Genomic DNA, 71,895 nt, shown 5'->3' with positions numbered 1-71,895 from the left:
GACCCTAGAGCTGTGAAGCAATTGTGCTATCCACAATGCTACCGTGCTACCCATGTCCTTGGAGCTTTTTGAAAAAAATAGCACGGTAGCGCAGTGGTTAGCACTTGATTCACAGCTCCAGGGTCCCAGGTTCGATTCCCGGCTTCGGTCACTGTCTGTGCGGAGTCTGCACATTCTCCCTGTGTCTGTGTGGGTTTCCTCCGGGAGCTCCAGTTTCCTCCCACAAGTCCCGAAAGACGTGCTGTTAGGTGAATTGGATATTCTGAATTCTCCCTCTGTGTACCCGAACAGGTGCCGAAATGTGGCAACTATGGTCTTTTCACAGCAATTTTATTGCAGTGTTAATGTAAGCCTACTTGTGACAATAAAGATTATTATATTATAACTTCATCAGCTCGCCTGCTTGACTTCTGCCCTGCCTCGCCTCATCTGTCAAGAACATGAGAAAAAGAGCGATAGACATGTGGGGCGAAATTCTCCCCCAACGGCGGGATGCCCGCCGACTGGCGCCAAAGCCGGCGCCAATCAGACGGGCATCGCGCCGGCCCAAAGGTGCGGAAGTCTCCGCATCTTTGGCGGCCTAGCCCCAACATTGAGGGGCTAGGCCGACGCCGGAGGGATTTCCGCCCCGCCAGCTGGCGCAAATGGCGTTTGTAGCCCCGCCAGCTGGCGTGGAAATGCGGTGCATGCGCGGGAGCGTCAGCGGCCGCTGTCAGTTTCCCAGCGCAGGCGCGGGAGCGTCAGCGGCCGCTGTCAGTTTCCCGCGCATGCGCAGTGGGGAGAGTCTCTTCCGCCTCCGCCATGGTGGAGGCCGTGGCGGAGGCGGAAGGGAAAGAGTGCCCCCACGGCACAGGCCCGCCCGCGGATCGGTGGGCCCCGATCGCGGGCCAGGCCACCGTGGGGGCACCCCCCGGGGTCAGATCGCCCCGCGCCCCCCCCCCCCAGGACCCCGGAGCCCGCCCACGCCGCCTGGTCCCGCCGGTAAATACCAGGTTTGATTTACGCCGGCAGGACAGGCAATTCCTGGGCGGGACTTCGGCCCATCCGGGCCTGAGAATCCAGCGGGGGGTCCCGCCAACCGGCGCGGCTGGATTCCCGCCCCCGCCCAATCTCCGGGAGCGGAGACTTCGGCGGGGGCGGGGGCGGGATTCACGGCGTCCAACGGCCATTTTCCGACCCGGCAGGGGGTCGGAGAATGACGCCCGTGATCCCCCACTTGCTCCACCATTCAATACAATGATAGCTGATCTCGTCTCTAATGGAGCATCCATAACCCTCTTGAGGGAGAGAAGTCCAGAGATTTGAACCCTTTGAGCCAAGATATTTCTCTCAGTCTTAAAAGATCAATCCCATATCCTGAGACTGTGCCCTTATATTCCCCCAGCCAGGGAAACAATCTCTCAGTGTCAGCCCTATCAAGCCCCTTCAATGATCACATTGAATTCTTCTAAACTCCAGAGAGTAGAGGCCCAATTTACTCAGCCTCTCATCAACGGACAGCCCTCTCATCCCAGAAACTCATCTAGCGAACCCTTGTTGTACCACCTCCAATGCAAGTAAATTATTCCAAAACTACAAGCAATATTTCAGGTGTGGTCTCCCCAAACCCTATACAATTGCAGCAAGACTGGGGCGGGATTCTCAGTCCCATCAGACCTATTTTCTGGCGCGGTGCTCCCCTGCCGGCAGCAAGATCCTCTGTCTCGGTAGCCAGCCAATGGGGGTTCCCAGTGTGACCACCCCCATGCCATCAGGAAATCCTCAGGCGTGAGTGTGCTGCAGGCAAAGTGGAGAATCCTGCCCTTTATTCTTGTACTCCAATCTCCTCGCAATAAAGGCCAATGTGCAATTTGTCTTCATAGTTGCTTGCTGTATCTGCATTCTAACAGTCTGTTTTTGTTGTATGAGTGCAGCCAAGCCCCCTGAACATCAACACTGGCAAGTTTCACCTTTTAAAATATATTCTGCTTTTCTCTTCTTACAGGTGAAATGAATATGTTCACATTACCCCACATTATACCCACTTACTTAACTTGTCTATATTCCTCACAGCTTACATTCCCACCTAGCTTTGTATGGTCAACCTCCCATCTTCCATTCTAAAATGAATATCACATAAAACAGATGATCTGGTCATTAGGGGCTGTTTAGCACAGGGCTAAATTGCTGGCTTTGAAAGCAGACCAAGGCAGGCCAGCAGCACGGTTCAATTCCCGTAACAGCCTCCCCAAACAGGCGCCGGAATGTGGTGACTAGGGGCTTTTCACAGTAACTTCATTTGAAGCCTACTTGTGACAATAATTCATTTTCATTATTACATTGCTCTTGTGGCTTTTGCTGTGCATACATTGGTAGCCAATGTTATAATAGTGACTACTCTTCAAAAATATATTACTGGCTTTCTTTCTTTCTTTTCATAATCCTGAGCTCATCCAAAACTCTTATGGCCATTTCTTAACTCACAACAACTCCCTTTCGCGCATGAGGCAGTGCATAAGAAATGGCAGAAGTTAGAGGACATGGAGAATCGGTCGAGGAGGAAGAACCTGCGAATTCTGGGTCTCCCGGAGGGTGTGGAGGGGTCGGGTGCTGGAGCATACGTGGTCATGATGCTGAACACGGTGATGGGCGCAGGGGCCTTCCCGAGGCCGTTGGAGCTGTAGGGGGGCCACCGAGTCCTGGCGAGGAGGCCCAAGCCCAACGAGCCACCGCAGTTCCACCCCTGGTGCGGTTCGACTGCTTCATGGACAGGGAGTGTGTCCTAAGGTGGGAAAAGAAGGAACGGAGCAGCAGGTGGGAGAATGCAGAGGTCCGGATATACCAGGATTGGAGCGCGGAGGTGGCCAAGAAGAGGGCCGGGTACAATCGGGCTAAGGCGGCTCTGCATCGGAAGGGGGTGAAATTTGGAATGTTGCAGCCGGCGCGACTGTGGGTCACTTTGAAGGACCGCCACCACTACTTCGAGACACCGGAGGAGGCGTGGGCCTTTATCCAGGCCGAAAAGTTGGACTCGGATTGAGGGTCAGTTGCGAGGGGATGTCGGGAGGGGATCGATGTGATTGTTGTGTTTTGGGGGGATGTTCTGCTCTGTTTGGTACTGGTTTTTGTTGGGCTGCTGGGTGGGGTAGGGTGAAATGGATCGTAGTGGGGGTTTGGTGAGAGTGTGGGTGTCGGTAATTGGAAGAGGGGGCCCCATTGTGGGGGAGGGGAGAGGAGAGGGGAGGCCCGAGGTGGGGTAGCTGGGATCAGGCCGCGAAAGGGCGCTGTGCCAGAGGGGGCGGGGCCGGCTTGGTGGAAAGCGCGGGTTTTTCCCGTGCTAAGGTAGGAAGGGGGCGGGGTCGGGGTCGGGGTGGTGCTGGACAGGAGCGCCCGCTGATGGACAGGAGTGGGGGGGGGGGGGGTGAGATTCTCACACTGGGGGGGGGGGGGGCTCGATGGAGTGGCAGGAGACGCTGGGGTCAGCAGGAGTCAGCTGACTTACGGGAGTGCCAAGGGGGGAGCAACGCAGCTAGGGGGGGACCTAGCTGGGGGGCGGGGAGAACTGGGTTGCTGCTGCATTGGCCAAAGGGGAGCTGCAGCCTGAAGAGAGAGTCGGGGCGGGGGTCTGCCGCTGGGGGGAACGGAGAGTGCGGGAGGCGCAGGCATGTGGCTGGCCTAGAAATGGAGATGGCTAATCGGCCGGGGGGGGGGGAAACAGCCCCCTGATCTGGCTGATAACTTGGAATGTGAGAGGCCTGAACGGGCCGGTCAAGAGGGCCCGTGTGTTCGTGCACCTGAAGGGACTGAAGGCAGATGTGGTCATGCTCCAGGAGATGCATTTGAGGGTGGCAGATCAGGTTAGGCTGAGAAAGGGGTGGGTAGGGCAGGTTTTCCATTCGGGGTTGGACACAAAGAATCGAGGGGTGGCAATTTTGGTGGGGAAGTGGGTGTCGTTTGAGGCGCTGAGCATCGTGGCAGACAATGGAGGTAGGTATGCGATGGAGAGTGGTAAGCTGCAGGGGGTGCGGGTGGTCTTGGTGAATGTGTATGCCCCAAATTGGGACGATGCCGGATTTTGCGGCGCATGTTGGGCCGGATTCCGGACCTGGAGCAGGGAGCTTGATAATGGGGGGGACTTTAAAACAGCACTAAATCCAGCATTGGACTGCTCTTGGTCCAGGACGGGTAAGAGGCCGGCGGCGGCCAAGGTGTTGAGGGGGTTTATGGACCAGATGGGAGGAGTGGACCCATGGAGGTTTGTTAGGCCGGGAGCCAGGGAATTCTCTTTCTTTTCCCACGTCCATAAAGCCTACTCCTGGATTGACTTCTTCGTTTTGAGCAAGGCGCTGATCCCGAGGGTGGAGGACACGGAGTATTCGGCCATAGCCATCTCAGACCATGCCCCGCACTGGGTGGAGCTTGAGCTAGTGGAGGAGAGGGACCAGCGCCCGCTGTGGTGCCTGGAGGTGGGTTTGCTGGCAGATGAGGAGGTGAGCGGGCGGATCTGGGGGTGCATTGAAAGATACCTAGAGGTTAACGATAATGGGGAGGTGCAGGTCGGGGTGGTCTGGAAGGCGCTGAAGGCGGTGATTAGGGGAGAGCTAATCTCCACTAGGGCCCACAAGGAGGGGAAGGAGAGGAGAGAGAGGGAGAGGTTGGCGGGGGAGTTATTAAGGGTAGATAGGAGGTATGCAGAGGTCCCCGAGGAGGGACTACTCAAGGAGTGACGAAGCCTCCAGGCCGAGTTCGACCTGTTGACCACCAAGAAGGCAGAGGTGCAGTGAAGGAAAGCGCAAGGGGCGGTGTTTGAATACGGGGAGAAGGCTAGCCGGATGCTGGCACCAGCTTCGGAAGGAGGAGGTAGCGATGGAGATTGGGGGAGTTAGGGATAAAGGGGGGAACACGGTGCGGAGTGCGATGGGAATAAATGGGGTATTTAGAGACGTCTATGAGGGGCTGTATAGGTCTGAGCCCCCGACCGAGGAGGGGGCGATGCGTCGTTTTCTGGACCGGCTGAGGTTCCCGAGGGTAGAGGAGGGGCAGGTTGCGGGGCTTGGGGTACCGGTAGGGCTGGAGGAGCTGACTAACGGACTGGGGAGTATGCAGGCGGGGAAGGCACCGGGGCCAGATGGGTTTCCGGTGGGATTTCACAGGAAGTATATGGACCTGTTGGGCCCACTACCAGTGAGGACTTTCAATGAGGCGAGGGGGGGGGTGGGGGGAGGGGGGGGGGGGGTGCCCTACCTCCGACGATGTCCAGGGCGCTGATCTCGCTGATCTTGAAGTGGGACAAGGACCCTTTACAGTGTGGGTGGTATAGGCCAATCTCGCTCCTCAACGTGGATGCGAAGCTGTTAGCGAAGGTATTGGCTACCAGAATTGAGGACTGTGTCCTGGGGGTGATCCACGAGGACCAGACGGGTTTTGTGAAGGGAAGGCAGCTAAACACCAATGTGTGGAGGCTCCTAAATGTAATCATGATGCCTGCAGTGGAGGGGGAAGCGGAGATAGTGACGGCTATGGATGCGGAGAATGCATTTGATAGGGTGGAGTGGGAGTACCTGTGGGAAGTGTTGAGGAGGTTCGGGTTCGGGGAGGGGTTCGTTAGTTGGGTTAGGTTACTGTACGAAGCCCCGGTGGCGAGTGTGGCCACAAATCGGAGGAGGTCGGAATACCTTCGGCTGTACCGGGAGACGAGGCAGGGCTGCCCCCATCTCCCCTGCTATTTCCGTTGGCAATTGAGCTTTTGGCGATGGCTCTGAGGTAGTCCAGGAACTGGAGGGGGCTGATGGGGGGGGGGGGGGGGGGGGACGACACCAGATATCGCTGTATGCCGATGACCTGTCCCTGTATATGGCAGACCCAGTGGGGGGGATGCCGGAGGTGATGCGGATCCTCAGGGAGTTTGGAGACTTTTCCGGGTATAAGCTCAACATGGGGAAGAGTGAGCTCTTCGTGATACACCCAGGGGACCAGGGAAGGGGGATAGACGAGCTTCCACTGAAGAGGGCGGAAAGGAGTTTTCGGTATCTGGGGATCCAGGTGGCCAGGAGCTGGGGGGGGCCTACACAAGCTCAACTCGACGAGGCTGGTGGAGCAGATGGAGGAGGAGTTTAAAAGGTGGGATATGTTGCCACTCTCCCTGGCAGGTAGGGTACAGTCGGTGAAGATGACGGTGCTCCCGAGGTTTCTTTTTACATTTGTGTGCCTCCCCATCCTGATCCCTAAGGTCTTTTTTAAGCGGGTCAGCAGGAGCATCATGGGGTTTGAATGGGCGAAAAAGACCCCAAGGGTGAGGAGGGTGTTTCTGGAACGGAGCAGGGACAGAGGAGGGCTAGCATTGCCTAATCTGTGTGGGTACTACTGGGCTGCCAATGTGGCGATGATATGCAAGTGGGAAATGGAGGGGGGGAGGGTGGTGTGGAAGAGGCTGGAGATGGCGTCCTGTGTGGGCACGGGTCTGGGATCACTGGTGACAGCACCACTGCCACCGACAAGGTACACCATGAGTCCAGTGGTGGAGGCGACCCTCAAAATTTGGGGGCAGTGGAGACGCCACAGAGTGGGGGGGGGGGGGGGGGGGAGAGAGGGGGCAGAGGCTTCGGTGTGGTCCCCAATTCGAGAGAACCATCGGTTTGTCCCGGGGAGAATGGATGGGGGGGTTCCTGAGCTGGCACAGGGCAGGTATTAGAAGGATGCGGGACCTGTTTATAGATGGGACATTTGCGAGCCTTGGGGCGTTGGAGGAAAAGTCTGGGCTCCCCCCTGGAAATGCCTTCAGGTAAATAGGAGGAGGAGCTGGGGGAGGAGATAGAAGAGGGTATGTGGGCGGGCGCTCTGGGTAGGGTAAATTCTTCCTCCTGTAGGAGGGAGGGTTTCCGTTATCTGGACCACTGGGAGCTCTTCCGGGGCAGGTGTGACCTATATAAGGACGGGTTGCATCTAAACCGGAGAGGCATAAATATCCTGGCCGCGAGGTTTGCAAGTGTCACACGGGAGGGTTTAAACTAGTATGGCAGGGGGGTGGGCACGGGAGCAATAGGTCAGAAGGTGAGAGCATTGAGGGAGAACGAGGGAATAGGGACAGTGGGGCTCTGAGGCAGAGCAGACAGGGAGAAGTTGCTGAACACAGCTGGTCTGGTGGCCTGAAGTGCATATGTTTTAATGCAAGAAGTATCACGGGTAAGGAAGATGAACTTAGAGCTTGGATTAGTACTTGGAACTATGATGTTGTTGCCATTACAGAGACCTGGTTGAGGGAAGGGCAGGATTGGCAGCTAAACGTTCCAGGATTTAGATGTTTCAGGCGGGATAGAGGGGGATATAAAAGGGGAGGCGGAGTTGCGCTACTGGTTCGGGAGAATATCACAGCTGTACTGCGGGAGAACACCTCAGAGGGCAGTGAGGCTATATGGGTAGAGATCAGGAATAAGAAGGGTGCAGTCACAATGTTGGGGGTTTACTACAGGCCTCCCAACAGCCAGCGGGAGATAGAGGAGCAGATGGGTACACAGATTTTTGAAAAGAGTAAAAACAACAGGGTTGTGGTGATGGGAGACTTCAACTTCCCCAATATTGACTGAGACTCACTTAGTGCCAGGGGCTTAGACAGGGCGGAGTTTGTAAGGAGCATCCAGGAGGGCTTCTTAAAACAATATGTAGACAGTCCAACTAGGGAAGGGGCGGTACTGGACCTGGTATTGGGGAATGAGCCCGGCCAGGTGGTAGATGTTTCAGTAGGGGAGCATTTCGGTAACAGTGACCACAATTCAGTAAGTTTTAAAGTACTGGTGGACAAGGATAAGAGTGGTCCTAGGATGAATGTGCTAAATTGGGGGAAGGCTAATTATAACAATATTAGGCGGGAACTGAAGAACATAGATTGGGGGCGGATGTTTGAGGGCAAATCAACATCTGACATGTGGGAGGCTTTCAAGTGTCAGTTGAAAGGAATTCAGGACCGGCATGTTCCTGTCAGGAAGAAGGATAAATACGGCAATTTTCGGGACCTTGGATAACGAGAGATATTGTAGGCCTTGTCAAAAAGAAAAAGGAGGCATTTGTCAGGGCTAAAAGGCTGGGAACAGACGAAGCCTGCGGGGAATATAAGGAAAGTAGGAAGGAACTTAAGCAAGGAGTCAGGAGGGCTAGAAGGGGTCATGAAAAGTCATTGGCAGATAGGGTTAAGGAAAATCCCAAGGCTTTTTACACGTACATAAAAAGCAAGAGGGTAGCCAGGGAAAGGGTTGGCCCACTGAAGGATAGGCAAGGGAATCTATGTGTGGAGCCAGAGGAAATGGGCGAGGTACTAAATGAATACTTTGCACCAGTATTCACCAAAGAGAAGAAATTGGTAGATGTTGAGTCTGGAGAAGGGTGTGTAGATAGCCTGGGTCACATCGAGATCCAAAAAGACGAGGTGTTGGGTGTCTTAAAAGATATTAAGGTAAATAAGTCCCCAGGGCCTGATGGGATCTACCCCAGAGTACTGAAGGAGGCTGGAGAGGAAATTGCTGAGGCCTTGACAGAAATCTTTGGATCCTCACTGTCTTCAGGTGATGTCCCGGAGGACTGGAGAATAGCCAATGTTGTTCCTCTGTTTAAGAAGGGTAGCAAGGATAATCCAGGGAACTACAGGCCGGTGAGCCTTACTTCAGTGGTAGGGAAATTACTGGAGAGAATTCTTCGAGACAGGATCTACTCCCATTTGGAAGCAAATGGACGTATTAGTGAGAGGCAGCATGGTTTTGTGAGGGGGAGGTCGTGTCTCACTAACTTGATAGAGTTTTTCGAGGAGGTCACTAAGATGATTGATGCAGGTAGGGCAGTGGATGTTGTCTATATGGACTTCAGTAAGGCCTTTGACAAGGTCCCTCATGGTAGACTAGTACAAAAGGTGAAGTCACACGGGATCAGGGGTGAGCTGGCAAGGTGGATACAGAACTGGCTAGGTCATAGAAGGCAGAGAGTAGCAATGGAAGGATGCTTTTCTAATTGGAGGGCTGTGACCAGTGGTGTTCCACAGGGATCAGTGCTGGGACCTTTGCTCTTTGTAGTATATATAAATGATTTGGAGGAAAATGTAACTGGTCTGATTAGTAAGTTTGCAGACGACACAAAGGTTGGTGGAATTGCGGATAGCGATGAGGACTGTCAGAGGATACAGCAGGATTTAGATTGTTTGGAGACTTGGGCGGAGAGATGGCAGATGGAGTTTAATCTGGACAAATGTGAGGTAATGCATTTTGGAAGGTCTAATGCAGGTAGGGAATATACAGTGAATGGTAGAACCCTCAAGAGTGTTGAAAGTCAAAGAGATCTAAGAGTACAGGTCCACAGGTCATTGAAAGGGGCAACACAGGTGGAGAAGGTAGTCAAGAAGGCATACGGCATGCTTGCCTTCATTGGCCGGGGCATTGAGTATAAGAATTGGCAAGTCATGTTGCAGCTGTATAGAACCTTAGTTAGGCCACACTTGGAGTATAGTGTTCAATTCTGGTCACCACGCTACCAGAAGGATGTGGAGGCTTTAGAGAGGGTGCAGAAGAGATTCACCAGAATGTTGCCTGGTATGGAGGGCATTAGCTATGAGGAGCGGTTGAATAAACTCAGTTTGTTCTCACTGGAACAAAGGAGGTTGAGGGGAGACCTGATAGAGGTCTACAAAATTATGAGGGGCATAGACAGAGTGGATAGTCAGAGGCTTTTCCCCAGGGTAGAGGGGTCAATTACTAGGGGGCATAGGTTTAAGATGAGAGGGGCAAGGTTTAGAGTAAATGTAAGAGGCAAGTTTTTTACGCAGAGGGTAGTGGGTGCCTGGAACTCGCTACCGGAGGAGGTGGTGGAAGCAGGGACGATAGTGACATTTAAGGGGCATCTTGACAAATACATGAATAGGATGGGAATAGAGGGATACGGACCCAGGAAGTGTAGAAGATTGTAGTTTAGTCAGGCAGCATGGTCGGCACGGGCTTGGAGGGCCGAAGGGCTTGTTCCTGTGCTGTACATTTCTTTGTTCTTTGTTCCTCCTCTTGCGCCAGGCTTAGCCTGATACAATTTAAGGTTCTGCGCAAGGGGCACATGACTGGGGCAAGGCTGAGTCGGTTTTTTGGAGTAGAGGACAGGTGTGTGAGGTGTTCGGGGAGCCCGGCAAATCACGGCCACATGTTCTGGGCGTGCCCAGCGCTGAATGGGTTCTGGAGGGGCGTTGCGAAGACCGTGTCAAAGGTGGTAAACAGCCGGGTTAAGCCGAGTTGGGGGCTCGCACTATTTGGGGTATTGGACGAGTCGGGAGTGCAGGAGGCGAAAGAAGCCGGTATTCTGGCCTTTGCGTCCCTGGTAGCCCGGCGGAGGATTCTGCTACAGTGGAAGGAGGTGAGGCCCCCAAGCGTGGAAGCCTGGATCAGCGACATGGCAGGGTTCATGAAACTGGAGAGGGTAAAATTTGCCTTAAGAGGAGCTGTGCAAAGGTTCTTCAGGCGGTGGCAACCGTTCCTCGATTTTCTAGCGGAACGTTAGGTGGTCAGCAGCAGCAACAACCGGGGGTGGGGGGGTACTATGTGTTTACTACTGTGTTTATTATTGTTTAATGGGGGGCTTGTATGGGGAATACGTGACAGAGCTATAAGATGTTTATTTATGTGTTCTTTGTTTACTCATATTTCTGGTTGAAAATATGTAAAAATTTGAATAAAAATATATATATTTTAAATCAACTCCCTTTCATCCATTGTCCCTCTGCTGGCTGAACTACATTACTTCCAGGCCCAGCAATATCTCAATGTTAATATTCTCACCCTTGTTTTCAAATCCTTCTATGGCCTCACTCTTTCATAACCTCCTTAGCTAGCCAATCCTCCATGAACTTTGTACTCCTCTAAGTTTGCCATCTTAATTGTGCCTTCCCGATTTTAATTGCTCCATCATTTGCTTTCAGCTTTCCTTGAATTTCCTCCTTACCTCTCTTCCTCGCTACCCCTCTTTCCTCCTTTCAAATTATGCTTTAAACCCACCTCTTTGACCAACCTTCTGATCACGTGTCCTAATAACCTCTTTAGTGATTCAGTGTCAAACTTGGAAGGATCGTTTAGGTCCAAAATGTTACCCCTGTTTCACGCCACAGATGCTGCTAGACCTGTTGAGATTATCCAGCATTTTCTGTATTTATATTATATTGATGCCACGTGTGTGAAGTGCCTTTGGATGCGTTGTTAGCTAAGGGCGCAACATAAATGCAGATTATTTTTCATATATATGCATATACCTCTGTGTGTGCATATATGTTTATGTGTGTATATCTTTCTGTGTATGTGTGCATAAACGTGTGATGTTTTAAAATACATTATGTGGTGAGGACTTATATATTTTTTTAAAAGCTAAATATGTTTTACAAACTATTACCAAACTCTCATGACATCCGGACACATCTGGATTGATTCTTTAATTTTGAGATCAAATTCGGAGTTGACCACAGAGAGCACAGATCTTTATTTAAATTGAACCAAATGTCCAGAGACAGAACAAAGAAAAAACATCTCGCCATTTACCTTAATTGCACTAACATAAAATAAGCGGATTTGAGGAGCCCTGTAGCTGTCACAGGCAACTGACGCACTCGTTTCTCTAACTCAGATTCGAGTATGATATCGTGGAAAACCTATGAAATGTCACAACAGGATTGGGAAAGGGATTGCGGTAGCATTTGTTGCATAACACCGTGACATGCCATGCAAGGCAGTTACAAAGAAAAGGGATAAACGCACTTTACAAGTTATTTCCTTTTTGTAGTTGGGAGACAGGGTTTGCCGAGCACGTGAGCATCGCTCCAGGTATTGACCGGGAAGGGTGCAGACCGGCAAAGAACACGATTTTACTTCACCGGCAGACGCTCGCGCACGGAGACGCTCGAAGGAAAGTGAAAGCACCAAGAAACAAATGCTGAAGGAGGCGAGAATAAAGTATGAAATAATAAAGCACAACGCCCGTCAGAACTGGGGGAAAAAATCGCAAGTGCGCAACCTTCGTCAGAACTGACACATTTGTCAGATTCTCATGCACAGTCCAGCTCTGTCCCAACTTCCTGTGACTTAAATTTCATCAGCTTTCCAGCTTTTGGAATTTCTTCAGGCGTCAGACATTTGTCATCGTGGTCACTTCCGCGCAGCTGTAAAGCACAAAATGACTGCAATCGTTTCGTGCAGGAATGGGTGGGGCAGATCTCCAGTCCGGTGGGCCTCTATATCAAATGTCGTTTTTCAGGAGAGAGAGTGATGAGTTAGAGCACTAGAGTAGAGATGAGATAGGGGGCGGAGAGGAAAGGTGTTGGGATGAAGAAAAGGGAATAGAAAACAGAATGGAAGGAAAGGGGGAGCCGGATAGAGAGGGGCACGAAGGGGAAAGGGGTGCAATAGATGGTTCTGGACTAGAGTTGCCAACCCTCCAGGACTGGCCTGGAGTTTCCTGGGATTGAAGGTCAATCTCCAGAACACTGCTGTGTACAGTGCTGGAGAAAAATGATTGGGACAATAAAATAATCGTTTATTTTTTATGTTCTTTGGGCTTTTCTCTTCACTAGATATAAATATACTAAAAATGTGAGAAAAGGGCAGTCAGTCAAGCATCATCCAAGTTTTGACATAGGGTCATCTGGACTCAAAATGTTAGCTCTTTTCTCTCCCTACAGATGCTGCCAGACCCGAGATTTTCCAGCATTTTCTTTTTTGTTTCAGATTCCAGTGTCCGCAGTAATTTGCTTTTATCCAGCATTTGCAACAAGGTAGTTAGATGATTTGAAGGCAAAAATAGAGGTAAATTGGTTTGATCTAATTGCCATTATGGAGACATGGTTACTCGGTGACCAGGATTGGGATCTGAATGTTCATGGATATTCGTCATTGAGGAGAAATTGGCGGAGGGGGAAAAAGATATGAGGTAACCATTAATAACGGATGAGATCAGTGCATTAGTGAAGGAGGATCTTAGATCAAAGGACCAAGATGTAGAATCAGTTTTGTGGAACTAAGAAACAGCAAGGGACAGCAAACATTGGTGTGAGTTATTTACAGGCCACCAAAATGTAGTGCTAGTGTTGGGCATGGTATAAACCAGGAATTTAGAGTTGCATGTAACATGGTAATACACTAATAATGGGCAACTTCAATTTACACAGACTGGGTAGACCTAATTAACAGTAATGGAGGTTGAATTCCTAGAGTGTGTATGGGATGGGTTTCTGGAGAAGCATGGTGAGGAACCAACTAGGTATTATGCTATTTTAGATTTAGTAATATCTAATGAGAAAGGGCTAATCAATAGGATTTAGTGAACATAACATGATAGAGTTTTACATTAAGTTTGAATATGATGTAGTTCATTTTGAAATTAGTGCCCTAAATTTGAACACAGGAGATTATGGAAGTATGAGGGGCATGTTGACTATGGTGGATTGAGAAAATATATTAAAATGTTTGATGGTAGGCAGGCACTGGCAAGCATTTAAAGAGTTATTACAACAAATATACATTTCTCTGAGACACCCAAATACAACAGGAAAGGTAAATCAACCATCACTTAACAAAAGACGTTAAAGATTGTGTTAGATCAAAGAACGCGGTTCATAATGTTTTCAGGAAAAGTGGTAAATCCGAGATTGGGAGCAATTTAGAATCCAACAAAAGTTGACCAAAGATAAACTGATAAAGAAAGGTAAAAGAGATTATAAATGCAAGCTAATGAGTAGCATAAAGGCAGACAGTAACAGTTCCTTTGTGAAAAGGAAGAGATTAACAAGGACAAATGTTGATCTATAACAGGCAGAGATGGGAGAATTTATAATGAAAATTAGGGAAATGGAGAAACAAAAGAATTAATTTGTGTCTGTCTTCATGGAGGAATATACAATAAATTTCCCAGAAATATTAGGGAATCAAGGGGCTTATGAAAACGAGGACTCAAAATAAATTAATATTAATAATAAAGAGATAGTACTTGAAAAATTAATTGGATTGAAGGTTGACAAATCCCCTGAACCAGTTGATCTACACCCCAGAGTACTGAAGGAGGTAGTTATATAGATAGTGAATGCATTGGGGTGATCATTCAAAATTCTATATTTTGAAAGGGTTCCTGCAAACTGGAAAGTAGCAAATGTAACTCCACTATTTAAAAAGGGAGGGAGAGAGAAAATGGAGAATGAGAGACCTGTTAGTTTGATGTCAGTAGTAGGGAAAATATTAGAATCTATCATAAAATATGAGATAACTGTTCACTTAAAAGTAATGATATGATTGGGCAGAGTCAATAATGATATGATTGAGCAGAAGTAGAAGATGGGGTGTATTTGGAATTTAAAAATACTTTTGATAAGTTCCAATACAGGAGGTTAGTAAAAATTAAAGTACATGGAATTGGGGGTAATACACTGCTATGGATAGAGGATTGGTTTATGGACAGAAAACAGAGTTGGCATAAATGGGTCTTTCTCAGGGTGGCAGGCTGTTACTAGTGGGATACTGCAAGGACCAGTGCTTGGGCCCAGCTATTCACAATCTTTGTAAGTGATTCAGATGTGTAGATTAATTGTAATATTTCCAAATTTGCTGCTGGCACAAAACTAGGTGGGAATGTGGGTTGTGAAGAGGATGCAAGGAGGCTTCAAGAGAATTTAGACAGGCTAAGTGAATGGGCAAGAACATAGCAGATGAAATATAATGTGAATAAGTGTGAAGTTATCCACTTAGATAGAAAAAAAACAGAAAGGCAGAGTATTTCTTGAATAGTGGGAGGTTGGAAAGTGTTGATGTCCAACGGGACCTGGGTATCCATTTCACGAGTCACGAAAGTGCAGCAAATAATTAGGAGGCAAATGGTTTGTTGACCTTCATTGCAAGGGGATTTGAGTGCAGAAATAAAAATGTCTTGCTGCAATTGTATAGAACATTGATGAGACCAAATCTGGAGCATTGTATTTAGTTTTGGCGTCCTTATCTAAGGAAAGATATACTTGCCATAGAAGCAGTTCAATGGAGGTTCACCACACTAATCCTTGGAATGGCAGAATTGGCTTACGAGGAGAGATTGAGAAGACTGGGACTGCATTCTCTCGAGTTTCGAAGAATGAGAGGCAATCTCCTAGAAAAGTACAAAATTCTTACAGGGCGTGACAGGGTAGATGGGGATAGGATATTTTTCCTGGTTGGTGAATCCAGATCCAGGAAACACAGCCTCCAATAAGGGACAGGACATTTAAAAATGACGTGAGGGTGAATTTCTTTACTCAAAGGGTGCTGAATCTTCAGAATTCTCTAGCCTAGAGGGCTGTGGAAGCTCAATCACTGGGCAGATTCAAATCTATAGATTTCTGGATACTAATGGCATCAAGGAATATGGGGATTGTGGGGGGAAATGGAAGTAAATGATCAGCCTGGTGTTACTGGCACAGCAGGCTTGACAGCTGTAGGCACTGGTACAGAGGTTCAAGTTTTCCAATATAAAACAGTGGAGATGAGCGTTGGGCAATTTAAAACTGGGCAGAATTCTGTTTCTGCTGCTGCTTTGCTGATGGAAGACGGCAGACTGTCTTTGTTCATTTGTACAAGGCAATGTTACAGGTTCTAGCAGCTTGCTGGGGGGCAGAGCATGTGACATAACTCCCACTCCTTCCTCCTTGATCTCAACAGAGGACATATAATCGTGGTGTGGTATTTTGAGACAGTTAATGTTTCATCCAAGAACAGCTTTCAGAAGTTTAAAAAAATTATTTTATGAAATATGGGCATCGTTAGCTAGGCAAGCATTTATTGTCCATCAGAGAGTGGTGGTGAGCTGTCCCCTTGAACTGCTGCAGTACTTGAGCTGTAGGCACACCCATAGGGAGGGAATTCCAGAGACCCTTTGTCCTTGCAGATGCATCATCGCCATTGGCCAGAGCTCTGCCTTAGAAATGTAAAGAGTCTTTGTGCATTTCCTTGGAATTTTAATCTCTGCAGTCATAGGGGGCATTACCACATCTTCAGGGGGCATTACCAAGATCCTCGCTGTTTAATGAAGGCTAGTAATTCCTTTTGTGTGAATAATACTTAGTCAGGCTTCAGTCAGCTTTTGTCCGTTTCTAAACAAAAAAAGTAATTTTATAAAGTAACCAGGAGGTACAGATATATATATATATATATAAAATATATATATTTTTTTATACATTTATTCCATTTCTTATTATCCTTATGGGCATGACACCTATAACAAAGTAAGGCAATGCATATGTATTAACAAATGTTAAGGCATTCACAGAAACAGTTGAACTTAATTAAGAGCTGATATTAAGAGCTATTCTTGCTTTGGAATTTGTTTACGGTAGGATTATATACTTATGGATTTAATTACACCACTATCCACATTTACTCTAATCTTCTGATCAGAGTCAACCACAATAATTGCTTTACTTTTATTAACATGGAATGGTAGTAATAGAGAACCTAATGGTGATACAGAGAGCTTGAGGATGTGGAGGACTGTCTTGTTTCTCGGTAAAACCTTAAAATATATATTTAACAAATCCATTCATATTAATTGTTAATGAGTCTGTCTTGCCCTCCACGCTTTGGGAAGCCTTGAAGGTGGTTATTAGAGGAGAGATCATTTCATATAGGATGCATATAGATAGGGAGATAAGGGTGGAACGGCAGAGTTTTAAAAAAAAATGTTTATGGGATGTGGGTGTCGCAGGCCAAGCCAGCATTTATTGCCCATCCCTAATTGCCTTTTAGGGGACAGTTAAGAGTCAACCATGTTGCTGTGGATCTGGAGTCACATGTAGGCCAGACCAGGTAAGGACGGCAGACTTTCTTCCCTAAAGGGCATTAGTGAGCCAGATGGGTTTTTATGACAATCGGACGGTGGTTTCATGGTCATCGTTGGACTTTTAATTCCAGATTTTTATTGATTCAAATTTCACCATCTGCAGTGGCGGGATTGGAACCTGGGTCTCCAGAATTACACTGGGTCTCTGGTTTACTAGTCCAGTGACAATACCACTATGCCACTGCCTGCCTGATTATTTAGGTTAGTGGATGATAACTTGATTATTCGGGTTAGGGACTCGAGTGGCAGCTTGGTTTCCATCCCAGGTTAAAGTTAATGCTGCGTTTGAGGATTTGTACGAGAATCTTTATAGGTCTGAGCCCTCGGTGTGGGGGTGGGTGGGGGGATTGGACATGGTAACATTTTTAGTTGGGTTGGAGATTCCGATGGTGGGTGATGAGAGGCGGGAAGAGTTGGAGGCCCTGAGGTATTGATAGGTATTGGGTCGATGCAAACAGGTAAGGCTCCCGGGCCCGATGGGTTTCCTGTAGAATTCTACAAGACGTTTGTGGACCAGTTGGTCCCATTGCTGGTAGAGATGTTTAATGATTCTTTGTCCCGGGGGTCCCTGCCCGCTCAGGCTTTTATTTCCCCTCTGTTGAAGAAGGATAAAGACCCCAAGGAATGTGGGTCATACCAACCTATTTCATTGTTAAACATGGACACCAAGCGATTGGCTAAGGTGTTGGCGATAAGGCTGGAGCCCTGTCTCCCTGAGGTAGTTGTGGAGGATCAGGCAGGCTTTGTTAAGGGTCGGCAATTGCCAGGCAATATTTGGAGGCTGAAAGTTGTTCTCTCCCCGTTCGTTGAGTGTGAGCCGGAGGTGATTGTGTCTTTAGATCCGAGAAGGCATTTGACAGGGTGGAGTGGAGGTACGTTTTGAAGTTTTGGTGAGGTTCAGTCTAGGGCCAAAATTGATTTTGTGGATATGGTTATTGTATAGGGTCCCCTCGGCTCGTGTTCATAACAAAGCCTTGAGCTCAGGGTACTTCCAATTGAATAGGGGGAATGAAAGGGGTGTCCAATGTCCCCCCTCCTATTTGCATTGGTGATTGAACCCTTAGCTATTGCTTTGAGGGCTTTGGGTAAGTGGAAGGTGATAAAGTGGGGAAGGGTGGAACACAGGGTGATGATTTGCTGCTTGATGTTGTGGACCTCTGAAATAATGGAGCTACGGAGGAGCTTTGGTTCTTTTTCGGGATACAAGTAGAACTTGGAACTTTTCGGTTAACCCCTTGGGAGGGGAGCCAACTTGGGATTTCTGCCTTTTCGCTTATCCAGCTCTAGCTTCAGGTATTGGGGTGTACAGGTGGCCCAAGGTTGGCCCAAGGGGGGGGAGGGGGGGAGGGGAGTGGAGGGGGGAGGGGAGGGGAGGGGGGAGGGGAGGGGAGGGGGAGGGGGGGAGGGGGAGGGGGGAGGAGGGGGGAGGGGGGAGGGGGAGGTCGGGATGTGGGGTGGGGGGAGGGGAGGGGAGGGGGGATGGGGAGGGGGGAGAGGGGAGGGGAGGGAGGGGGAGGGGGAGAGGGGATGGGGGAGGGGAGGAGGAGGGGAGGGGGAGGGGAGGGGGAGGGGGCGGGGAGAGGGGATGGGGAGGGGAGAGGGGGATGGGGGGAGGGGAGGAGGAGGGGAGGGGGAGGGGAGGGGGAGAGGAGAGGGGGAGGGGGAGGGGGAGGGGAGGGGGGAGGTCGGGATGTGGGGTGGGGGGGAGGGGAGGGGAGGGGGGATGGGGAGGGGGGAGAGGGGGAGGGGAGGGGGAGGGGAGAGGGGATGGAGGAGGAGGGGAGGGGGAGAGGAGAGGGGAGAGGGGAGGGGAGGGGGAGGGGGGAGGGGAGGGGGAGGGGAAGGGGGAGGGGAAGGGAAGGGGGAGGGGAAGGGGAGGGGGAGGGGAAGGGGGAGGGAAGGGAAGGGGAAGGGGGAGGGGGAGGGGAAAGGGGAGGGGGAGGGGGAGGGGGGAGGGGAGGGGGAAGGGGAGGGGAGGAGGAGGGGAGGGGAGGAGGAGGGGAGGGGAGGAGGAGGGGAGGGGGAGAGGAGAGGGGGGGAGGGGAGGGGGAGGGGGAGGGGAAGGGGAAGGGGGAGGGGAGGGGGGAGGGGTGGGGGAAGGGGGAGGGGAGGGGGAGAGGAGAGGGGGAATGGGGAGGGGAGGGGGGAGGGGAGGGGAGGGGAGGGGGGAAGGGAGGGGAGGGGGAAGGGAGGGGAGGGGAGGGGGAGAGGAGAGGGGAGGGGGAGGGGGAGGGGAGGGGGGAAGGGAGGGGAGGGGAGGGGGAGGGGGGAGGGGAGGGAAGGGAGGGGAGGGGGAGAGGAGAGGGGGGAGGGGAGGGGAGGGGGAGAGGAGAGGGGGGAGGGGAGGGGAGGGGAAGGGAGGGGAGGGGAGGGAAGGGAGGGGAGGGGAGGGGAGGGGGGAAGGGAGGGGAGGGGAGGGGGGAAGGGAGGGGAGGGGAGGGGAGGGGGGGTGGAAGGGGGAGGGGAGGGGGAGGGGGAGGGGTAGGGGGAAGAGGGGGGGAGGGGAGGGGGAGGGGGAGGGGAGGGGGAGAGAGGGGAGGGGAGGGGGAGGGGAGGGGGAGAGAGGGGAGGGGAGGGGGAGAGAGGGGAGGGGGAGGGGAGGGGGAGAGAGGGGAGGGGAGGGGGAGGAGAGGGGGAGGGGAGGGGGAGGGGAGGGGGGTAGGGGAGGGGGAGGGGTGGGGAGGGGGAGGGGAGGGGGAGAGAGGGGAGGGGGAGGGGAGGGGGGAGGGGGGGAGGGGGGGGGAGGGGGGGGAGGGGAGGGTGAGGGGAGGGGGGAGGGGAGGGGAGGGGGGGATGGGGGGAGGGGGGGGGATGGGGGGAGGGGAGGGGGTGAGGGGGGATGGGGGGGAGGGGGAGGGGGGGAGGGGGAGAGGGGAGAGGGGGGAGGGGAGAGGGGGGAGGGGAGGGGAGAGGGGGGAGGGGAAGGGGGATGGGGCGGGAGGGGAGGGGGGGATGGGGGGGAGGGGAGGGGGAGGAGGGGAGAGGGGAGGGGAGGGGGAGGAGGGGGAGAGGGGAGGGGAGGGGGAGGAGGGGAGAGGGGAGGGGAGGGGGAGGGGAGGGGGAGGAGGGGGGAGGAGGGGGAGGGAGGGGAGGGAGGGGGGGAGGGGGAGGGGAGGGGGAGGAGGAGGGGGGAGGGGAGGGGAGGGGGAGGGGAGGGGAGGGGGAGGGGAGGGGGAGGGGGAGGGGGGGTGGGGGAGGGGGAGGAGGGGGAGGGGAGGGGGGGGAGGAGGAGGGGGTGGGGAGGGGGAGGAGGGGGGAGAGGAGGGGGGAAGGGAGGGGGGGGAGGGGAGGGGAGGGGAGGGAAGGGGGGAGGGGAGGGGGAGGTCGGGATGTGGGGGGGGAAGGTCGGGGGGGGGAAGGTCGGGGAGGGGGAGGCGGAGGGGGGAGGTGAGAGAAGAGGGCGGGTGGGGAGGAGGGGGGCGGGGCGGCCAACTAAACACATGTTTTGGTTGGTTTAGCTCAGTTTGCTGGACAGCTGGTTTATGATGCAGAGCAAGGCCAGCTGTGCAGATTCAATTCCCGTACCGGCTGAGGTTATTCATGAATAATAATAATAATCTTTATTATTGTCACAAGTAGGCTTACATTAACACTGCAATGAAGTTACTATGAAAAGCCCCTAGTCACCACATTCCGGCGCCTGTTCGGGTACACAGAGGGAGAATTCAGAATGCCCAAATTGTGGTGATGTGCATCACTGTAAATACATGTAAGCTAGACAGACACGAGAGGGAGCACCAGAAACATCACACACACACACTCAACCAATAGATAAGTTAGATAGGAGGCGACCAATGGACATTCACGATACACAAGTAGGTGACACGACCACAGGGGGGCATTACACCAACCCATACATAAAGGATACCACACACATGATCAGCCCTTTTGGCCAGTGGAGACAGTCAGTGAGGAGAGGCACAGGGTTGATTCATTATCACACCCACCACGTGGAAGACAGCAGATGGTTAGTCAGTTAGGTAGCTATAATAGGATTAGCAGTAGTGTCGAACTCAAGTTATAAAAGTGTACATAGTGTAAATAAATGAGTTGAAGTTATTTACACGTCTCGACCTTCCTTGACAAATGCAACACAAGGAAGCCGCTTATGTTACAAAGGAAACGTAACAAAACACAAATTACCTAACAGCACATCTTCGGGACTTGTGGGAGGAAGCCGGAGCACCCGGAGGAAACCCACGCAGAAAAGGGGGGAACGTGCAGACTCCACACAGACAGTGACGCAAGCTGGGAATCGAACCTGGGACCCAGGAGCTGTGAAACAACAGTGCTACCCATTGGGCTACCGTGCTGCCCCAAGGCCCCACCTTCTCAACCTTGCCCCTTGCCTGAGCTGTGGTGACCCTCAGGCTAAATCACCACCAGTCACCGCATCCCACAAAGCAGAAAGCAGCCTTTGGTCATCTGGGACCGTGGTGACGTTATATTTTTTTAAATATATTTTTCAAAAATTAAATTGTGAATGTTCATTTCAAATCCTTTCTTGTAGCTATGTAAGCCTAATTTTCAGTTTAGAATTTGACTTAACTGCAATATATTGCAAATAAACATAAATTGATACTTTCTGATGCTGTTACACTGGATGGAAGGAAGGATATGGTAGGTAATTGGGCGGATAACCTGATTGTTAAGTGTCGCATGGCCAATTCTGGGAGGGTGGCACAAGATGGGCAGACAAAGCTTTTACATAACACAGAAGTGAAATCTCATTAAAAGCTGTTTTCTGGGAATTTGGTTCTTTAAACGGGGAAGAGTGAGGTGGGGACAAGGAGGTTCATTTTCAGAGGCTGAGGCTGAGGTAACTAAATGGTAGTGTGACTCACACAGCTCGAGTTGGTGCCTCAGTTGAAGATGATTATGAGGCTCAACAAGACTACACAAAAAGGGTGGAGTGAAATTATGAAGGATTTATGGGTGTGGATAAAGATTTGAAATTTACCACGTTAGAGGACAGGGAATCAATCTAGGCGAGGGATCTAATGTGACGAGATATAGGTTGCTGAGTTTGGAGAAGTTAGAGTTTATAGACAATACAGAAGCCAACTGGGAGAACATTTGAGAAATTGAAGTTTAGAAGTGACGAAAATGTGGGTCATGGTTTTTCACTGTGTGTGGAAGTTAATTATATTTCACAGGTCCTGCTGATGGAGAGGACATGGAGTTTAAACTCTATGGCAAACAAGATATGGCAATTTCACAGGTCCAGTTGTCTTTCGAATGGCTGCAGAAGGGGGAATGGAATTGGTAGCAAAGGAGTAGAGTTTAGAGTGGGAACTGAAAATATGGCGACTGTTTTGCTGATGATTGATGCAGGTGATTGTTGCATTATTCACCAACTTCCCTCACTTTTCCAATGGACTTCAGAACTTGCGTATTTTCCTGATTGACGGACTGCATGAAAATGAGAAGGAAGCAAATTTGTCCCCAAATTCAATGATGCCGTTGGCATCATCCATGTGGATGGCCAGACTCGTGTGCACATATATCATTCCATTGCAAACCACAAGAGTTTCTAATCCTTTAATACGCAGGTCGCCTAGCAACATGAAAATTAATGTTTACGCCCCCATAATAGTCATTCTAACTAAAATCTATAGTATCTCAAAAATTGGAACTACAAAAGTGAGTGTTATGTTGGCTCCTCGGCTACCTTTGAACGGACCTACCTCATATTAAGTTGATCTTTTCTCTACACCTTGCTATAACTGTAAGATATTCTGCAGTCTCTCCTTCCCAATGTACGGTATGCATTGTTTGTACAACATGCAAGAAACAATACTTTTCACTGTGTATTAATACATGTGACAATAATAAGTCAAATCAAACCATTTTGTGCTATGATTCATGACACCTGTGAGAAACCTTAAGAAGATACAACAAGATCCATGCAGCTACATTCATCACTGAACATAGCATAGTCTTCTAGGACATCCCAACTGCATTCTCTGAACTGAAGAGTTTTAATTTCCAAAGAAGCATAACCATGGCACAAATAGAGATCGTGATGCCATTTCCTCACCTGCACCCCGTGCAGCTCATCTCTCTGAATGGCACCATAGACGCCTAAATAACTACTCTCACAAGTGGGTTATATGGTCTACTTGTGCTTCTATTTATTATGTTCTTCTGTAGTAAGGACACCAAGAGTGAAATCATGCCAAGGGAACTGCCAACCAATCAGAGGCTGGCAGCTATCCACTGTTGTCAGTAGGACCGTGAGTGGAGGAACCTGCCAGTAATGCACCCACCAGAGGTCCCGGTTCATGGTGTGGGTGTGTGCGGCTGGCATGATTGTGGTGGGGGGAGGGAAGGGGTGCATTGGGGATGATGTGGATGTTAGGGGTGCACTCTGAGTATTACGGTGTACAGTCAGATGAGTGCTGTGGTACATTGAGCAGTGTGAAAGATAGGTAGTGTGCAAATGTATTCACTCATCTTGACCACCTGAGTGAGGTCATTAAACTTCTTTCAGCACTGCTGTCATGCCCTGGGTGTTATACTCTGGAGGTTAAACATGCCTGTACCTGCTCCCATTTTGTTGAGGTTCATTCCTCAAAGCTTCCTGCTCCTTGGTGGAAACATGGCCGCTTACTTGACCGCCATTTGTCTGGCCAGTGTCTCCAAGGGGGGAGGGCATCAATGAAATGGGGATCTCTTTTTTTGTCATGGATTGATATTTTCTTGACCTTGAATATTTCAAAGTGATAATAAAGCAGCCTGTAGTAGGTTAGTGTAGTTTCCCTTTTAAAGGGACTGCATCGTTAAAAAGGGAAGTCTGGATCATGTGGTTTATCACCACCTACCCCGCTCACCACCTACCCCGCTAACATGGTCGAGCAGCACTTGCTCAATTAACTCCAGTCAGCTCGCAACAATGGTGCCAAGGAGACCGCCCTAAGATTCGGGGATGCAGATCTGGGAGGCTCCTAGCAGTGGAGGCCAGGACAGATGTCCTGTTCCCCCAAGGGTCCTGGAGGGGCAGTTGGTGCGGCCTGGGATGAGGTGGCAGCGGCTGTAAGCTCTGGGAGTATGACCAGGAGGACTGGCCTCCAGTGCCGATAAAAGGTCAACAACCTACAATGGGCAGCACAAGTGAGTGTACACCCACGTATCTCCGCCGAGACTTTACCGCCCCTACGTGAGCATTCAACCCCGAATTCTCCATGTGACCCCCAACCCTCCCTTCACCCCCTCCCCTTTCAAACCCCCCAACCCTTCCTTCACAACCTCGCCCTCCAACCACTGTGAATCAAATGTGTGGCTAATAATGCCCTCTCTGTGTCCCCTCAGGAAAAGCTCTCCCACAATCGCCGGGAGAGGGCCGAGACTGGCAAAGGGGTGCCGGACTTAACAATCCTCACTCCTTCGAGGACGTGACTGGAGTGGCCAAGGACAGGGCGGTTACCCACCCGGAGGTTGGCGATGCCACAGAGATGAGGAACCACTGGGCTCCACCCGGAGGACCTGTCAAAACGTGAGTTGTTATTACCATACTTAATGACCAATCCCTCGCACTGACCACGGGCGAAATTCTCCGTTATCGGCGCAAAGTCCGCCGATCGGCGCCAAAAACGGCGCAAATCCGACCTTCATCACACCGCCCCAAACATCGCAAAGTCTCCGGCCCGGAATGGGCTAGCAGCGACGTGACGGGATCCGCGCTTGCTCACGTGGTTCACGCCATGCGGCGTCATACACGCCGCACGGCGTGACGGCTCATCAGGACGCGCTGCTCCCCCCCACCCGACCGGAACACCCGACCGGAACACCCGACCGAATGGCCGCCCGCCGCTTAGCCCCGAGGTTCCAGTCACGGGATGTGGAGGCGCTCCTGGACGCAGTGGAGCAGAGGAGGGAGGCCCTGTATCCCGGACACAGCCGCAGAGTTGCCCCACGCCACAGCCGGCGTCTGTGGAGGGAGGTGGCAGAGGCCGTCACCGCTGTGGCCCTGACACCACGGACAGGCACCCAGTGCCACAAGAAGGTGAACGACCTCATCAGAGCAGCCAGGGTGAGCCTCCCCCCCTGCCCGATATCCAAATCCCCCATATCCCCCCTCCCCATATCCCCCCTCCCCCATATTCCCCCATATCCCCCCTCCCCATATCCCCCCTCCCCCATATCCCCCCTCCCCCATATCCCGCATATCCCCCCTCCCCCATATCCCCCCTCCACCATATCCCCCATATCCCCCCTCCCCCATATCCCCTCTCCCCCATATCCCCCCTCCCCCATATCCCCCCTCCCCCATATCCGCCTTCCCCCATTTCCCCAAGTGAATCCAGCCCTAACCTTAACCTCTGCAATACACGCGCAACCGATGGCGTGAATTCATATACCTGCCTAACACTGTTGCCTTTTACCCCTGCCACCACCCCCCACAGGAGAAGAGCGCACAGCACACCAGGGAGCATGTGAGGACTGGAGGAGGCCCCGCTGATGAGAGGCCACTGACCGTACACGAGGAAAGGGCCCTAGAACTGGCTGGCGGACCTGAGGACCGGGAGGTTGCTGATGCAGAGGTCGGGGGCGTACTAGCAAGTGAGCCACCGACAGCCCATCCCCATATCCCCCCTCCCCTATATCCCCCTCCCCCATATCACCTGATCACTGCCTGCGTGTCTAACCATGCATGCTTCATTGTGTATCGCAGGAGCAAACGTCGAGGCACCCATCCCCGCAGATGCAGACCGCCCGCATGATGCCCCTCGGAGGCCACGGGAGACAGAGAGACCCGGACCCTTCAGCATGCGACGCCCGCATGATGCCCCTCGGGGGCCACGGGAGAGACCCAGACCCTCCGGCATGCGACGCCCGCATGATGCCCCTCGAAGGCCACGGGAGACGGAGAGACCCGGACCCTCCGGCATGTGACGCCCGCATGATGCCCCTCGGAGGCCACGGGAGACGGAGAGACCTGGACCCTCCGGCATGTGACGCCCGCAGGATGTCCCTTGGAGACCACTGGAGACGGAGAGACCTGGAGCAACAGGGAGACGACGCCCCCGTCTCGTGCGGGTGCGACGACGCAGGAGTGTGCCACCCAGCGACGAGAGGGGCAGCCACAGGCCCCCGTCACAGCCGAGCCAGGACACCACTACCCAGGACACCACTACCCAGGACACCACTACCCAGGACACCCCTACCCGGGACAGCACTACCCAGGAAAACGAAATACCGGATAGTGACACAGAGTGGATGAGTGGAGACGAACCCCAACCCCAAAGTGCCATGGACTCAGAGTGGGACGAAGAGCACGACACAATGCCACTGCTGTCACCAACACCCTCCACCATCGCAGAAACACTCACCTCGGTTGGGCACTTTAGTGATGCGGCGTCTGGTACACTTACTGGTGTGCACAACACAGCCGTCCCGGTACAGCAGGTGGAGGCAGGAGCAGCAGAGGGGCCGGGCGGTCAGAGGGAAGCCCAGCACAAGCGAACATCTGCCGCCCAGATGGATCCCGGGAACCTGGAGTTACCACACCCACCCATAGATCCGATGCAACCATTGAACCGGAGACGAGCGAAGAGGGTGACGGCCGGCTTGCGGCGGCTGCAGTCGCAGGTGGAGGAGTCCACCCGCGTCCAGGAGCTGGGAGTGGTGCCGGTCATGCGTGCCACCCAGGCCGACACCGCACGGGTGGCGTCCGCGGTGGAGGCAATGGGTGCGACGGTGTCAGACATGGGGAACGGTTTGCGAGGCCTGGGGCTTTCCGTGCAGGCGGCGTCTGTGGCCCAGGACATGGCTGCCCTCTCACAGGAGGCCATGAGCCAGTGCCAGCGCCAGATGGCAGAGGCGCTCAACGCCATGGCCCAGTCTCAGCAGTCCATAGCCCAGTCTCTGCAGGCCATGGCCCAGTCTCAGCAGGCCATGGCACAGTCTCAGCAGGCCATCGCTGAGGGCATCGGCGCCATTGGCCATGTGCGAGCCGGCGTCGCACAGTCACAGACAGGGTTTGCCAATCCCCTGAGCTCCATGGCTGCAAACCTGCAGACCCCTGTCGATACCAGCACGGGCCTCCAGGACTGGCAGCGCCAGATGTCGGGGGGGCGTCGGATGGCCAGTCCGTTCGCATCCCCCACCCATGTAGAGGCCTGGGGGCCATCGGGCACCCCGAGGGAGGAGGAGGTGCTGTGGTCCGTCCCGGGTCCGCCTGTAGGGGAGGTCCCGGAACACCGCGACACCTCGGACTCCCCCACTTCCGTCCTAGGTGCATCGGGTGGGCAACGGGCAGGACAGGCTGGCAGCTCACCATCCCAGTCGCCCGGGCCGCAGCCTGGCCCATCTAGGCCAGGGCGCCCCAGGAAACGGCCGCCAAAGGGATCCCGTGTCAGAGGGCAGGAATCACAGGAGTCCACCTCCAGTTCTGCTGTGCTGTCTGGGGAACCATGTAGACGTAGTCAAAGGGCCCGTAAGGCCAAACAATTAGACACTGAGTAAGTTGGCACGGGTGCAGGGCACAGATGAGTTTTAGGGGCTAGGGCACGTGCATGAACTCCTTTGGTTATTAAAGTCAATGTTACACCTACAGAAGCTGCCTTTGTGCTCTGTCCAAAGCGTGCGGGGGTGTCATGTACGTTGAGCGCAAGTGTGTGTGTGTGAGGGTGGTCTTACCTCAGCCCCAGGTGAGTCTGCCCCTTCCCATGGGCCGCCATCAACATCCCCCCGGGCAGAGGACGGGACTGTGCGCTGCAGTGACACAGCCGCATGCAGAGATGGTCCGGGTGGATGGTGGTACTGTGGCCATGGGTCAGACATAGTCCAACGATGTGGAGCCAGGAGCTCATCGCAGGGCGGGTTGCCATCATCCTCCATGGCCTGCGATAGACACGCGTCCACCGGCAACTGTGTGAGCCCGGCCGTTGTGCCGCAGGTGGATTGGCAATGGGGGGGTGGTGTGCATGCGGGTGGGATGGGTGGGGTTGGGGAGGGGGTGAGGGTGCTGGGTGGGTGGATAGGTGGGGGGTGTGGGTGGTCGGCTGTTGCCATGGTGTGCGGTCTGTGGCCATACTACCCGATTCCCACGCCCATCTAGTCAGTGAAGCGGGCGGCTATCAGCCTGTCCCGTGCTGGCCCAGCCCGAAACGGTGGACAGCCACCCGCCCGTGTCTAGCCCGTCTGCCCTGACCATTGCCCCCATCCCCCTCATCTGGGGAGGACTGCGCCTCTTCCTGCTGCTCCTCCACTCTGCCCTCCTCTGCCTGCGGCACATGGCCCCTCTGCTGGGCTATATTGTGCAGGACGCAGCACACCACAATGATGCGGCCGACCCTATCTGACCGATACTGGAGGGCGCCCCAGAGAGGTCCAGGCACCTGAAACGCATCTTCAGCACGCCAAAGCACCCCTCTATCACACCCCTTGTCGCTACACGGGCATCATTGTAGCGGTTCTCCGCCTCATTGCGTGGCCTCCGCACAGGCGTCATCAGCCACGATCGCAATGGGTAGCCCCTGTCGCCTAGCAACCAGCCCCTCAGCCGGGGATGGCGTCCCTCGTACATGCCGGGGATGGATGACCGCGACAACACATATGAGTCGTGTACACTGCCTGGGTGACGGGCGCAGACGTGCAGGATCATCATGCGGTGGTCGCAGACCACCTGTACGTTCATCGAATAGGTCCCCTTCCTATTGGTGAACACGGCCCTGTTATCTGCAGGTGGCCGCACGGCGACGTGCATCCCATCAATCGCGTCCTGGACCATGGGGAACCTGGCCACGGCAGAGAAGCCCACGGCCCGGGCATCTTGGCTGGCCCGGTCCACAGGGAAGCGGATGTAGCGGTGCGCCATGGCATATAGGGCGTCTGTCACTGCCCGGATGCACCGGTGCACCGATGTCTGCGATATGCCGAACAGGTCCCCACTCGGTGCCTGCAATGACCCCGTTGCATAAAAGTTCAGGGCCACCGTAACCTTGACGGACACCGGGAGAGGGTGTCCCTCGCCAGTGCCACGCGGTGACAGGTGTGCCAGCAGGTGGCAGATGTGTGCCACGGTTTCCCGCCTCATCCGGAGTCTCCTCCTGCATTCCCGGCCCGTGAGGTCCTGGTATGACTGCCGGGGCCGGTACACACAGGGCGCCCTCGGGTGCCTCCGTTGCCGTGGGGCCACGAAGTCCTCCTCCCCCTCCTCGTCCTGTCGGTCAGGTGTCCCTCCAGCCTGGGCGGCTGCCGCCTGCCCCTCTGCTGCAGCCTGCGCCGCCTCTCTGGCATGCTCCTCATCCTCCTACTCATCCAGGGCAACATAGACATGAGCGGCTGCCGCCACGGCGGCCAACATCGCTGGCTGATCGGAAAACATGACGGCCTGGTGGGGGGGAACGATGACATGTCATCATTGCCCATACCCCTACTCCCCCCAGCCAGGTGGCATGGACCGCATGGGTCCAACTGTTGGAGGCTGGCACCTGGCCAGGTGGACCAACTCACTTGCCCTCGCACCCCCCTCCCCGGCACGGACCCCATCCTCCTCCTCCCCGGCACGGACCCAATCCTCCTCCCCGGCACGGACCCCATCCTCCTCCCCGGCACGGACCCCCCCATCCTCCTCCCCGGCACGGACCCCATCCCCCCTCCCCGGCACGGACCCCCACATCCTCCTCCCCGGCACGGACCCCATCCTTCTCCCCGGCACGGACCCCCCCATCCTCCTCCCCGGCACGGACCCCCCATCCTCCTCCCCGGCACGGACCCCCCCATCTTCCTCCCCGGCATGAACCCCCCCATCCCCCCTCCCGGCACTCCCCCGGAGCCCAGCCCACTCTAACCACTCCCCCGCCGCACACACACACAAAACCCTACACACACCTCTCCCCCACACATTCAGACTGCGGCCACGCCATCGTCTGTCCAGCGGCCAACCCCCCAGGCCGTCACCCACCTCCACGCTGGTCGGCGTAAACCTTGAGCACAGGTTGACGCCGATTGAAAGGTGGTTTGATTTACGCCGACGTGACCCGTCATCACGTCGGCGGGACTTCGGCCCATCCGGACGGGAGAATATCAACAGGCCCAAAATCGATTGCCTCGCGCCCACCCGTGCCATTCTCCGAGGCCTGCGGCGCCATTGACGCCCCGCCGACTTTTCTCCCTTCGGAGACTTCGGCGGGCGGCGGGGGCGGAATTCACGGCGGCCAACGGCCATTCTCCGACCCGCTGGGGGGTCGGAGAATGACGCCCCACATGTCCATTCCCTCACACCCTCTCCAGCCTTCCATGAGACCATCTCAGAGGGGAGCTCTGAGAAAGACAAGATTGAGGCATCAGAGCTGTCATCCCACCCTCCACCAGCGCAGATACTCGCACCACGGTGGGAAATGTTAGTGGTCAGGCATCTGGTGAGCACCACACAGCTGCTGATGTACATCAGGTGGAGGCAGGAGCCTCCAGGTGAGACAGCAGTCGGAAGTCTGCTGCATCCCAGGATCCAGCCGAGTCTATGGAAGAGGTATTCCCGGAGCTGATGGAGACATTAAGGTGTGGTCGGGCCATTCAGAGGGAGATGTCAGCGACACTCCAGCAGATCCATTGCCAATTGGAGGAGTCCCAGAGGCTACGGGTGCAGGAGATGTCGCCGGCAATGAGTGGCATTGAGGCCAACACTGCTAGGGTGGCGACCGCAGTGGAGAGCTTGGTGAATGATTTTGGCACCTTGAGTGAAAGTTGTGCAGTTGGTGATGGCCTTGGCAGAAGGTCTCGGCAGAATGTCCGACTCACTGGGGGATGTGACCCAGTACCAGGCTGACCTTGATGACGTTCTGCGGGACATGTCCCGCTCTCAGATGGAAATGGCCGTAGCACTGCGGAACTTGTCCCAGTCGCAGGTGAGCATTGCCGAGGCGCTGTAGAGCATAGCCCAGTCACTGTGGAGCATCGCTGAAATGTATTGATACAATGGTGCAGGCATCCGGGAGCTGCCAGGGCTGGCAGAGCCAGATGATGCAGGGTCAGCTGGGGCTCGAACCAGCTGCCCCTCCATCTCAAGGTGAACCTCAGGGTCCTATGGGCACTGACCCGGAGGAGAGGGCACTGGGTGGCAACCTGGACATGTCCCAAGGAGTGGCCATCAGCTCCCCAGAGTTCCACCCCTCTGATGAGGCTGCATCTCAAAGTCAGCACACAGGACAGGGCTCCAAGAAGATGCCCACCAGGGGCACTGAAGGCCACAGGATGAGGTAAGCAGCTGGCTGCCTCCACCTCTGATGTGCATCCTGGGGACACATCTAGACACAGAGGTAGAGCTAGGAAAGCAAAGCATATCGAAAATCATTGACGGCACCGGGAGAGGGGGGTTGGTAGGGAGTGAGGTGGAGTGGGGTGTGCGGCACCATTGGGAGACTGGGGAATTGTAAAACACTTAAAACACCCTCGACCACAACCAGTAGTGACACCTCTGTCACTTTCGTCTGCAATGCAGCCCGACCTCCAAACCCTTGGCCCATCTCTCTCGGCATCTTCCCCTGCCCATTGCACTGACCCACCCTCCGGATATGGACATGTCCCTGGAGCGGTGTCCCATCCCCTGGGTGTTTGAATGCTGGCGGCTGCATCTGTGATGTTGCCTCCCGCAGTGTTCGAGCAGTGTCCAGGTATCAAGGTGTGATTGGGATGCTAGGCAATGACTCCCACATGCTACATGTCCCTCCCACCCACAGGAATCCACTTGGGTTGTGTAGTGCTCACTTAACCACGATTGCCAATCACCTGTTGGCAATAGCCTTTAGCTGCACGGCCAGAGGCCTCAGCAGTCAGTGGGGCAGGCAGACAGGGGCTAGGGTTGCCGCCGTACAGGTACACACGATCCAGGGGTTGGCATGCTGAATCCACGTGCTGTTGCCCTCTCGGCACCTCCTCCCTTTCCTCTCACCTCCTTTTCCATGGCAGCCCACCCCTCCAGAGGGTGCCTCCCCCCACCGAGCACTGGGATGGCAAGCACAGCGCCCCCGGGCTCTTTGCCTGTGAGATACTCACCTCCTCGGCTCCTTGTAGAAGCCCTTCCACCAGGTTCACGATTTTAAAAAGAAGTACCAATCGTCGCCAGCGTGACCATTTGCTGGGGAGGCTGATGAATGATGGGAGGCCGTTGGATATGGGGTCACTCCCATTAATTGTATGGAAATAGGGCTTAAGTGGTGATAATTACTTTCTCGCCACGCTACGATGGGATTCTGATTTCGCTTACCGGAGCGGGCCGGCTGCATCGCAAACTGTTTGACGCCTGGCACGGTTCTAGAGGTATACATTCACAATTCACCAAAGTTGAATTATTCCATATAAAAGCAAACTAAGCACAAGTTCATTTGTGGAAGAACAGAATTGGAAAGCAGAGAAACGATGTTCACCTTCAATTGAACCTTGATTAGACCACACTGGGAGCACTGTTGCACAGTTCTGATCTTCATATTATTAAAAAGGACAGAGGCGCTGGAGAATGTGGAGAAAAAACAAACATACTTCATATATTTCTCTGGAAAGGCTGTATAGGTTGAGAGCTGACCTTGCCCAATGATGATGAGTGTGCAATGCTTTACCACAAGGAATAGTCGAGGTGAACAGCATAGATGCATTTAAGGAGAAGCTTGCTGAGCACATGTGGCAGAAAGGAATTGAAGAATCTGTGAATAGGATTGGATGAAGAGAGGCGGGTGAGGGATTGCATACAGCAAAAACACCAGCACATAGACCAGTTGGGTCGAATGGACTGTTTCTGTGCATTAGACTCAATGTAACAATACTTTGAAAAAGCACATTAAGGTTAAATTACCTGAGCCATATGCAGTTTTACTAACCTTCCCTTGCCAGCTTACTGCCAACCTTGCCCTCTTCTACAGGCTTTCCTGTACATCTGCCTATTAAATCTAATACCACCCTATCCAATGGACCCAGGATTTTCAGTGAATGTGAAATTCCCTAGTCAATCTTCTGTGGTACTGATTATACACCATTTTTTTCTTTAGAGGGTGAGGTAAAGGTGCTTGTTCCTTAAAATTGCTTTCCCTTGAAATTAGCAAAAGCCCTTGTGACAAGCAAAGTGAGTTGAGTGAGTTATTTTGAATAATGGTGCTAAGATATTTGGAATGCAAGATTGCCCTTTGCAACATTTTCCTCATAATCAGGTGCTCAGAGATGAAGACTGCAATAGATTCTGAGCTGAGTGAAGCTTGATCATTAGTAGAGGTGTATTTTCGCACTGCGACCTTAAGTTACCTTCGCCACCTTTTTGAGGTATTGGACCTCTTCCCATGTGGTAGTTCTTTGGGTGGTGGAGGTTGCATTGACTATCTCATCCACCCTCCTCCAGATTGTTCACTGCAATCCTTTATGGAGCCTCCACTAGATAATTCGGCTTGCTCCTAGAAAATTAACTTATTACCTTCAATGCTTGTTTGAATCTACTGTGTCTGCTTTGTATTTGTGTTATTTTGTGGAAAGACTTGTATTCATATAGCATCTTACTTTACAGTCAATGAAGAACTTTTGAAATGTCGGACAGAGTTTAATGTTCAGTGTGAGGGCCCCATGGATGGAAGCAAAAATGAGAATAATGTTCTTTCCTGCCGAATCATGACTTCCGACTGTCATAGCGTGCAGACTGGTTAACTAACGGCTGACCAGTGGGACTTACAGTTGTAGACCGGTTCAGGGCAGGTTGGTGGTGGGCACAGGGGTAAGCCCAAGGCTTAATGGTGCTGCCAAAAGGAAGTTTAAATGGATTCTTGTAATGCCAGCCTGCATAAAGGGGATATGGATCTGGAGGAGAAGGCCAACGGGCGCAGAAAAGTGAGACGGTGACGGGAAACAGCTATAAGAGGGACTGGTGTGATTGGCCCCACTGCATTTGAGTGACTGAGAGCTGCTGGAAGCTAAGGAGAGAAGCTCAATGGTTTGTCGAGAGCAAAACCAACCTTACACCATCAGCAATGGCAGAGGCAGAGGAACTGTCCCACAGTTTAATGATGACTCTCGGTGTACCCTCCTCCAATCTGTCAGTGAATGGGGGGGCTTGAGGATAGAGGGAGAGAGATGGTTCTCCTCCCACATGATGGCAACAGCAGACATCCCCAATCATCGAAAAAGCCAGGATGGAGGTGGTATAGATGGTCACTAGCCATTGGGTTGTGCTTTGGACTTGGCTGCAATGCTGGAAAAGAGTGACTGGCCTACTATGTATAAGGATGAGTGAGAAAGCTAACTGCCACTGTTTGTAGGAGGGTTTGCATGTGGTGGGCTTGAGAGGTGTCTAGATGTAGTTGAGTGTGGCTTAGAAGTTCCTCTCTAAGATAAACATCATCCTGACTTGAAAATATATCACCATTTCTTCATTGCCATTGGTTCAAAATCCTGGAACTTCCACCCTAACAGCACTGTGGTTTTCCTACACCACATGGACTGCAGTGGTTCAAGAAGGCAGCTCACCATCACCTTCCCAAGGGAGATTAGGGGTGGGCAATAAATGTTGGCCTAACAGGCGACACCCACATCATGTGAAATAATTTTGTTTTAAAACACCAACTTCGTTGATCAAAATGGGAAGAAGTTGATAATATGTATTCAAGACTGTTTGCTATATCTGTACATTAGAAAAGCACAATGGAAGACAATAAATTTGGTCACGACTGTGTGCATTTGCAGTCTATTCAGTTGGGGAAGATGAGGGTACCGTGCCCATACCCAAATGTCACATTCTTCCCAGCTGGACTAACTGGGTAATAATCTGTCTCGGAATACCAAATTATTTTGGTCCCCTGGAAGCACTAATAACAATTATATGTCCTCAATTGCTACAAGGTAGAAATCATGTGACTGAGTATAGGCTGTAGAGTAATTTAGTACGAAGTAACCATCATGGGGAAGTTGGAATTTATATTATCTCACTTGGGTACTGATTAGGACAGCTTTCTGTTTGGTTCCTAGTTTAAGATGATTAGAAGTTTAGGGGAAGACAGTTTAAGTGTAGATTCATCTTTGTTGGGCAGAATGTCATTAATAGATTTGTTCATTTTTGGTTTGTACATCTTCCCCTCACTCGGAGCTCTTCCTTTATCTCCTCCTATCTCTTGTACCCTTCTACCTTGTTGGTCCTATAATCTACTTCACTTCAATAAACAAACATTAATTTTAAAAAATGTACTATAAGTAAAAGATTTATTTGAACAATCTGTTCACAGCCAATAAAATAGTCTCAGAATTTCAGAAGAAGTTAATTAGAGTTAAAAATAGAAATTGTAACCATTCAATTAACTTAATTGCTATGAACTATTGGACCACATACCTACCATGTGTGATTTTGTGAACAGGGTTGTGTACTTCTACATTAAAGATCTGCCTTAATTCCCATTACTACCACCATCAGGGGTGGGGGGAAAGCATTGGTTTTAATCCTGCTACTTATTATTTCAGAAGATCAGAACATCCCAATCTCCTGCCTGTGCTGGGAAGTCCTCTTATTTTCGAAATATATGCTCACTGTAGAGAAGGAAGCTATTCAGTTCATCCTCTTTATGCCACCTCTTTGGTACTGCAATCCAAGACATATCTCACTGCTCTCCTCTCTCATTCCTCGTTAGCTCTAATTCTGATTCAAATATTTATCAATTTTCCATTAAAATATGAAAAACTCTGCCTCAATCCCTCAGTACAGCTGAAAAAAGAGACACATCTAAGCTTTTTGTCTTGCACGTATCAGGACACTTTGTAAGAAAAGCAGTGTAAGGGGAAAAGAACAATTTATGTACATTGTTGTCCCCTTACATTGGTATTCTTGCAAAGTGTCCTGATGAATGCAAGACAGAAAACTTTGACATGACTTTTTTTCACAATACTCAGTATGGTCAAATGACTAGCAACCACTTCACATGGCAAAACTGTCCATGCATTCAAAAGCATTTAGTAAAGTCATTTTCCCGATCCTCGACCTTCATTTTTCTTAATTTAAATTTTAAATTATGACCCAGGTCAGTGAGCCCAAAGTCAGTGAAAACAGTCTTTCCCACTCTATCAAAAACTCCATAATTTTAAGAACCTTTATTAAATCTTCTCATAGCTATCTCTTCTGCACTGGGAATATTCCCATTATCTCAAGCTTACCCTCACAACAGCAGTTTTCTGTACCTGGTATTGAGTTGTTCCAGGGCTTACAAGGTAAGTTGTGAAGAAATATCAGGTGAGGACAGCACCTGGAGTAGGACAGTATGTAGACATTAAAATGATTCCTATTTAAAATGTATTCCGTATCAGTGATTATGACTGAAGTGAGATTTGCTCTTAAAATATTGTCAATTTTAGTTTTATTAAATATATCATCTGCAGAGTAATTTCTGTTTGTAGTGAATCACAGCTGTACTGTAAAACAGGGACAATAACCTGGTAGTGTTTCCACACAGAATTTGTTGGAGGTCAGTTGTTTGCACTTTCTGCTCTCCAGGATTTGAACACAACAATCCAGGCTGACACTCCTGTGCAACACCGTCAAAAATGCTGTACTTCAGATGGACCATGAAAGTCTTTTGTCCGTTCTCTTTATGTAGTATCCTCGTTGTTGAAGGGCTGCGAATCACGGCTTACGCCAAGGTATCAGTTTGGGGCAAGGAAAGGAGGCAGGCCCCGAGAACTATCGTAGCAGTACAGAGATTAAACCTGCACTGTTGGCATTATTCTGCACCACACTCTAGCTGACTCAGCTCCGGAGGGTTCCCAGGGCACCATTCTTGAAAAAGAGCAAGGGAATTATGGTATCCTGGTCATCCCTCAACCAACATCACAAGAAAAACAGTTGAGCTGGTCATTATCTCATATGTGCTGTGTACAATTAGCTACTGCATTACTGCAGTGTCTATACATCAGAGATACTTAAATGACTGTAAAGCACTTTGGGGCACCAGTGGTGCTGAAAGGCACTGTATAAATACAAATCTTTGCTTTTCTGTTGCATTAACTGGGTCCTGAATCAACCAATTGTTATTCATCAAAATTTTAATTAAAAATATCAGTGAAAATATAGAAGATCTATAAATTAGAAACTTTAAGAAATAATTCTAATTAATCGTACTTTAAAATATTATAAATACTTGCACAAATACTGCATTTTCACATGGTTAATTATTAGCCAGTATTAACAAAAATAAATATTTTAAATATTATAAAGAATGAGGAAAATAAATTAAAACCAAGTATCAATAACATTGAACAGTGTAAACAATATTCTCCAAACAGCTGCTAATATTCCTGTAGCAACTTCAGTTAACAGTATTGTTTAGTGCAGTGCACTAATACATCATTTCTTTGCAGAATAATCTTCATACTTTCTGATGAAAGATGATTTGACTGAATGTTGAACTATAACGTTCGTACGCGGATATGGTTGCTGCTGTGTGCTGAACCACATTTTTTTGAGAGGTTTCATCGATGCTGGAATTGGCAGCAAGCCGAGCACCCAAAGTGCACTGTGCTCCGGTCACTGTGTGTGAATTATGGGTAGATTCCAAAGCAAGCGAGCCAACCCAGGAACTGAATTCAGTGTCAATGCAGGCGAATGGAACCCAACTTAATTTAATCATCAACTTCGAACAGAAACAAGAGATTGAATTACTTTGGGGCGTAATGGAGAGGAAGAATTGTCAGTGGGCTTTCCATCCAGTTTGGTTGGAACCCAACCAATCCTTGTCACCATTTGTTTCCTGCATTATACCCACTTGTGAGCCCTGTTGGCAGTTAGGTAGATAAATAAATAAATAGAGAGATAAATAATAAATAACTTTGGTGCCTTGAAATAACATCGGTGCCTTGAAAAAACTAAACCCTTGTTCTACCATATGTCGAGTTGAACCGAATGGCTCGGGCTGTTTTCTCAATGAATTTTGTGAAGTCCCGAAGAACGACATGCACCTTCACCTGTCGGTCCCAATCTGTGCTTGAGACCAGCTCTGAGGCAGAAACCTCCAACGCGCTCTCACCAAGATCAATGCTGCCAAACTCAGCATTTATCTGAAATAAAAGGAAACAGAACAGTTAGTGAATAAAAGCAAAAATATTGCAGATGCTGGAAACCTGAAATAAAAACAGAAAATGTTGGATAATCTCAGCAGGCCTGGCAGCATCTGTAGAGAGAGACAGAGTTAATGTTTCAGATCTAAATGACCCTTCGACAGAACTGTCATATGCTGCCAGACCTGCTGAGTTTATCCAGCATTTTTTGCTTTTAGAACAGTTAGTGACTTGGGTTTTCAGATTGAGCATATCCAAAGAAGCTACTTTTGTAACCGTTTCTCTTCACACTTACCTGGTTCATGACCAATTCAGCCAGGCGCTGGGTGCTGGAACACATCCATGTCACTTGCTTATTTGAACTTGTGAAGGTTTCTTTCATGGATAACAAGAAGGGGATGTACTTCTGAAGTCCAGAGGCAATCGCTTTGAGACAGGTTTCCTGAATGGAAGAAATACAAACAATTAAGATGTAGACTTGCAACTGTCTTCTTACAGAAACACAGAATTGTTACAGTGCAGGAGGAGACCATTCAGCCCATCTTGTGGGCACTGGCTCCCAGAATGAACATTTCACCTTGTGTCATTCTACCATATTCTCCCTGTAACCTTGCAGATTGTTTCTACCACACTCAAGCAGCACATTCTGACCCAAACCACTCACTGTGTGAAAAACCTTTTCTCATATATCATTTTTGTTTCTTTTATCACTTACATTAAATCTGTGCTCTTTGGTTCTTGGCTGTTTCACAAGTCATAGAATCATAGAATTTACAGTGCAGAAGGCAGCCATTCAGCCCATCGAGTCTGCACCAGCCCTTGGAAAGAGCACCCCACTTAAGCCCATGCCTCCACCCTATCCCCGTAACCCAATAACACCACCTAACCGTTTGGATACTAAAGGGCAATTTAGCATGGCCAATCCACCCAACCTGCACATCTTTGGACTGTGGGAGGAAACCAGAGCACCCGGAGGAAACCCATGCAGACACGGGGAGAAAGTGCGAACTCCACACAGTCACCCGAGGCCGGGATTGAACCCGGTCCCTGGAGCTGTGAGGCAACAGTGCTAACCACTGTGCCACCATGCCGTCCAGTGCAACCAGTTTCTCCCTATTTAATCTGTCCAAACCCCTCATGCTTTTGAATATATCTGTCAAATCTCCCCTTAGCCTTCTTTTCTCCAAGGAAAGGGTCCTAACTTGTCCAATCTATCTTCATAACTGAAGAGCTTCATCCCTGGAACCATTCTCACGAATCTCCTCCACACTTTCTCCAATGCCTTCACATCCTTCCTGAAATACAGCATCCAGAACTGGATGCAATACTCCAGCTGAGGCTGAACTACTGTCTTATACAAGTTCAACATAACCTTCTTGCTCTTGTACCATGTGCCCCTATTATTAAAGCCTAGGATAGTGTATGTTTTATTAACCATGCTCTCAACCTGCCCTGCCACCTTCAATGATATGTACACCCAGGTCCCTCTGCTCCTGCACCCACTTCAGAGTGTTATCCCTTATTTATACTATCTCTCCATGTTCTTCCTCCCAAAATGTATCACGTCATATTTCTCCACATTGATCTTAATCTGCCACCTATCCACCAATTCCTTCAACCTGTCCATGTCCTTTTGAAGTTCAACACTGGCGTCCTCACAGTTTACAATGCTTCCATGTTTTGTATCATGCGCAAATTTTGAAATTGTTCTCTGTACACCAAGGTCGGGATCATTAATACATATTGGAAAAAGCAAGGATCCCAATACCGACACCTGGAGAACGCCACTGCAAACTTTCTACAGCCTGAAAAAACATCCATGAATAATAATAATCTACTAGTGTCGCCAGTAGGCTAACATTAACACTGCATTGAAGTTACTGTAAAAGTCCCCCAGCCGCTACACTACGGTGCCTGTTCGGGTACACTGCGAGAGAATTCAGAATGTCCAATTCACCTAACAAGCATGGCTTTCTGGATTTGTGGGAGGAAACCGGAGCACCCGCAGGAAACTCACGCAGACACTTGGAGAACGGAGAACGTGCAGACTCCACATAGACAGTGACCCATGCCGGGAATCGAACCCAGGTCCCTGGTGCTGTGAAGCAACAGTGCAATCCACGCTGCTACCATGCCGCCCATTAACCATTACTCGGTTTCCTGCCACTCATTGAATTTTGTAACCATGTTGCTACTGTCTCTGTTATTATATAAGCTATTACTTTTCACACAGGTCTGTTGTGCACCACACCAAATGCCTTCTGGAAGTCCTTGTACACCAGATGATCAGCATTGCCCAGATCAACCCTCGATCTTAACTCTTTGAAAAACTCCAGCAAGTTAGTTGAACATGATTTTCCCTTAGGAAATTCATGCTGGCTCTCCTTCGTTAACCCTAATTTGACCATTTAACTGTTAATTTTGTCCCAAATTATAGTTGCTAGACGTCTCCCCAGCACCAAAGTTAAACCGACTGATTTGCAGTTGTTGGGCTTTTCCTTACTCACTTTTTTAAATAGATGTTTAAGTAATGTTTGCAATTTTTCCAGTGCTCTGGCACCACCTCGGAGTCGAAGGGAGACTGAAAAATTGTGGCCAGTGTTTATGCAATTTCCACTCAGTATTCTTGGGTGCATCTCAATCCAGTCCTGATGCCTTCTGCACTTTAAGTACCAGCAGCTTATCCAAAACCTCCTGCAAATCAATTTTAAACCTTTCTGGTGACTGAATTTCCTTTTCTTTCACCAGGCCTAAATAGCATCTTCTTACTTGGTAAAGACTGATACAAAGTATTCAGCTAATACCTCAGCTATACCCTCTGACTCTTTGTTCACCTTTTTTGTCCAACTCCTTCTTTTACCTTCTTTCACCACCCTTTCACTATTTAAATGCTTTAGAAGACTTTGAGATTCCCTTTTATGTTAGCTGCCTGTCTCTTTTCATACTCCCATTTAAAAAAAAAATGCAATTAAGGGGCAATTTAGCATGGCCAATCCACCTAACCTGCACATCTTTGGGTTGCGGGGGTGAAACCCATGCAGACACAGGGAGAATGTGTAAACGCCACACAGTGACCCAGGGCTGGGGTCTAAGCCAGGTCCTCGGCGCCGTGAGGCAGCAGTGCTAACCATCGTGCCGTCCTACATTCTCCCTCTTTGCTTCTCTTACTTGCTTTTCCACTCCCCTCTGGTTCTCAATTATATTCTCTGCCTGACATTCATCATACGCACACATTTGCTTATTTATCTTAATTTCTATTTCCTTTCTCATCCTAGGAGCTTTGTATTTGTTTGTCCTACATTTCCCTTTTGAGGGAATATATATTGACTGTGTGTGAACTATCTCTTCTTTGAAGGTAGCCCATTGTTCAGCTATAGTCTTTCCTGCCAACCTTTGACTCCAGTTTATTTGATTTAGATCAATTCTTACCCCATTGACGTTGGCCCCTTATATCCAGGAATATTTAATACTCACTCCTGCCCTACCTTGAGCCAGGTCTCCCTTACAGCCACAATATGAGTATTTCCACATGGCCGTATGCATCTATAACTCCCATCTTATTAACCACACTTGGATTCACATACATGCAGTGACCCTGATTTAGACTTGATTACTTTCTCCCTTACTCTTACCCCTCCTTAGAATCATAGTCATAGGGCGTGATGTACCAGAACGGAAGTGCGACACGGCCAGTAGATGTCGGAAGAAGCCTCCTGCGGGCTTCCCGACAGCCAGTACGCCTGGCAAGATCTATCCATGCCTCGCAAGGTGTCGCGATCAGGAACCCGCCCACAATGGGCGTGACCAAGCTTCACATGCATAAAGTCAATTTGAAACCCACATAGGCATGTTCATCCGGGATCTATTGGGCTCCAGCAACTGACTGGAGTCCCCAGCCGGGTGCCGTTCAGTACTGGTCCACACAAACATGGACCAGCGGAATGGCAGACGGGTGTCTCCCGGGCCATCGGAAGCCCCTGGGTAATCAGGGACATGGCATCTAAATCTCCTACTAAATCTCCTACTTATCTATGCTCCTTGGTTAGTGATCCCCTTATAAAGAGGGAAAGTTTCTTCCTATCTGTATCCCTCATAATTTTGTACACCTCGGAGAGGTCCCCCTCAGCCTTCTCAGTTCTAAGGAAAACAACCTATCCAGCCTCTCTTCATAGCTAAAACATTCCAGCCCAGATAAAATCCTGGTGAATCTCCTCTGCACCCTTTCTAGTGCAACCACATCCTTCCTATAGTGTGACGACCAGAATAGCGCACACTACTCTTATTGTGGCCGAACGAGCATTTTATACAGCTCCTTTTTTTAAAATAAATATTTTATTGAAAATTTTTGGTCAACCAACACAATACATTGTGCATCCTTTACACAATATTATAACAACACAAATAACAATGACCTATTTTATAAACAAAAAATGAATAAATAATAAATAACAAAAATGAAAACTAACCCTAATTGGCAACTGCCTTATCACAAGTAACACTCTCCAAAAATATAATTTAACAGTCCAATATATAATTATCTGTCGCAACGACCTATACATATTATACAGTATATATTAACAACCCTGAGAGTCCTTCTGGTTCCTCCTCCCCCCCCCCCCCCCCCCCCCGATCCTGGGCTGCTGCTGCTGCCTTCTTTTTTCCATTCCATCTATCTTTCTGCGAGGTATTCGACGAACGGTTGCCACCGCCTGGTGAACCCTTGAGCCGACCCCCTTAGAACAAACTTAATCCGCTCTAGCTTTATAAACCCTGCCAAGTCATTTATCCAGGTCTCCACCCCCGGGGGCTTGGCTTCTTTCCACATTAACAATATCCTGCGCCGGGTTACTAGGGACGCAAAGGCCAAAACATCGGCCTCTCTCGCCTTCTGCACTCCCGGCTCTTGTGCAACCCCAAATATAGCCAACCCCCAGCTTGGTTCGACCCGGACCCCCACTACTTTTGAAAGCACCTTTGTCACCCCCATCCAAAACCCCTGTAGTGCCAGGCATGACCAAAACATATGGGTATGATTCGCTGGGCTTCTCGAGCACCTCGCACACCTATCCTCCACCCCAAAAAATTTACTGAGCCGTGCTCCAGTCATATGCGCCCTGTGTAATACCTTAAACTGAATCAGGCTTAGCCTGGCACACGAGGACGACGAGTTTACCCTGCTTAGGGCATCTGCCCACAGCCCCTCCTCGATCTCCTCCCCCAGCTCTTCTTCCCATTTCCCTTTTAGTTCACCTACCATGGTCTCCCCTTCGTCCCTCATTTCCCTATATATATCTGACACCTTACCATTCCCCACCCATGTCTTTGAGATCACTCTGTCCTGCACCTCTTGTGTCGGGAGCTGCGGGAATTCCCTCACCTGTTGCCTCGCAAAAGCCCTCAGTTGCATATACCTGAATGCATTCCCTTGGGGCAACCCATATTTCTCGGTCAGCGCTCCCAGACTCGCGAACTTCCCATCCACAAACAGATCTTTCAGTTGCGTTATTCTTGCTCTTTGCCACATTCCATATCCCCCATCCATTCCCCCCGGGGCAAACCTATGGTTGTTTCTTATCGGGGACCCCCCCAAGGCTCCAGTCTTTCCCCTATGCCGTCTCCACTGTCCCCAAATCTTCAGTGTAGCCACCACCACCGGGCTTGTGGTGTAGTTCCTCGGTGAGAACGGCAATGGGGCTGTCACCATAGCCTGTAGGCTAGTCCCCCTACAGGACGCCCTCTCTAATCTCTTCCACGCCGCTCCCTCCTCCTCTCCCATCCACTTACTCACCATTGAAATATTAGCGGCCCAATAATACTCACTTAGGCTCGGTAGTGCCAGCCCCCCCCTATCCCTGCTACGCTGTAAGAATCCCTTCCTCACTCTCGGGGTCTTCCCGGCCCACACAAAACCCATGATGCTCTTTTCAATCCTTTTAAAAAAAGCCTTCGTGATCACCACCGGGAGGCACTGAAACACAAAGAGGAATCTCGGGAGGACCACCATCTTAACCGCCTGCACCCTCCCTGCCAGTGACAGGGATACCATATCCCATCTCTTAAAATCCTCCTCCATTTGTTCCACCAACCGCGTTAAATTTAACCTATGCAATGTGCCCCAGTTCTTGGCTATCTGGATCCCCAGGTAACGAAAGTCCCCTGTTACCTTCCTCAACGGTAGGGCCTCTATTTCTCTACTCTGCTCCCCTGGATGCACCACAAACAACTCACTTTTCCCCATGTTCAATTTATACCCTGAAAAATCCCCAAACTCCCCAAGTATTCGCATTATTTCTGGCATCCCCTCCGCCGGGTCTGCCACATATAGTAGCAAATCGTCCGCATACAAAGATACCCGGTGTTCTTCTCCTCCTCTAAGTACTCCCCTCCACTTCTTGGAACCCCTCAACGCTATCGCCAGGGGCTCAATCGCCAGTGCAAACAATAATGGGGACAGAGGGCATCCCTGCCTTGTCCCTCTATGGAGCCGAAAATATGCAGATCCCCGTCCATTCGTGACCACGCTCGCCATCGGGGCCCTATACAACAGCTGCACCCATCTAACATACCCCTCTCCAAAACCAAATCTCCTCAACACCTCCCACAAATAATCCCACTCCACTCTATCAAATGCTTTCTCGGCATCCATCGCCACTACTATCTCCGTTTCCCCCTCTGGTGGGGCCATCATCATTACCCCTAACAGCCTCCGTATATTCGTGTTCAGCTGTCTCCCCTTTACAAACCCAGTTTGGTCCTCGTGGACCACCCCCGGGACACATTCCTCTATTCTCATTGCCATTACCTTGGCCAGGATCTTGGCATCTACATTTAGGAGGGAAATAGGTCTATAGGACCCGCATTGTAGCGGGTCCTTTTCCTTCTTTAAGAGAAGCGATATCGTTGCTTCAGACATAGTCGGGGGCAGTTGTCCCCTTTTCTTTGCCTCATTAAAGGTCCTCGTCAATACCGGGGCGAGCAAGTCCACATATTTTCTATAGAATTCGACTGGGAATCCATCCGGTCCCGGGGCCTTTCCCGCCTGCATGCTCCTAATTCCTTTCACCACTTCTTCTACCTCGATCTGTGCTCCCAGTCCCACCCTTTCCTGCTCTTCCACCTTGGGAAATTCCAGCCGATCCAAGAAGCCCATCATTTTCTCCCTCCCATCTGGGGGTTGAGCTTCATATAATTTTTTATAAAATGTCTTGAACACTCCATTCACTCTCTCCGCTCCCCGCTCCATCTCTCCTTCCTCATCCCTCACTCCCCCTATTTCCCTCGCTGCTCCCCTTTTCCTCAATTGGTGTGCCAGCAACCTGCTCGCCTTCTCCCCATATTCGTACTGTACACCCTGTGCCTTCCTCCATTGTGCCTCTGCAGTGCCCGTAGTCAGCAAGTCAAATTCTACATGTAGCCTTTGCCTTTCCCTGTACAGTCCCTCCTCCGGTGCTTCCGCATATTGTCTGTCCACCCTCAAAAGTTCTTGCAGCAACCGCTCCCGTTCCTTACTCTCCTGCTTCCCTTTATGTGCCCTTATTGATATCAGCTCCCCTCTAACCACCGCCTTCAACGCCTCCCAGACCACTCCCACCTGGACCTCCCCATTATCATTGAGTTCCAAGTACTTTTCAATGCACCCCCTCACCCTTAGACACACACCCTCATCTGCCAGTAGTCCCATGTCCATTCTCCAGGGTGGGCGCCCTCCTGTTTCCTCCCCTATCTCCAAGTCCACCCAGTGTGGAGCGTGATCCGAAATGGCTATTGCCGTATACTCCGTTCCCCTCACCTTCGGGATCAACGCCCTTCCCAGCACAAAAAAGTCTATTCGCGAGTAGACTTTATGGACATAGGAGAAAAACGAGAACTCCTTACTCCTAGGTCTGCTAAATCTCCACGGGTCTACACCTCCCATCTGCTCCATAAAATCTTTAAGTACCTTGGCTGCTGCCGACCTCCTTCCAGTCCTGGACTTCGACCTATCCAGCCCTGGTTCCAACACCGTATTAAAATCTCCCCCCATTATCAGCTTTCCCATCTCTAGGTCCGGAATGCGTCCTAGCATCCGCCTCATAAAATTGGCATCATCCCAGTTCGGGGCATATACGTTTACCAAAACCACCGTCTCCCCCTGTAGTTTGCCACTCACCATCACGTATCTGCCCCCGTTATCCGCCACTATAGTCTTTGCCTCGAACATTACCCGCTTCCCCACTAATATAGCCACCCCCCTGTTTTTCGCATCTAGCCCCGAATGGAACACCTGCCCCACCCATCCTTTGCGTAGCCTAACCTGGTCTATCAGTTTCAGGTGCGTTTCCTGTAACATAACCACATCTGCCTTAAGTTTCTTAAGGTGTGCGAGTACCCGTGCCCTCTGTATCGGCCCGTTCAGCCCTCTCACGTTCCACGTGATCAGCCGGGTTGGGGGGCTTCCTACCCCCCCCCCCCCTTGTCGATTAGCCATCACCTTTTTCCAGCTCCTCACCCGGTTCCCACGCAGCTGTATCTCCCCCAGGCGGTGCCCCCCCGCCCATCCCCTCCCATACCAGCTCCCCCCTCTCCCCAGCAGCAGCAACCCAGTAATTCCCCCCTCCCACCCCCCCCCCCGCTAGATCCCCCGCTAGCGTAATTACTCCCCCCATGTTGCTCCCAGAAGTCAGCAAACTCTGGCCGACCTCGGCTTCCCCCCGTGACCTCGGCTCGCACCGTGCGACGCCCCCTCCTTCCTGCTTCTCTATTCCCGCCATGATTATCATAGCGCGGGAACCAAGCCCGCGCTTCTCCCTTGGCCCCGCCCCCAATGGCCAACGCCCCATCTCCTCCACCTCCCCTCCTCCCCCCATCACCACCTGTGGAAGAGAGAAAAGTTACCACATCGCAGGATTAGTACATAAAACTCCTCTTTCCCCCCTTTCTAACCCCCCTCTTTGCCCCCCACATTCGCCCCACCACTTTGTTCAAACGTTCTTTTTAATAACCCGCTCATTCCAGTTTTTCTTCCACAATAAAAGTCCACGCTTCATCCGCCGTCTCAAAGTAGTGGTGCCTCCCTCGATATGTGACCCACAGTCTTGCCGGTTGCAGCATTCCAAATTTTATCTTCTTTTTATGAAGCACCGCCTTGGCCCGATTAAAGCTCGCCCTCCTTCTCGCCACCTCCGCACTCCAGTCTTGATAAACGCGGATCACCGCGTTCTCCCATTTACTGCTCCGAGTTTTCTTTGCCCATCTAAGGACCATTTCTCGATCCTTAAAATGGAGGAATCTCACCACTATGGCTCTGGGAATTTCTCCTGCTCTCGGCCCTCGCGCCATCACTCGGTATGCTCCCTCCACCTCCAACGGACCCGCCGGGGCCTCCGCTCCCATTAACGAGTGCAGCATCGTGCTCACATATGCCCCGACGTCCGCTCCCTCCACACCTTCAGGAAGACCAAGAATCCTCAGGTTGTTCCTCCTTGCGTTGTTCTCCAGTGCCTCCAACCTTTCCACACATCGTTTCTGATGTGCCTCATGTGTCTCCGTCTTCACCACCAGGCCCTGTATGTCGTCCTCATTCTCGGCTGCCTTTGCCTTCACGACCCGAAGCTCCCGCTCCTGGGTCTTTTTTTCCTCCTTTAGCCCTTCGATCGCCTGTAGTATCGGGGCCAACAGCTCTTTCTTCATTTCCTTTTTGAGCTCTTCCACACAGCATTTCAAGAACTCTTGTTATTCAGGGCCCCATGTTAAACTGCCACCTTCCGACGCCATCTTGGTTTTTGCTTGCCTTCCTTGCCGCTGTTCTAAAGGATCCACTGCAATCCGGCCACTTTTTCCTCCTTTTTTCATCCGTATCCAGGGGGGATTCCCTTCTGGTTTACCGCACAGTGTTTTTAGCCGTCAAAATTGCCGTTGGGGCTCCTATCAAGAGCCCAAAAGTCCGTTTCACTGGGAGCTGCCGAAACGTGCGACTCAGCTGGTCATCGCCGCACCCGGAAGTCTACAGCTCCTTTTTAACCTTCTTGCTCTTATATTCTGTGCGTCGTCCAAAAAGGCAAGTATCCCATATGCCGTCTTAACCACCTTATCTACCTGTCCTGCTACATTCAGAGATGTTTGGACATGCACTCCATGGCCCCCAGATCATCTGTACCTCCTATTGTCTTACCATTCTCTGCATGCTCCCTTGCCTTGTTAGACCTCCCAAAATGCATCACCTCACATTTTTCAGGATTAAATTCCATTTGCCATTGTTCTGCCCATCTGACCAGCCCGTCCATATCATCCTGTAATCTAACGCTTTCCTCCTCACCTTTTATCACACCACCAATTTTATGTCACCTGTGAACTTACTGACCATGTCTCCAACATTCCCATCTAGATCGTTCATGTGCACTACAAACAGCAAGGGACCCAGCACCGATCCCTGCGGTACACCACAGGACATAGGGTTCCAGGCACAAAAATAACCTTTGACCATCACCCTCTGTCTCCTGCCAATAAGCCAGTTTTGAATCCAATTTGCAAAATTGCCCTGGATGCCATGGGCCCTACTTTCTTGATCAGTATCCCATGTGGACCTTTGTCAAAAGCCTTACTGAGGTCCATGCAGACTACATCAGCTGCACTGCCTTCATCTACACATCTAGTCACCTCCTCGAAAAATTCAATCAAATTCATTAGACATAATCTCCCCCTGACAAAGTCATGCTGACTATTCTTGATGAATCCTTGCCTCTCTAAGTAGAGACTAATTCTGTCCCTCAGAATTTTTTCTGATAATTTCCCTACTACTGATGTTAGACTCACTGGCCTGGTTTTCCCCTATTTCCATTCTTGAATAATGCTACTGCATTAGCCAGTCCTCTTTATTATTAGTGCCCCTCCTGTGGCCACAGGGGATTTGAAAATTAGTGTCAGAGCCCCTGAAATCTCCTCACTTGACTCACACAGCAGCCTAGGATGCACACATCTATGCCTAGGGATATCCACTTTTAAGCATGCTAGAGCCACCATCATCTCTTCTCTCTCAATGCTAATCTGTTCAACTATATCAAAGTGCCCCACCCCCTTCTTTCTGTACTTACATTGTCCTCTTCCAGAGTGAACACAGATGTAACATACTCATTTCATACCTCACCTATGTCTTTCAGTTCCACACAGAGGTTGCCACTTTGGTCCAAAATGGGCCCTACTCTTTCCCTGGTACCCTCTTGCCCTTAATATACTTCTAAAACACCTAGGGATTTTCCTTTATTTTGCTCGCCAGTGTTTTTTCATGTCCCCTCTTCGCTTTCCTAATTTATTTTGTAAGTATCCCCATGCACGTTCTATGCTCCTCTAAGTCATCCACTGTTCTGAGCCCCCTTAATCTGCCTTAAGGTTTCTTTTTTTTCTTACCAATGCTTTATATCCCATGACATCCAGGGTTCCCTGGATTTGTTGATCCCAACCTTTATCTTTACGGGACCATGTTGGCATTGCACTCTCTCTGTTTCCTTATTGAATGACTCTCACTGCCCTGATGTGGATCTTCCTACAAGTAGCTTCTCGAAGTCCACTTTGGCCTGATCCTGTCATCCTATTAAAATCTGCCTACCCCAGTTCAGAAACCTTATTTACGCTTCATCTTTCTCCTTTTCCATAACTATTTTAATCTCGCTGAGTTATGGCCACTATCACCGAAGTGCTCCCCCATTGACATCTTACCACCTGCCTGGCTTCATTCTCTCAATTTAGGTCAAGTATCACCTCCCTCTCTTGTCAGACTTTTTATCTGCTAGCTCAAAAAGTTCTCCTGGATGCACTTTAAGAATTCTGCCCTCTCTAAGCCTTTTACACTTTGCCTATCCCAATTAATATTGGGGAAGTTGAAATCCCCTACTATTATTACCCTTTTATTTTTACACCTCTCTGAGGTTTGTCTACATATCTGCTCTTCTATCCCATCTGACATATCTCATCAAATCCTCAGGACCTGGTGGTTTCCATCCAAAGGTGTTAAAGGAAGTCGGGGAGCACATTGTAGATGCCCTAACTATAATCTTTCAGAGTTCCCTAGATTCAGGAGTAATCCTGGAAAAATGTATGTCACTCCACATTTAAGAAAGGTGAAAGGGGGAAACCAGGGAATTATAGACTGGTTTGTCTAACATCTGTGGTGGGGAAGTTGCTGGAGATGTTAGGAAGTATTACTTCATGCAATGGGTGGTTGGGTTTAGAACTCTCTCCCACAAACAGCAGTTGAAGCTAGAACAGTTGTTAATTTTAAATCTGTGATAATTTAAGCAAAGATATTGAGGGATATGGGCCAAAGGCAGGTATATGGAGTTAGGTCACAGATCAGCAATTATCTCATTAAATGGTGGGACAGGCTCGAGGGGCTGAATGGCCTACTCCTATTCCTTTGTTCACATGCTTATACACAAATCTTATTGATCGTGCGCTTCCAACAGTCCCTTGCCTAAATAGAGCTGAGAGGTGAGCTGAGATGACACACACCAGTTAAGCTTCAACACCTATTGAGGACCACTTCAGGCTTCAGGCGATTGACATATTACTGTCACGCAGTAACCTTATTAACCTTTTAACTGGACTACTGAATTAAGAAAAAAGACGTACCAGTTCAATTTCCAATGTGCTCCGAATTCCCAGATACACACACACACACACACTCACCCTGGCTGTGTCTCACTCAGGATGTGCTGTCTCCTAACTACTCTTGTAGGAATCTTACTGATTACTAACGTGCCATCTGCGTCTGCCTGTTGTGCTCTTTGGTATTCCTCTCTGACATTATCTTCTGGTTTCCACACCCCTGCCAAGTTAGTTTAAACCCTCGCCGACAACACTGGTAAAGGGAACCCGGTCCGGGATCTGTCCAAGTGCTGCCCCCCCCCCCCCCCCCCCCACCTTTCCCTCAGTACGTTTAGAAGACTTTTGAGTAAATTTACAAAAAAAAACGGTGGGCTGCTGGAGATATTTTGTAAACTGTCTAAGTCAATCGTGATACTGCGTGATATTTCTCAATCTGCGTTCTCAATTTTTTTCAGGCTGTTTTGTTGTAACTACCGAAAGTTTAGAAGGAGTTGCGACTGAAAGTGACGCGTCTGCTTTGTCTCTCCCTCCAACATTCCCACATCTGTCCGTGTGCCACCTGTGATGTCCCCGTTTACTCCCAACCTCCCGCTCGTTCGCACTCACCTTGTGGAAATCATTCCGTAAACATCTGTCCTGAGCGCGGATTTGTGGCAGGGCGAAATCGTGCGCGAGCAGCGAGCTCCAGTCTCCCTCACAGAAGCGGAAATACTCACACAGCTGGAAGGGAAGGAAAGGTCACATCGTGAGTGCAAAGCGGCTCCTCCCCAAGTGTCTGAGTCTCCCGCTCCCCCAGCCTCACTCAGTGTGTTTGCCTCCAAGCCCCTCCTCACCTGAATGTTCCGGAGAGCAGCCGCTGTGTTCTGGATCTCAATCGCCAGAGAGGAGCAGCTTGCACAGGACACAGTGGCTGCAGGTAAACGCTCCCCCACAGGTAAAGCAGCAACTCTTGCCAACAGCACCAAGAAAACTTGGCAGAAACCTGCAGGGAAAGAGACAGAATGAAGTGAGGAATGGGAACTCCTCCAAAATCTCTCTGAAAGGAGATAATCAGCGATAACGGTGCAACGTTCACTCACATTGGACAGCTCTCATCTTGAATTGCTCTTCACTGGAGTTCACACAAGGTTCTGAAATGTTTAGCTCACTTTCCCCCACTATTTATTATCCCTACCTTTGGGGAAAATCCAATTCGTAATTTCCGTTAACTATTTTTTTAACCTCACGCAATCAATTACTCACCGTTTCGATGCGCTAAAGGTAAAGATGATGGTCGGAACTGGCCGTAGATGATGTCAGATAAGATTCAGATATCATGCCATCACGTGACATTTAATTATGTACAAAACAAAGTCCTACCCAAAAAACACTCTGAAGCTTGACAATAATTTCTTAAACAAAAGAAAAATATAACAATTCTCTGAAAGTATTTCAACATCGCACTGTTCACCTGGTTGTTAGCCTCCATGGAGTGTTTTTCTAATATAAAAAATAAACTACTGCCTCCTGAAAAATATGCGTTTTGAGTCCATTTTGTACTGACAGTAATCTGAGTTAACCTGCACTCTCAGAATCACAGAATCATGACTTTGTGTCCTTCCCCAGTCTTTTCCCATACATGTCCTCTATTGAACCTGTCTCCACACTTCCAGGCGGTGCATTCCAGACCCAAATCACTCACTGTGTGGAAAGGTTTTTTCCTCACATCAGATTTGCTTCTTTAGCAAATCACTTTAAATCTGTGCCCTCATGTTCTTGATCGTTTCACAAGGGGGAACGGTTCCTCCTATCTATTCTATCCAGCCCCCTCGTGATTTTGAACAGCTCTATCAAATCTCCTCTCAGCCTTCTTCTCTTCAAAGAGAATAGTCCCAGCCTCCCCAACCTGTCCTCATACCTGAAGTTTCTCATATCGGGAACAATTTTTGTAAACTTTTTCTGCACTCTCTCCAATGAGTTCACATCCTTCCTTTAGAACTGGACACAATATACCAGTTGAAGCCTAATTAGTGTCTTGTATAAGTTCAGCATAATTTCCTTGCTCTTGTACTCTATGCCTCTTTTAATGTTATATGATTTATTAACTGCTGTCCATCTGTCCTGCCACCTTCAATGATTTATGCACAAATACACCCAGGTTCCTCTGCTCCTGCACTCCCTTTTAGAATTTTACCCCAAATTTTACATTGTCTCTCCATGTTGTTCCTGCCAAAATGCATCACCTTTCACTTTTCCACATTGAACTTCATCTGCTACCTATCTTCCCACTCCACCAACTTGTCTATGTCCTTTTGAAGTTCTACATTGACCTCTTCACATTTTACAATACTTCCAAGTTGTGTATCATTCGCAAAGTTTGAAAATATCCTCTGCACACCAGGACCTAGATCAATAATAAAAATCTGGAAAAGCAAGGGTCCCAATACTGATCCCAGGTGAGCACCACTATAAAACTTCCCCCAGCAAAAAAAAATCCATTGACCGTTGCTCTCTGCTTCCTATTACTCATAGGAAGTAAATAATACCAGACTTACTTACCAGGCAACATCCTGGTAAACCTTTTCTGTACTCTCTCCAAAGCCTCCTTCTGCTGTGCGGTGACCTGAATTGGACAGTGTTCCAAATGTGGCCTAACCTACATTCTATATAACTGTAAAATAATTTGTGAGCTTTTATACTCGATACCCCATCCGTTGAAAGCAAGCATGCCATATGCTTTCTTTATCACCATTTTCACGTGTGCTGCCACTTTTATGGAACTGTGGACCTGCACGCCCAGATCTCTCTGTGCATCTATGCTGCTGATGGTTCTTCCATTTATTATATAGCTCCCACCTGAATTGGATCTACCAAAATGCATCACCTCGCATTTGTCCGGGTTAAATTCCATCTGCCATTTCTCCACCCAATTTTGCAGCCGATCTATATCCTGCTGTAACTTTTACTTTTTAAAATAAAACGTAGACAAACTGAGTCACAGGATTGGTAATTACTTTTAACAACAAAAACAATTATTAAACATGAAAAATTGGATCATTATACAATATCCTTTACTCCCCCTTAGCTTAACAATTTCACACTGGTTTTAGAATTAACAGGGATTGCAGAGTACATCTTAGTCTACAATGGTCTCATTAACACAAAGTCCCTTATAAGCACACAAGATGACTGTGGGCAAACACATCTCCACTCTGAATCCCAAGTGAATGTTTGTGGTTATCTTTTCAGAATCCCCCCAGATGATTGTCATGTGAGAGTTTCCAAACCCCACTCCCAAAAACACGCTTTAAAATCTCTTCTCGTAATTATATGCTTTCGCTTAGCAGTTTGCATTCCGAAATCCAGACCAGGTTTTCCAAATTACACTGGAAAAAAGCTTCTGCAGCACTTTTAACAGTGAATCCAGTCCAGGAATACATACCAATCCCTTTAGGATTTATTTGTCTTAACTACTGTGTAAAAAGGTTGAGAGGGTTGTTAAGAAGGCGTAAGGTGTGTTAGCTTTTATTGGTAGAGGGATTGAGTTTCGAAGCCATGAGGTCATGTTGCAGCTGTATAAAACTCTGGTGCGGCTGCATTTGGAGTATTGCGTGCAATTCTGGTCACCGTATTATAGGAAGGGTGTGGAAGCATTGGAAAGGGCACAGAGGAGATTTACCAGAATGTTGCCTGGTATGGAGGGAAGATCTTATGAGGAAATCCTGAGGGATTTGAGGCTGTTTTCATTAGAGAGAAGAATGAAATGAAATGAAAATCGCTTATTGTCACAAGTAGGCTTCAATGAAGTTACTGTGAAAAACCCCTAGTCGCCACGTTCCGGCGCCTGTTCGGGGAGGCTGGTTATCTTATGGGAATCGAATCGTGCTGCTGGCCTGCCTTCGTCTGCTTTAAAAGCCAGCGATTTAGCCCAGTGTGCTAAACCAGCCCCAGCCCAAAAAGGTTAAGAGGTATCTTAATTGAGGCATACAAGATGATCAGAGGATTGGATAGGGTGGACAGTGAGAGCCTTCTTCCTCGGATGGTGATGTCTAGCACGAGGGGACATAGCTTTAAATTGAGGGGAGATAGATATAAGACAGATGTTAAGACGGACTTTAAACTAAAGATTGGGGGGGGGAAGGGAAAGTCAGGGAACCAAGAGGTGAAGTAATCAGTGGGGAGCGTAGCTGCTTAGGAATACAAAAAAACACGAACAGACAAAACTCAAGAGTGGTTACGATTGTCCCCATCCCACAAAATATGACAGAGTGTATGGAAAGGCTCAGGAAACCAAGGTCCACCACACTAAGAAAACAAAAAGGGACGGTCAATAGAGAATTAAAGGTGCTATATTTAAATGCGCACAGTGTACGGAACAAGGTAGATGAGCTTGTGGCCCAGATTGTGACTGGCAGGTATGATGTGGTAGGCATCACAAAGACATGGTTGCAGGGGGTTCAGGACTGGCATTTAAACATCCAGGGATTCACAACCTATCGAAAAGACAGAGAGGTGGGCAGAGGGGGCGGGGTTGCCTTGTTAATTAGGAATGAAATTAAATCAATAGCACTAAACGACATAGGGTCAAATGATGTGGAGTCTGTGTGGGTAGAGTTGAGGAACCACAAAGGCAAAAAAAACATAATGGGAGTTATGTACAGGCCTCCTAACAGTGGTCAGGACCGGGGGCACAAAATGCACCACGAAATAGAAAGTGCATGTCAGAAAGGCAAGGTCACAGTGATCATGGGGGACTTCAATATGCAGGTGGACTGGGTAAATAATGCTGCCAGTGGACCCAAGGAAAGGGAATTCATTGAATGTTTACAGGACGGCCTTTTGGAACAGCTTGTGATGGAGCCCACGAGGGAACAGGCCATTCTGGACTTAGTGTTTTGTAATGAGCCAGACTTGATTAAAGATCTTAAAGTAAGGGAGCACTTAGGAGGCAGTGATCATAATATGGTAGAATTCAATCTCCAATTTGAAAGAAAGAAGGTAGAATCAGATATAAAGGTGTTACAGTTAAATAAAGGTAACTACAGGGGCATGAGGGAGGAACTGACGAAAATCGACTGGGAGCAGAGCCTAGTGGGAAAGACAGTAGAACAGCAATGGCAGGAGTTTCTGGGAGTAATTGAGGACACAGTACAGAGGTTCATCCCAAAGAAAAGAAAGGTTATCAGAGGGGGGATTAGGCAGCCATGGCTGACAAAGGAAGTTAGGGAATGCATCAAAGCAAAAGAGAAAGCCTATAATGTGGCAAAGAGTAGTGGGAAGTCAGAAGATTGGGAAGGCTACAAAAACAAACAGAGGATAACAAAGAGAGAAATAAGGAAAGAGAGGATCAAATATGAAGGTAGGCTAGCCAGTAACATTAGGAATGATAGTAAAGGTTTCTTTAAATACATTAAAAACAAACGGGAGGCAAAAGTTGACATTGGGTCGCTCCAAAATGACGCTGGTAATTTTGTGATGGGAGACAAGGAAATAGCTGAGGAACTAAATAAGTACTTTGCGTCAGTCTTCACAGTAGAAGACATGAGTAATATCCCAACAATTCCGGAGAGTCAGGGGACAGAGTTGAATATGGTAGCCATCACAAAGGAGAAAGTGCTAGAGAAACTAAAAGGTCTAAAAATTGATAAATCTCCGGGCCCAGATGGGCTACATCCTAGAGTTCTAAAGAAGATAGCTGAAGAAATAGTGGAGGCGTTAGTTATGATCTTTCAAAAGTCACTGGAGTCAGGGAAAGTCCCAGAGGATTGTAAAATCGCTGTTGTAACCCCCCTGTTCAAGAAGGGAACAAGGAAAAAGATGGAAAATTATAGGCTAATTAGCCTAACGTCGGTTGTTGGCAAGATTCTAGAATCCATTGTTAAGGATGAGATTTCTAAATTCTTGGAAGTGCAGGGTCGGATTAGGACACGTCAGCATGGATTTAGTAAGGGGAGGTCGTGCCTGACAAACCTGTTAGAGTTCTTTGAAGAGATAACAAATAGGTTAGACCACGGAGAGCCAATGGATGTTATCTATCTTGACTTCCAAAAGGCCTTTGATAAGGTGCTTCACGGGAGACTGCTGAGTAAAATAAGGGCCCATGGTATTCGAGGCAAGGTACTAACATGGATGGACGATTGGCTGTCAGGCAGAAGGCAGAGAGTTGGGATAAAAGGTTCTTTTTCGGAATGGCAACCGGTGACGAGTGGTGTCCCGCAGGGTTCAGTGTTGGGGCCACAGCTGTTCTCCTTATATATTAACGATCTAGATGACGGGACTGGGGGCATTCTGGCTAAGTTTGCCGATGATACAAAGATAGGTGGAGGGTCAGGTAGTATGGAGGAGGTGGGGAGGCTGCAGAAAGATTTAGACAGTTGAGGAGAGTGGTCCAAGAAATGGCTGATGAAATTCAACATGGGCAAGTGCAAGGTCTTGCACTTTGGAAAAAAGAATAGAGGCATGGACTATTTTCTAAACGGTGACAAAATTCATAATGCTGAAGTGCAAAGGGACTTGGGAGTCCTAGTCCAGGATTCTCTAAAGGTAAACTTGCAGGTTGAGTCCGTAATTAAGAAAGCAAATGCAATGTTGTCATTCATCTCAAGAGGCTTGGAATATAAAAGCAGGGATGTACTTCTGAAGCTTTATAAAGCATTAGTTAGGCCCCATTTAGAATACTGTGAGCAATTTTGGGCCCCACACCTCAGGAAGGACATACTGGCACTGGAGCGGGTCCAGCAGAGATTCACACGGATGATCCCAGGAATGGTAGGCCTAACATACGATGAACGTCTGAGGATCCTGGGATTATATTCATTGGAGTTTAGGAGGTTGAGGGGAGATCTAATAGAAACTTACAAGATAATGAATGGCTTAGATAGGGTGGATGTAGGGAAGTTGTTTCCATTAGCAGGGGAGACTAGGACCCGGGGGCACAGCCTTAGAATAAAAGGGAGTCACTTTAGAACAGAGATGAGGAGAAATTTCTTCAGCCAGAGAGTGGTGGGTCTGTGGAATTCATTGCCACAGAGGGCGGTGGAGGCCGGGACGTTGAGTGTCTTTAAGACAGAAGTTGATAAATTCTTGATTTCGCGAGGAATTAAGGGCTATGGAGAGAGAGCGGGTAAATGGAGTTGAAATCAGCCATGATTGAATGGTGGAGTGGACTCGATGGGCCGAATGACCTTACTTCCGCTCCTATGTCTTATGGTCTTATGTCAGAGGTAGGTTCTTTACTCAGAGAGTACTAAGGGCGTGGAATGCCCTGCCTACAACAGTAATGGACTCGCCAACACTAAGGGCACTCAAATGGTCATTGGATAGACATATGGACGGTAAGGGAATAGTGTAAATGGGCTTTAGAGTGGTTTCACAGGTCGGCGCAACATCGAGGGCCGAAGGGCCTGTACTGCGCTGTAATGTTCTATGTTCTATATAAACTGTTCACAATCGCTTTAACTCTTGATTCCCAGACTGTATTAAAACAACATCAGGTGTTTGTTTTACCTTTGAAGGCTGCTGTCCCATTTTAAATCTGGGTACTTAAAATGTCTCTTTAACTCAGAACACTTTATTTTCTCTTCCCTGAATTCTTCTGAACCATACCTTGGGCTCTGTTCATTTAACCCCAAACTTCTTGGGCATTTTTCTTCATTTCACTAGTTTCTTTAACTAGCTGGACTAGTTTTCCTAACCAATTCTCCATAATATGGCTTTTCTTCTGGCAAGGCTGAGAGAGATGTTCCCTCTTTAGCTTTCTAAAACTGCTTCTAACAGAGCTGTGAGAGCTACCTTTTCTCAATACCTATCTCCAACTGCCAACAAATTCAGCTAAAACCATAAGTTAAAGGTTTATCTACCTTACAAGGCCTCAGTTCCTAAACAACGGGCACATGCTCATACCTTTTATTTGTTCGTCACGCTGTAGCCCTCGCTAAGCACAATAGAAACCAACCCTCACGCATACAAACAGCTTTGTCCAGCATTAATCGAACTATAGGTTTTACCAATCGAGACACAGAAACATTAAATTAAACAGACTTAAATATATACCTTATTTCTAATATAATTCCCTTAAAACTACTTTTGTTTTCCTAACAGGAAATATATGTGGCAAGACAATTTCTGTTTTGAAGGTAGCCCAGTATTCAGGTCCAGTTTTTCCTGCCAACCTTTTGTTCCAATCTAAATGCCCCAGCTCCATTCTTGCCCCATTGAAGTCAGCTCTCCCCCAGTTATTATTTCCATCTGGATTGCCAATTTTCCTTTTCTATCATCATCCTAAACCATACAATACAATGATCGCTGCCTCGTAAATGTTCCCCATTGATGCTTGATCTACTTGTCCCACCTAATTTCCAAGCAACAGGTCCAACAGCGTATTGTTTTTTGTTGGACTGGACCCATTCTGCTGTAGAACGTTTTCTTGGACACAATCTAGGAACGTTTGCCCCTCTTCACCCTTTACACTGTCACTGTCCCAGTCCACATTGGGGTCCACAATTAAAACTGCTCTACAATATTTGCATCTCTCTTTACTTTCCCTGCAGATTTTTCACGAGCTGATGGTCTATAGACTACACTGAGCAATGTAATTGCACCCTTTTGTTCGTTAGCTCTAGCCAAATTGATTCTGTCTTTGAACCCTCTGGAATCCTCTTTCCCCAGCACTGCAATACTCCCCCTAATTAAAATCTCCTTTCCTCCTCCATTCCTCTCTTTTCTGACCACCTTGTACCCAGGAAAGTATAACACCCAGTCTTGCCCTTCCTTGTGCCAGGACTCTGTTATCACCACAACATATTTCCACAATGTAATCTGCATCTGTAACTCCCTAATCTTATTCACTATACTCCATGCATTCACATATATGTATTGTAACCCTGATTTAGATGTCATTATTTTCCCCCTAATTTGACTTCACCAATTAATTTACCCTTCTCTGTCCTAGTGTTTTTTGTCCTTCTCAGTATTTGGCGCATCCTTGTATTCCTCGCTAATATTTCCTCTTGGTTCCCACACTCCTGCCGAGTTAGTTTAAAGCCCCCCAACAGCACTCGCAAACACGCTGCAAGGAACTCAGTCCCAGCTTTGCTCAGGTGCAATCCATCTGGCTTGTACAGGTCCCATCTACCATAGAGCCAGTCCCAGTGTCCCAGGAATCTAAAGCTTTTCCTCTTGCATCATCTTTCCAGCCACGTATTCATCTGCCTTATCCTCCTATTTATGTACTCACTTGCACATGGCACGGGGAACAATCTGGAGATTATTACATCTTTTAGATCCTTCTTTCTCATTTTCTATCGAGCTCCCTAAATTCTGTTTGCAGGACTACATCCCCCTTCATACTGTCATGTAAGAGTACCTTTAAGACATGGATGTTTAAGCAATGTACCTTTAAGAAAACAGTGGTATCGGAGAGTGGGTGGAGCTGAGGTCAGGTCAGCCATTTTTCAGTTTAGTTTTTTAGTTTGAGTTTGGAAAAGAGCTGTGTGTGTGTCTGTGTTTTGCAGTGAGCTGGATCTCTGCCATGAAAGACTATCTCTGGATCATTTGGGTGATTTAAACTTATAATAGTGAAGCCTTTAACCTGATGTGATTTTGTTTAAAGGTGTTAAGTCTCTTGGAAGTTTGAAGGAACATTTTAAGGAATTATTTACTGTTGCAATATTTTCTGAGTTATCTTTGAAGTAAGAGGTTTTAAGAGATCCAATGTCTATTTAAGATGTTAAGTTGAGTTCATGGAATAAACAGTGTTTTGTGTTTAAAAACCCACATGTCCATAATTGTAATCCCACACCTAGGGAAAAAGCCGCGTGCTCGGAAAAGCAACAAATACATTAAAGGGAGAGGTTGGTTGAACTCCATGATACATTTTGGGGTTCTGAAAACTCCTCGCCCATAACAATTGGGGGCTCGAGGGAGATAAAAGTCTATCTATTGGATTGGTTTTTGTGCACTTAAAGACAGTGAAGGATTGTTGCTTTTCCGGTGTGGTATTTTAGTTTAAGTCGGGAGAGTGTTGTGAACAATGGCTCTTTCAGAGGCTCAGAAATTTTTGGGGATGGAGAATGTTACACGTAGTACCTTACGGACAGAAACGAAAAGCAGGCTGTTAGATTTGGCAAGAACATTGCAGTTAACATTACCTGACAAAATGCTAAAAGATGAGGTAATTATGGCGGTGGTTAAGCATTTAAAGTTGCCTGAGATAGAGTTTGACTCATTGGAAATGGCAAAAATTCAGTTGCAAATTAAACAAATGGAACATGAGAAAGAAATAAAGCGGCTTGCATACGAGAGTGAGAGAGAGGAAAAAGAAAGAGAAAGTGAGAGAGAGGAAAAAGAAAGAGAAAGAGAGAGGAAGGAAAAAGAAAGAGAAAGAGAGAGAGAGGAAAAAGAAAAGGAGAGCGAAGAAAGGAGAAAAGAAAGAATAGCCCTAGCAGAACAAAAAGAAAAAGAAAGGGAGATACAGATCAGGGACAAAGATAAAGAGAGGGAGTTTGAACTTCAGAAAATGGCCATGAAACATGACAATCAGGTAAAATTGGCAGATGTAAAGGGACATGTACAGTTGGAGGAGATGGTGAGGATAATGAGACAGAGTGATGGGTGCAGAGGCCCCCCTGGGATTGCTGGAGCTGGATGGGGCGCACCGAGTGCTAGCGAGGAAGCCCAAGGCAAAAGAGCCGCCAAGGGCGATGGTGGTGAGATTTCACCGGTTTACGGACAGAGAGAGGGTCCTGAAATGGGCCAAGAAGGAACGGAGCAGCAAGTGGGACAATGCGGAGATCAGAATATACCCGGACTGGAGCGCGGAGGTCGCTAAGCGGAGAGCGGGTTTCAACCGGGCCAAAGCGGTGCTGCATCGGAAAGGAGTGAAATTTGGAATGTTGCAGCCAGCGCGACTGTGGGTTACACATAATGGCCAACACCACTACTTCGAAACACCCGAAGAGGCGTGGACATTTATATTAGCTGAAAAATTGGACTCTAATTGAGGGTTTGTGTGGGAGGGGGGTGTTTGAGGGTTGATGTATGATGGTTGTTGTACAGAGGGGGTCAACCACGCGCAGGGAATGCTATGTGGGCTGGGGGAGAGGGACAAGGCCACGACAAGAGCTGCGCCATGGGGGGCGGGGCAGGCTTTGGAAAGCGCGGGGTTGTCTTTCCCGCGCGCGGCAAGAAAGGCGGGAAGGGGAACAAAGGAATATACATTGATTGGGAGATTCCCACACAGGGGGGGGTCAAAGGGATGGCGGGGGAAGCCGGGGTCAGCAGGTGTCAGCTGACTTACGGGAGGGATATGGGGGGAGCAAAAAAGCTAGACGGGGATCTAGTGTGGGCGGGGGGAGGGGGGAGAGGAGGGAGGGGGGAAGGGGGGGGGAAAGAGTTGCTGCTGCACTGGCTGAAAGAGAACGGGACACAGAAGAGGTGGCTGGGACGGGGGTCCCCCGGCTGGGGGACCGGAGAGTGAGGGAGACGCGGACAAGGGACTGGCCCAGAAAAGGAGATGGCTAGTCGGGGGGGCGGGGGGGGGGGGGGGGGGGGCGGGGGGGGGGGGGTGGTGGTGAGAGTCCCTCCAATCCAGCTGATAATGTGGAACGTGAGGGGCCTGAAGGGGCCGGTGGAGCGGGCTCGAGTGTTCGCGCACTTGAAGGGACTGAAGGCAGATGTGGCAATGCTCCAAGAGACACACCTGAAGGTGGCGGACCAGGTCAGGTTAAGAAAGGGATGGGTAGGACAGGTATTTCACTCGGGATTGGACGCAAAAAATAGAGGGGTGCCAATTCTGGTGGGAAAGCATGTGTCATTTGAGGCCAAGACTATCGTAGCGGACAATGGAGGGAGATATGTGATGGTGAGTGGTAGGTTGCAAGGGACGTGGGTGGTGTTGGTAAATGTATACGCCCCGAACTGGGATGATGCTGGATTTATGAAGCGCATGTTGGGGCGCATTCCGGACCTGGAGGTAGGCGGACTGATAATGGGAGGGGACTTCAATACGGTGCTGGACCCAGCACTGGACCGCTCCAGATCAAGGACGGGAAAGAGGCCGGCGGCGGCCAAGGTGCTCAGGGGTTTTATGGATCAGATGGGGGGAGTAGACCCATGGAGGTTTGCAAGACCGCAGGCCAGGGAATTTTCTTTTTTCTCCCATGTGCATAAGGCTTACTCCCGGATAGATTTCTTTGTTCTGGGCAGGGCGCTCATCCCGAGAGTGGAGGGGACGGAGTATTCGGCCGTAGCCGTTTCGGACCATGCCCCACACTGGGTGGAACTGGAGCTGGGAGAGGAGAGGGACCAACGCCCGCTGTGGCGGCTGGATGTGGGACTGCTGGCTGATGAGGTGGTGTGTGGGAAGGTGAGGGGGTGTATTGAAAGGTACTTGGAGGCCAACGACAATGGGGAGGTGCGAGTGGGGGTGGTATGGGAGGCGTTGAAGGCGGTGATCAGGGGAGAGCTGATCTCCATCAGGGCTCATAGGGAGAAGACAGAGGGAATGGAAAGGGAGAGGTTAGTGGGGGAGATCTTGCGAGTGGACAGGAGATACGCAGAGGCCCCGGAGGAAAGATTACTTGGGAAAAGGCGACGACTCCAGACGGAGTTTGACCTGCTGACCACGGGCAAGGCGGAGGCACAGTAGAGGAAGGCGCAAGGGGCGACTTACAAGTACGGGGGAAAGGCTAGTCAGATGCTGGCGCACCAGCTCCGTAAGAGGGCGGCAGCGAGGGAAATAGGGGGAATCAAAGATGGAAGGGGAGCCACGGTTCGAAGTGCAACGAAAATAAATAAGGTATTCAAGGCCTTCTATGAAGAGCTGTACAGATCCCAGCCCCCAGGGGGGGAAGGGGGGATGAGGCGATTCCTGGACCAGCTGGGGTTCCCGAGGGTGGAGGAGCAGGAGGCGGTTGGTTTGGGGGCACCAATTGGGTTGGAGGAGTTGAGTAAGGGTTTGGGGAGCATGCAGGCGGGGAAGGCTCCGGGGCCGGACGGGTTCCCGGTGGAGTTCTATAGAAAATATGTGGACCTGCTGGCCCCGCTACTAGTGAGGACCTTCAACGAGGCAAGAGAGGAGGGAACCCTGCCCCCGACAATGTCGGAGGTGACAATCTCCTTGCTTCTGAAGCGAGACAAGGATCCACTGGAATGTGGATCGTACAGGCCGATTTCGCTCCTCAATGTGGATGCTAAGCTATTGGCGAAGGTACTGACCACTAGGATTGAAGACTGTGTCCCGGTGGTGATTCACGAGGACCAAACGGGATTCGTAAAGGGCAGGCAGTTAAATACCATTGTGCAGCGGCTCTTAAACGTGATAATGATGACATCGGAGGTGGGAGAGGTGGAGATAGTGGCAGCTATGGACGCGGAAAAAGCCTTTGACCGAGTAGAGTAGGAGTACCTCTGGGAGGTATTGCGCAGGTTTGGGTTCGGGGGAGGGTTTATTAGATGGGTTAAGCTCCTTTACAGCGCCCCGGTGGCGAGTGTAGTGACGAACCGGCGGAGGTCGGAGTACTTTCGGCTGTACCGAGGGACGAGACAGGGGTGCCCCCTGTCCCCCCTGTTGTTTGCATTGGCGATCGAACCCTTGGCCATATCACTTAGGGAGTCTAAGAAATGGAGGGGGGTGGTCCGCGGGGGAGAGGAGCATCGGGTATCGCTATATGCGGATGACCTGCTGCTATACATGGCGGACCCAATGGAGGGGATGGTGGAGGTCATGCAGACTCTGAAGGAGTTTGGAGAGTTCTCGGGCTACAAGCTTAATGTAGAGAAGAGTGAGCTTTTTGTATTACAGGCAGGGGATCAAGAAAGAGGGATAGGGGACCTACCGCTGAGGAGGGCGGAGAGGAGTTTTCGGTATCTGGGGATCCAGATAGCCAGAAGTTGGGGGGCCCTACATAAACTGAATTTAACGAGGGTGGTGGAGCAAATGGAGGAGGATTTTAAAAGATGGGACATGCTCCTGCTCTCGTTGGCGGGTAGGGTGCAGTCGGTCAAAATGGTGGTTCTTCCGAGGTTTTTGTTCGTGTTTCAGTGCCTCCCCATCGTGATCACCAAGGGCTTCAAGAGAGTAGGTAGGAGTATTATGGGGTATGTGTGGGCAAATAAGACCCCGAGGGTTAGGAGAGGGTTCTTGGAACGCAACTGGGACCGAGGAGGGTTGGCTTTGCCAAACCTAGAGAGTTACTACTGGGCAGCAAACGTGGCGATGATCCGCAAGTGGGTCATGGAGGGAGAGGGGGCGGCATGGAAGAGGATGGAGATGGCGTCCTGTAAAGGAACGAGCCTGGGGGCGTTGGTAACGGCACCGCTGCCGCTCTCGCCGACAAAATACACCACAAGCCCGGTGGTGGCGGCAACGCTAAGGATCTGGGGCCAGTGGAGAAGGCACAGGGGTGCAATGGGAGCATCGGTGTGGTCCCCGATCAGGGGTAACCACCGGTTTGTCCCGGGGAAAATGGACGGGGGGTTCCAAGGCTGGCATCGGGTGGGGATAAGAAGAATGGGGGACCTGTTCATTGACGGGACATTTGCGAGCCTACGGGCACTGGAGGAGAAATTTGAGTTACCCCCGGGAAATGCTTTTAGATATATGCAGGTGAGGGCTTTTGTGAGGCGACAGGTGAGGGAATTTCCGTTGCTCCCGGCACAAGAAGTTCAAGATAGGGTGATCCCGGGGTATGGGTCGGGGAGGGCAAGGTGTCGGAAATATACCAAGAGATGAAAGAAGAGGGGGAAGCGCTAGTAGAAGAATTGAAAGGGAAATGGGAGGAGGAGCTGGGGGAGGAGATTGAGGAAGGGCTATGGGCTGATGCCCTGGGTAGGGTTAATACCTCCTCCTTGTGTGCCAGGCTCAGTCTGATACAATTTAAGGTGGTTCACAGAGCACATTTGACGAGGGCGAGGCTGAGTAGGTTCTTTGGGGTAGAGGATAGATGTGAAAGATGTTCAGGGAGCCCGGCGAACCATGTCCATATGTTTTGGTCATGCCCGGCATTGGAGGGGTTCTGGAGAGGTGTGGCAGGAGTAGTATCCCAGGTGTAGAAAGTCCGGGTCAAGCCAAGCTGGGGACTAGCAATATTTGGAGTAGTGGATGAGCCGGGAGTGCAGGAGGCGAAAGAGGCCGGAATTCTGGCCTTTGCGTCCCTAGTAGCCCGGCGAAGGGTCTTGCTATTGTGGAAGGAGGCGAAGCCCCCTAGCCTGGAGGCCTGGATTAACGACATGGCGGGGTTCATAAAATTGGAGAGAATTAAGTTTGCTTTGAGAGCGTCTGCACGGGGGTTTTACAGGCGGTGGCAACCGTTCCTAGAATATCTTGCGGAGCGTTAGAAGAAGGTCGGTCAGCAGCAGCAGCAACCCTGGGGGGGCGGGGGGGGGAACGAGAGATTGTTTGAGGGGATGGACGAGCGGGAGATGGCATGGAGGGTGGGGGGAAATGGTACGTGCGGCCAAGAGCCAGTGTATAAAGCTATGTAAATATACCATCTTGCCATGTATATATCTTGCTCAGGGAGATTTTGCGTTATTTTGTTACGGAGTGGGGGAGGGGGGGGTGGTTACTGATTGTAAGGGGGAAAAATTGTGTTGTTAAAAACCTTAATTAAAAAAATTTTGAAAAAAACCCAAATGAAATGGCCACAGGACATGTGGGTGTTACTGATTCAAACAAAGCTGGTAGATAGAGCTAGTGAAGTGTTTGCATCACTACCGGAGGCAGTATCTGGAACGTATGAGGAGGTGAAGAAATCCATCTTAAGTGCATATGAGCTAGTGCCTGAAGCGTACAGACAAAGGTTTAGAAATTTAAGGAAAGAATTTGGTCAAACATACATGGAGTTTGAAAGACTCAAACAGAGTAATTTTGATAGGTGGATAAGGGCTTTGAAAATAGACCAAATGTATGAAGCTCGCAGAGAAATTCTACTTTTGGAGGAGTTTAAAAATTCAATTCCTGATGTAGTGAGAACTCATATGGAAGAATAGAGGGTTAAAACTGCGAGATTAGCAGCGGAAATGGCAGATGATTATGAATTAGTTCATAAATCAAAGATTGGTTTCCGACATCAGTTTCAGCCGGTAAGGGATAGAAACTGGGGACATGAGAAATACTCAAATGGTAAAGGTAAAGGTGATCTGATGAGAGACAATAAAGAGAGTGTACCTCAGATTAAAATAGAAATCCAGGAGGGTGGAATAGAAATTAAAAGTTTCAGATGTTTTCACTGTAATAAACTAGGCCATGTAAAGTCACAGTGTTGGTGGTTGAAGAAAAGCACTGGGAAGGCTGATGTGGTAACACAGGATAAGACAGTGGGATTTGTTAGAGTGGTAAAGGAAAGCGAAGGAGGTGCATACGATTGTACAGCCTGTTCAAGAAGTAATTGTTAAGAAGGTGCCAGATTTCTTTAAAGAATTTACTTGTGTGGGTAAAGTTTACTCATGTGTGTCAGGAGAGCAGGTAAAGAAGTCACAATTTTAAGAGATACAGGGGCTAGTCAATCTTTAATGGTAAGAGATGAGGAATTATGTTGTTTGGGAAGAATGTTGCCAGAAAAGGTGGTGATATGTGGAATTCAGGGTGAGAGGAGTAGTGTTCCATTATATAAGGTAAGGTTGGAATGTCCAGTGAAGAGTGGTGAAGTGGTAGTAGGAGTAATAGATAAACTATCTTGTCCAGGAATACAGTTTATCTTGGGTAATGATATAGCTGGATCGCAGGTGGGAGTGATGCCGACTGTGGTTGATAAGCCAGTGGAAAATCAGTCAACTGAAGGGTTGAAGGACGAATATCCTGGGATTTTTCCGGATTGTGTAGTAACAAGGTCGCAAAGTCACAGGTTAAGACAAGAGGAGAAATCAAAGAGTGAAGATGAAGTTGAAGTGCAATTATCAGAAACGATTTTTGATCAGATGGTTGAAAAAGAACAAGAACAGGTGGAGGATGAGGCGGATATTTTTAGTTCAGGAAAATTGGCGGAGTTAAAACAGAAAGATGTAGAAATAAAACAGATATATGAGAAAGCATATACGGAAGAGGAATCTGAGAGTACACCAGAGTGTTATTACCGTAAAAATGATGTCTTGATGAGAAAATGGAGACCTATACATATGCAGGCGGATGAAAAGTGGGCTGAAGTTCATCAAGCAGTATTGCCGGTAGGGTATAGAAAGGAGGTGTTGCGAGTTGCACATGAGGTACCAGTGGGAGATCATTTGGGAATAAGGAAAACTCAAGCTAAAATCCAGAAACATTTTTATTGGCCTACACTACGTAAAGATGTAGTTAACTTTGGTCAATCATGTCACACATGTCAAGTGATAGGGAAACCTCAAGCAGTGATAAAACCAGCACCCTTAATACCCATTCCAGCATTTGAGGAATCTTTTACAAGGGTCCTAATCGATTGTGTAGGACCGCTTCCTAAAACAAAAAGTGGGAATCAATATCTTTTGACTGTAATGTATGTGTCAACTGTGTTTCCAGAGGCTTCGTAATATTACAGCTGAAAGGATTGTGGAGGAGTTATTTCAATTCTTTACTAGATATGGACTAACCACAGAAATTCAATTGGTTCAAGGAACACATTTTACTTCAAAGTTATTCAAAGAAGTTATGGATAGCTTAGGAATAAAACAATTTAAATCAACTGCATACCATCCAGAATCGCAGGGAGCGTTAAAAAGATGGCATCAGACATTAAAGACAATGTTGAGGGCGTATTGTCAAGATTGTTCAGAGGAGACTTCCGGTGACGGCGGGCGGGAGGCGGCCGCACAATGGAGAGCCCCCGCTCGGAACGGCAATTTTGGCGCTTTAAGCCCGGTCCCAGGATCCGCGGAGGCGGCAGAAGAAGGGAGAAGGCACGGAGGAGGCACTGAGAAGACACAGGAGGAAAAAAAAGAACAAAGAAAAATGTCGAGGGTGAGCAGAAAAACGGCCGAAAAAACCCAGCTGGAGGTCCGTCGGGGAGTGGAAAGGTCACCGTGGGGTCACCAGGAAAAATGGAGGCTGGAGCACCAGGGAAGGCCGCATTGCTTACGGCTGAAGAAATAACCAAGGTGATGGCTGCGGAATTTGAAAAGCAGTTGGCGCAGATTGCGAAATGCATGGAGACGGTGAGGAAGGAGATGAGGGAGGCTTTGAGTGTGCTGGTGGAGGAGGCGGTTTCCCCGGTGAGGACGGAGGTGGCGAGCGCAGTGGCGGAGGTGCGAGAGCAAGGGGAGGCGCTGAAAGAAGTGGAGGAGACGGTATTGCAGCACGGTGATCAACTTACCTCGATGGGGAAAGAGATGCGGAAGGTGATGGACACGAACAAGAATCTGCGAGGAAAAATGGAAGACCTGGAAAACAGATCCAGGCGACAGAATTTGAGGATTGTGGGGCTGCCCGAAGGAGTTGAAGGACCGAAGCCGACTGAGTATTTTGCCGTGATGCTGGCAAAACTACTGGGGGAGGGGGAGGACCCCTCCCGATATGAACTGGATCAGGCTCATCATTCGTGGAGGCCTGTACCAAAGGCGAGTGAGCCGCCAAGGGCAGTGACTCTGTGCTTCTGTAAGTACAGGGTGAAGGAGAAGGTCCTGAGCTGGGCCAAGCAGAAGCGGGTGGTGCAGTGGGCTGGAGCTGGTATACGTGTATACCAGGACTTTACGGTGGAGCTGGCGAGGAGGCGGGCTGCCTTCAACCGGGTGAAGAGGGCACTGTACATTAGCAAGGTGCAATGCGGCATTGTATATCCAGCGAAGCTGAGGGTGAGTTACAAGCTCAGGGACTTTTATTTTGGAACGGCGGAAGCAGCGGAGGAGTTTGCGAAAGCAGAAGGACTGTGGCAGAACTGACAAACTGAGGAATGGCCATGTGCCGATGTAACCTCATGACTGTATTTTCTTCTTTTTTGTATCACTGCGCGCGGGTGTAGAGATTAAAGGAGCCAATGTGGTATATATTTGGACGAGGGAAGGGACGGGACTTTCACTCGAAATGAGAGTTCTTTGGGGTGTAGGTGGATATGCGGGGTTTGTGTGCTAAAAGGGGATCTTTGGGCTTTCCTGGGGCCGGGCAAGTGGGAAAGGGACCCGGGCGGGGGCATCCACGCTGGCCGGTGTGTGCCCGCCAGTGAACGGGAGTGAGGTGGGGGGAGGGGCTCCGGCCATCGGAGCCTGGCAGAACAGGGTCCGTGTGGTCTAGCCGGGGTGGAAAGTTGGGGGGGAAGGAACCGAGGGTAGGGGGAGGAGTTTTACAAGAGTCAGTGGACGGGAGGAGCTGGAGGCCTGGGGTGGGGGGTGGGGGGGGTGGGAGCTGTGTAAGATTAAGGGTGACTACGGGTAATCCCTGATTTATTTTTGTCATTTGTTTATGTAAACATGCGGGTTGAGGTTTGGGGGTTGGTGGGTAGATGGGATCGTTGTTGTTATTATGGGGACTGACATATCTTGCTGATTATTGTTTATTGTTGATGGATGTAAATGTGGGAGAAAATGTGAAAATGGAGGAGAATAAAAATTTTTAAAAAAAAAAGATTGTCCAGAGGATTGGGATAAAGGAATCCCATTCGTATTGTTTGCAATTAGGGATGCACCTAATGAGTCTACCAAATTTAGTCCTTTTGAACTAATTTTTGGTCATGATGTAAGAGGACCACTTAAATTGATTAAGGAAAAATTGGTGGGTGAGAAATCGGAAATTGCACTGTTGGATTATGTGTCAAATTTTAGGGAACGATTAAATAGAGCAGGTGAATTGGCTACACAACATTTGAAAGTTGCACAAAATGTGATGAAACGGGTTGTGGACAAGAAATCCAAAGTTTGTAGTTTTGCCAGTGGAGATAAAGTTTTAGTGTTGTTACCAGTGGTAGGGGAGCCTTTTAAAGCTAGGTGTTGTGGACCTTATCAGATTGAAAGGAAATTAAGTGAGGTGAATTATGTGGTAAAAACCCCAGATTGAAGGAAGACTCACCAAGTGTGTCATGTGAATATGCTTAAAAGGTACTTTGAAAGGGAAGGAGAGAAAAAGGAGGTTTTAATGATTCTAACTCAAAGTGACGAACCAAATCCAGATGACTGTGAATCTGACATACCTCAAATTAAATTGGAAAATGAGGATGTTCTTAAAAATTGGGATGAATTGTTAAGTTTCCTTCCAGAGGAAAAACGAACTGACCTGAAAGAGTTATTGATATCACATGGGCAGTTTGTAGAGATAAATTGGGAAGTACTAAAATGGCTATACATGATGTAGATGTGAGCAATGCTGTTCCTGTCAAACACATCCATATAGACTTAATCCTTTAAAATTGGCACAGGTTAACAGAGAGATTGAGAGTATGCTGAAGAATGGCATAATTGAAGTGAGTTGCAGCCAATGGAGCTCACCCATAGTGATGGCACCTAAACCAGACGGTACCCAATGGTTGTGTGTGGACTCTCGAAAGGTGAATGCCGTTACAAGAACGGACTCTTATCCTATCCCACGTGTGGAGGATTGCATTGAGAAAGTGGGACAATCTGCTTTTATTTGCAACTTCCAGACATGGAAAGAGCATTTAAAACATCGCATGGAGTTCTTCGGTCGACTTCAGGAGGCGGGTTTGGTGATGAACCTCGCCGAGAGTGAATTTGGAGAAGCCCGAATCACTTTCCTTGAGGAGTTTCCGATACCCTCAAGACAAAGGGAAATAATGCGATTTCTTAGCATGAATGGATTTGATCGAACAGCTGTGCAAGTGTTTTTTGGCGTGATTACTCCACTGATGGACTTGCTGAAGAAACGTAAAAAAATTCAATGGACAGCAGACTTTCAACAGGCATTTGACTGCCTGAAAGCTGTGATCACCAATGTTCCTGCATTGGAGAATTGCAAGGGTCTCTGTGGTCAGATTGAACTAAAGTATGTGATGCTAAAGAGAAATGCCAAGGAGTAGAGGAATGGATGGATCGTGCAGAAACTTTGTTCAAAGAGACTGTCAATCGAGAAGGATTTTGGTTGGAGGAAGAAGAACAAAGAAAAATGGACTATATTATTATACCTGTTTGAATGTGTTGTTTTTCTTTAAAAACAAAAAGGTATATTTACTGTGTACATTTCTTAGTGGATGGTGCAAAAGTGAAAAATAAAACCATCTTGAAGTTGATGGTTTATTTTTTTTTCTTGGGGGGAGGTGTCATGCGAGAGTACCTTTAAGACATGGATGTTTAAGCAATGTACCTTTAAGAAAACAGTGATGTCAGAGAGTGGGTGGAGCTGAGGTCAGGTCAGCCATTTTGCAGTTTTGTTTTTTAGTTTGAGTTTGGAAAAGAGCTGTGTGTGTGTCTGTGTTTTGCAGTGAGCTTGATCTCTGCCATGAAAGACTATCTCTGGATCATTTGGGTGATTTAAACTTATAATAGTGAAGCCTTTAACCTGATGTGATTTTGTTTGAAGGTGTTTGATGGAACATTTTAAGGAATTATTTACTGTTGCAATATTTTCTGAGTTATCTTTGA

At 49.3% G+C, this 71,895-nt stretch overlaps 1 protein-coding gene across 1 annotated transcript; it reads right to left on the bottom strand.

Annotated features, from left to right (window-relative positions):
* Positions 1 to 35,484: 35,484 nt before the first annotated feature.
* Positions 35,485 to 51,562, bottom strand: LOC140425204 (interleukin-6-like). Its single transcript, XM_072509220.1, has 6 exons — positions 51,504 to 51,562; positions 51,258 to 51,406; positions 51,031 to 51,144; positions 38,141 to 38,287; positions 37,671 to 37,845; positions 35,485 to 36,568 (listed from the first exon to the last, which is right to left on the bottom strand). Exons 1-6 carry the CDS (start codon positions 51,517 to 51,519, stop codon positions 36,513 to 36,515), a joined length of 657 nt encoding a protein of 218 aa, XP_072365321.1. The 5' UTR covers positions 51,520 to 51,562; the 3' UTR covers positions 35,485 to 36,512.
* Positions 51,563 to 71,895: the final 20,333 nt, after the last annotated feature.

The sequence above is a fragment of the Scyliorhinus torazame genome, chromosome 6 (assembly GCF_047496885.1).
Source record: "Scyliorhinus torazame isolate Kashiwa2021f chromosome 6, sScyTor2.1, whole genome shotgun sequence".
In the NCBI taxonomy this organism is placed as follows: domain Eukaryota; kingdom Metazoa; phylum Chordata; class Chondrichthyes; order Carcharhiniformes; family Scyliorhinidae; genus Scyliorhinus; species Scyliorhinus torazame.
Note: the sequence above shows the minus strand (reverse complement) of the source record. Positions and strands in the feature narration are given on the sequence as shown.

Bases quoted from the DNA above. Each gene is read 5' to 3' on its own strand.
- LOC140425204 (XM_072509220.1), bottom strand. The intron at 51,145-51,257 runs GTGAGGAGGGGC...CTTCCCTTCCAG, and splicing joins CTGCTCTCCGGAACATTCAG to CTGTGTGAGTATTTCCGCTT. The intron at 36,569-37,670 runs GTAGAACAAGGG...CTCTTTTTCAAG, and splicing joins TCGGTTCAACTCGACATATG to AATGGTGCCCTGGGAACCCT.